The 72089-nt window shown below is 28.1% G+C and overlaps 5 protein-coding genes and 1 pseudogene across 5 annotated transcripts; all 6 read right to left on the reverse strand.

The window, feature by feature from the left end:
• Positions 1 to 8087: 8087 nt before the first annotated feature.
• LOC149061501 (uncharacterized) lies at positions 8088 to 8517 on the reverse strand. The gene is made up of 2 exons (XM_089216868.1): positions 8392 to 8517; positions 8088 to 8312 (listed from the first exon to the last, which is right to left on the reverse strand). Exons 1-2 carry the CDS (start codon positions 8515 to 8517, stop codon positions 8088 to 8090), a joined length of 351 nt encoding a protein of 116 aa, XP_089072994.1.
• Positions 8518 to 19442: 10925 nt separating this feature from the next.
• Positions 19443 to 27720, reverse strand: LOC149061502 (methylated amino-acid transporter SLC25A45-like; annotated as a pseudogene).
• Positions 27721 to 33276: 5556 nt separating this feature from the next.
• On the reverse strand, positions 33277 to 42067 carry LOC149061503 (uncharacterized). Its single transcript, XM_089217029.1, has 5 exons — positions 41926 to 42067; positions 35987 to 36166; positions 35374 to 35516; positions 34777 to 35072; positions 33277 to 33775 (listed from the first exon to the last, which is right to left on the reverse strand). Exons 1-5 carry the CDS (start codon positions 42020 to 42022, stop codon positions 33421 to 33423), a joined length of 1071 nt encoding a protein of 356 aa, XP_089073155.1. The 5' UTR covers positions 42023 to 42067; the 3' UTR covers positions 33277 to 33420.
• A 7711-nt stretch (positions 42068 to 49778) lies between these two features.
• On the reverse strand, positions 49779 to 60055 carry LOC149061504 (amyloid protein-binding protein 2-like). The gene is made up of 12 exons (XM_089215015.1): positions 59927 to 60055; positions 59645 to 59854; positions 54753 to 54860; positions 54569 to 54692; positions 54365 to 54500; positions 54118 to 54289; positions 53801 to 54055; positions 53606 to 53730; positions 53352 to 53536; positions 50882 to 51078; positions 50086 to 50251; positions 49779 to 50017 (listed from the first exon to the last, which is right to left on the reverse strand). Exons 1-12 carry the CDS (start codon positions 60053 to 60055, stop codon positions 49779 to 49781), a joined length of 2046 nt encoding a protein of 681 aa, XP_089071141.1.
• Positions 60056 to 63146: 3091 nt separating this feature from the next.
• LOC149061505 (uncharacterized) lies at positions 63147 to 70924 on the reverse strand. Its single transcript, XM_089216969.1, has 10 exons — positions 70786 to 70924; positions 66778 to 66986; positions 66537 to 66695; positions 66001 to 66075; positions 65810 to 65902; positions 64579 to 64764; positions 64026 to 64115; positions 63633 to 63883; positions 63395 to 63554; positions 63147 to 63314 (listed from the first exon to the last, which is right to left on the reverse strand). The coding sequence occupies exons 2-10, from the start codon at positions 66968 to 66970 to the stop codon at positions 63193 to 63195; spliced, it is 1329 nt and encodes a 442-aa protein (XP_089073095.1). The 5' UTR covers positions 66971 to 66986; positions 70786 to 70924; the 3' UTR covers positions 63147 to 63192.
• On the reverse strand, positions 67485 to 69533 carry LOC149061506 (uncharacterized). Its single transcript, XM_089215016.1, has one exon. The coding sequence runs from the start codon at positions 69531 to 69533 to the stop codon at positions 67485 to 67487; it is 2049 nt and encodes a 682-aa protein (XP_089071142.1).
• Positions 70925 to 72089: the final 1165 nt, after the last annotated feature.

Genomic DNA, 72089 nt, shown 5'->3' on the forward strand with positions numbered 1-72089 from the left:
TGATTTTTGGTGCTATTTGAGTCAGTATAAACACACAAAATCAGTGTATAAGGTGATATCTCCAAGAAATATATAATTTAAATCTGAACTACCTACTATAAATTCATTAATCATAAATAACTAATTAGGATAGCCTTTAAGATATCTTTTAATTTGAATACAGATATATTATATAATACATTTTAAATTCAAAGTAATTTTATGCAAAATGTATAGTTTATATTTTTCTAACTTGAATATGTCAGTTTCAACTAGAATTATTCTACTTCTCAAAAAATAAACAATGTATATAAAATAAGTGAATATAATATTGAATTTGGTGACAGGGATCATTTAAATATAGTTTTAAATTTATTTATGCAATATGATATTCCTATATTCATTTTTATCATTTATTATGGTTGTTACGATAAGTATGTGAAGTATAATAGAAATTCTTGTTTTTTGTAAACCTTATATATCAATTGCACTCTTCTCAAACTTTGTTCTTTCGTAGTTAAAATTATTATTTATTTATTTGATTAAATTTTAATTGATTGATTGATTTAAAAAGGATATTTTAATCTAATTATTTTAAATTTGAACCTCCCCTCTTAGAAACTAACCGTTGTCCGCTCTGCAAATCAAGGCTTTTGGAGACATTAATTTATTACTTTATTTAAATAATTTGATTCTTAAAAGGTAATAAATATAAATATTATTATTATTTATAAGTCTCCTCTTACAAATAGTTATATGCATAATGTATTGAATTGTACACTGTCAAATTGACAACCAACATGGTAAATAACGCGCTTTACAATAGTTTCTTTAATAAATTGTTAAATCGAATAAAAATTTCAAAATATTTTGATTATTTTTGAACGATTTATAAACTTTTTAAATTTTCAAAGTTTTTAATTTTTTTCTCTAAGCATTGATAAAAAAATTGCATTTATATCTAAGATTTACAAATATGATACAAGGCCATGACTTTTTTACATAAACAATTTTAGTTCAAAATTGGACAAAAATGATAAAATTTAACAAAATTCACAAATTATTTTGTAATATAAATGAACAAAAAGTTATATAGACAAAGATTGAAAATTTCAACAAACCTTCTATAATTATTTCATTTTTTAAGTAATGATCTAAAAATAGATATTTTAAGTCTATTGTAGGTAGTTATTATATAGTATAAACAAATCAATTCTTTAATATTATGACAATTTTTATCCCCCCCCCCCCCATCACAACATAAATAATCCTTGTATCCTGATCTCATTGACACGGGTAGTACTAGTGTGTTACTGATCTCATTCTTAATAAGTATAATAATAAAAAAACAACACAACTCAGTTCATCATAGTAAGTTTATTTTTAATTTAACAATCCATATTGATTACCTACTGGATTGGATAATCTTTAGGAAAATCAGCTAATACACGTCCAACTGTAAAAACAAAAATAATTATTGAAGCAACTATTATTTTGTGTGTTTCGTGGATTTAAGATTCAAAAGTTGAAGTATATCTAACGGATTCTAATCCAGCATAATACTTAAATTAAGTAACTTAATGATATTTGAGTTAAAAGAGTGCATAGAGAAAATAAAGCATAGTAGAAGGCCATAATTTCAGATTAAAAAATGAAATTAATTAGGTTATTGCAAATTTTCCTTTGAATCATTAATATGTTATATAATTTATTTAGATACTTGTTAGGAATTAGAATAACATCTAACAATTTCAATATTATCTACTCTATGTGTTTTAAATTGCACTCTTTTATCTTTAAATCTCACCAGTAAAGTATTTTAAGCAGATACTTACTTAGGGGATAATAGTATAAAGAATAATTAATGAGACTTGATTTTCCGTCTGAATCTGTAGATTCTGCAGTAGTCACTGCAAATTGGGAATTAGATCTGCAATTTACAAAAATTAATTTATTTCTGAATAAATAATACATTGATTGGTAATTTTCCATTGAGAACAGTTTGGTTGGGTGTTTTGACCAAACATTATTAGCCTGTTTGGGTGATTGAAACTGGTTTTACCTGGTGACTTTACTATGGACGTTCTTAAAAATTGTGTTTGTTTTTGAATATTTCTACCCCGGATCTACATCACAAGTAGAATTATCTATTTTATGTTTTAATATCAGTAATTCTAGCCATAATACTGAATTTCGAAAACATTATGTTTTTAAAATGTAATAAAAAATTATTTAATAAATAAAAAATAAAAATGATTATAAACCTGCTATGTGTCTATTGGCTATAATACCTACATTGCTTAAAAACCAAAAGTATATGAAAAGTATTGCGAATACTTTAATAAAAAATTTGAGTAGTGTTCGAACTATGATACAATTTGAGTATTTGAATAGTATTTAAATACATAAAAAATAAATATATTTGCAGAGTATTTACCGAAATACTTTTTAAATGTATTCTTTACAGGTCTGGACTTAGATATATATTTAGAAGGTTAGGTTAGGTTTGGAAATTTTAGAATAAATGAAAAATTACATACATCTGTGGTTCAGGAGCGCAATAATATTGTTTTAGGTATTTTCGTTTGCATGGAACTGAACAACATTCATTCACTATCCCTCTTGTTTTTCTGGTTTGTTGACTACCTGAAAATCAATATAAATAATTAGACAAAAATTTAATAAACCTATAATCATAATAAAATATTATATAATTGTTTATTGTATAAGTAAGTAATTCATACATTAAAATTCTTTATTTTACAGTAAATTTTATTATATTGTAATGTAAAGTAGGTAAAATTTATGTTTTAGGTGATTATAAAAAAAAAAAAATCTATTACTAATTAAGGTTAATTTTCTACCTATAAAAGATGTTTTTTAACTTGCACAAATTTCAAACATGTCAATAATATTATCATACATTTTTTTAAGTTTTAGTGCCTTTTTAAAATTACTGACACTCTTTACTTCCTTAACTATCCACCATAGTAAAAATAGTCGTTCATGTGGGACCTTTAGTAAATCAATGGCAGTAGTTTGGGTAAAGAGCTGGATAATAATGTGATTATAGCGTAGTATTATAATAGTATGATTAAATAGTAGGTAATATTACTTGTATAATTCTAATATATATTCAAATCATTTTGATAGTTAAAATTTGAGATAAAAAAAAATTGAAATTACAATAAAAGATGGACTTTTTAAATCACCCATTAAAATAAATAAATATTTCATTTCTAAAGCCTATAAATAAATCATGTAGGTATATATTAATAAGTAAACAACTTATTTGTCTTCGTACTTATTACTCTGCCCTTTTCAATAAAATAACAAAAAGTATTTCAAAAAAGTTTCTAAAGCTAATTCAATCATTATGAAATTAAACTTCCTGAGCGTCGTATAAAGTACTTGGGTAAAGGTATTCAAATATTTTTTAAAGGGTACTAGAACAAAATATTTTGAACATTCTCTTGAAGTATCTGTATTCAAAATCAAATACTAATTTTCCATTATTTGTTTAAGTTTACTTATACATTTTCCATTTTAGTTTTAATTTTTTTTTAATTGAGTAAAAAAATGAGACTGGATTCAGATTTTATTTTACAGTGAATGATACTCTGTTGAAATCCTAATACTTGAACAAAAGTATCAAGTGTATGTTTTGATAGTTACACCAAATGATATTGTGCAAAATTATCTCTCAAATTAACGTAATACATGAAAATCAGGTTTGTGTAATTAACTATTAGGTTAGAACAATAAAAATTTACTTTTACAATATTACCTCACAATATAATATGAATGTTAAAAAAAGCAATATTTTACAGTTTCGAGTTAATAATAACTAAGATGGGGTTTATAGCCGAGATTCGTCCAATGAATAATACTAGTTATCATTGATAATTATATACTATAGAGTAATTATATTTACCTTTATCTTCATTATAACGCCCATTGCAAATTATTGACATTTCAATAGCCAATTTTCCACCACAGAATTGCACTGGTTTTTCCCAGTAGGTTTTGTTGTTGATAATAGGCAACCCCAAAACTGCATTAGCACAAACTAACATTATTGTAATAAAAAATAAAACCTTCATGATTATCTGAAACATTCAACATATACTGTGGAATATATACCTATTATAAACAAAACAAAAAAATGAATTAAATTGCTTATTCAATAAAAAAAAAATAATATTAGTATGTATTGCTCTTGTTCATTATTTAATCAATATTTTTAATGAAGATCAATTGATATACTATTATATTATACTTTTAACACAATTTAAATACAGTTCTAAAAATTGATGTATGTAGCAATAGTGGTGTACACAGATATTTTCAATGAGATGGGTTATGTAAATCATTCATGTGTATATTGTATATGTCACATCCACATAGTAAAATCACTTGTTTCATGAAATGGAATATCCAAAATAGTGAAAATCGTCCAGATAGTGAATACATTTGACGAAAACACATTATATGGACATTGCCTATATGGCTATATGTGTACTTTGTGTTAGTATTATATTTGAATCAAGATTGCTATGTTATTTAGCAATAAATAATTAAATAATATTATATTACTATAATTGTATTTTATTTTATTGTATTGTATTGTATTATATGATATATAATATAATTATTCATTGCTTAATAACATAACAATCTTGTTTTATCTGTAATAATTACACTAAGTATACAATATAGGTATTGTTTATATAATGGGTTAGTTTTACATTAATAAATGCCACGGATAATTTAACTTAAAGAGCAGTTTGTTTATGGCGAATAATAGTAACATACCTTTATCGAGAAGATTCACTGTGTAGACTATATTTGATGGCTCGCTTTATCTGGTAGAAGAGTAACAAATTAGTTGTATAAACACTGTAGCTTAGGTAATTAAATTGTGATGCTTCAAGGTATAGCGCAGAATACGTAATGCGAGCAAGGTATGGCCCTACTTATGTATATCAGGACTCTAGGTAGAGAAGGTGTAGTATAAGTGGGGATTAAATGATCACACTCACGTGACAACGGTCCCTTAGGTGTAGGAGCGCATCAGAGTTCCTATTGTTACCTATTGTTCATTTCTACTGCTGAAATAAAATTCCACGTGTTTATTTAACATATAGGTACTTACGTATACCTACGAATATTAATATCACATAATATGTCCACGCCATATAAGATTTTTTTCGGCAGATACCTACCTGGAAGATAATCATATAGAATAGGCACAACGAGTGTAGTGAAATCGATAATAAGTGTAAATTTATAAAAGTCCAATCATTAAGGTTAAGGACGTCGTCTTCGCATTCGCTGTCTCTGTCTTTAAAACGTTGTAAATTGTACATCCCCTGTAATTTGTTTAAATCTGTTATTCGGTAGCCGGTAGGTAGTTAAATGGATAATGCATTAAGCTAAGAATTTAGGGTTTTTATTGATCAAATTATGATTCAACCGTTCAGTATGTCGGTCCCGCATTGTATAGTTCACAGTCAACTAGGTACCAGCCGCACCAATCTAGGGAAGGATGCAACGAACTTTGTAAATGTAGGAGAGACAGTATTTCGTGGAAATTCTTAATATTAGGGAAACACGAAATCATGTGGTCATACGACTATAAAAGATCATTGATAGGGGCACATAAGGTGTGGGATTATACATCAATACTAAAGTTCCAAGAACCAATGTTATAATGTAATATCATAATATATAGTTTTACATAATAATAATATTCATAATAATATAAATTATCGAGGTCTGCAGCTGCACGGGATGCACCTTTTGACTTGTATGTGGGCGAGTAACATTTCCCGTCAGTCTAGATAACTATACCACATCCGTGAGAGCAGCGACAAGAGCAAGTAGACTATGGTGAGTAGAGGGTAGCTCTATATAAGGGACCCCGAAACGGCCTGTATTCAGACGCGACTTGACCAGACTAGCCAGAGCACCTTCACGCCAGTCTGTTCTTTAAATCAATTAAATTGAACTTAGAAAATATTCGAGTCAAACCAAATTTATTCTAGTTTTTCAGAATACTTAATTATTTAAATAAATTCAGCTTTCATGTTTTAAATAAATGTATATGTTTTGTACTTTTGTCAAAATATATAATCCAATAATTTAATTAAGAAGAATTCCACGTTGTTTAAATTAACTCAAGAGTCACCTTCCAAACATCATCCTTGACTACTGACACCTGTAGGCGACGTGATCACTACATGTTTAAGAAACCCTCTAGTTTTCATTTCAACAAGTTCAGATTTATTAGTGTTTATTTCTGAATTATTATTTTATAATCTACCGATACATGTGCACTTATTATTTTAACTTAAATTTTTGGCTATGTATCTGTAAATTTTAAAGTTAATATTTTATTTTATAAAAATATTTAAAAGAACATAAATACCTATATTTTTTATCATATTTATCATATTATTTTTTCTATATTTACATAAATAAGTAAGCATTGTTCAAAATGTATTTAAAAAGTACCTAATGATTTTAGTAAGTCTTATCTTACCCTCCTAAATAATATATAACACATTCAAAAACAGTGTTTTTTGTATAATCATGCTTAAGAAAAATATCTTCTGGATTTTTATCACCTTCTATTAAAATATCAATTTTTTAACTTTTTCTTTTCTTACTGATGTAACATTTATACACTATTTTAAATCAGTAGTTTCTAATATTAATGTTTTTTTAATAGTTGTATAAGTACAATGTATATTATAATTTATTTACTGTGGACAAATTTATAACATTTATGTAGACATTAATAAATTCATGAGAAATATTATACCTTCATCTACTTTACAATTTCCACTTTTAGGAGGTTTTAACAATGAATATACATTTAATATCCTGTATAACTGTAAAAAGATGGGCGTCGATGGATAATCATTAGGTCCTGCAATTTGCCTTAAAACGTCAAAGAATTTCTGGTATTGAAACCAAAATTAAATATAATTATTAACTATATTATTATTAATCAAGTTTAAAATATGGGTGCAATTGTATACCTCTAAATTATCCTGATTCATTTTGGATGTCAAAAACGTAAGAAAAATTGCATTTTCATAATGTAATATCAATATAATATTGAATTGTTACTCTCAATCCTTCTGCAGTATGATGGGTAAGAAATTCATCAGCTGTAATATTATTACCATCATCATAATTCGAATCCCAAGAATCAAGACATTGTTTTCCTTCATTTAATACCCATATAACAAAAAATTAGTTGGTATTATAGGCATAAATAAAAATTATTTTATAAGTACGACAGTAAAAACATCTAAATCATGGGAATTTCGTTTGATATCTTCCTTTGGAAATTCTCAACTCATAGCATCAAAAAGATAAAAAATTTAACATTAATGTGAATAGTTCAGTTTTGACTGAATCTTTAAAAATGTCAGGCTCTCTCTATAAAAACGTAATCCAACTGCTACTGAGTTCAGGGGCGGACTGGCCTGGCGGGACACCGGGAGTTTTCCCGGTGGCCCGTTACAATAATAGATTAAATGGCCTGATAATATTTTAGAAATTAAAAATATAGTATACGAAAAAACATATAAGTATAATAACATAATGCATAAATTGGATTTTAAGTATCACATTAATCGATAATATTATAATATTACTACGAAGCACAGAAGAGTCCGATAAGCTATTATTATTAGCTCCATAAGCTATATTTCGTTTAAACAATTTATACTATGTACCGTCTGTAGTCTGTATACATGTACGATATATATATATACAGAAATAAATATATAATATAAGCGATAAGCCGTACAGCTCGTTTAGTGATTTATTTATAAATTATAAACTATTATATTATTATTATATATAGTTATACTTGTAACGTGTAAGTTGTAATAATATAATATAATACTTATACTCTTGGTAGTATTTTGATTTAAATTTTTTTTTTTGTTTACCAAACACTGACAAAGGATATGTCTGAAAAGTGATGAACATAATTCATAATTAACATTTATGTCAAGTAAATATTGCTTATTTTACATGTTGGTTATAAGGCTATTCAACAGTAAAAAACTATAAATAAGAACATAAAATTAAATAAGAAATATTACAAGAGTATTATTTAGACTTACTGACAAAATAGGTTGTGCAGGGCCTGTGTTCAAGTCACCTAAATCTTTTACCGAATTTGGTTCTATATGTCCTGAGTCTTTAATTACGCATTCATTTATTTCAGCATGATTATTAGTATCATAAATATCAGGATCATCAGCTGAATCTGAATCATTTGTTTGAGGTAAAATTGACTTCAATTGTATCTAGTTAAGGATTTAATTGAGATGTTTAAATAATATAGGTACCACTTAATATTTTTTCAATTGTAAATAAAAAAATTACCGTTTGCAAATTGGATTCCAAAAACTTTTTTTTTGGTTCTTGAGAGTGATTATCATTTATTTTACTAACAATATTATTGCTTTTATTTTTGGCATATTGTTTTTTATTATTAAATATACTAAACATAATGACCGTAAAATAAATTGTAAATTTATTTCGTAAATCAAACTAATTATAATGTAATTATAAAAACAATAAAATACACCAATTACACTTCTCAATCACTAAATGAATTATTAAATGAGATGGTAATACACTAATTGTCACTTATACTTATACACTTTAAATAGAGCATGGATGTAAAATGCAAATGAAAAAAGAAAAGAACACACTAACACAGTTGTAGTACGGACAGTACAGTACAAATAAGAAATATTGAAAAATCATCTTAAATTATTCAGAACAAGGAAAATCCGTCACATTTCTATTTATAAAATTATTTTACTTAAATCACTGGTAATAGTTGTAATAGTTGTATTACACCCGTCCTACTAGCTTTAACTGTTGCACAAACTGCAGCCGTAACTTGTTTCACACTATTATCGCAATATTCGATATCTATTATCATTTTTTTTCATATCACACATGATTGTGTTCTATTGCGATTTATGTAAACAAAAATGTATTATTTCAAGTATTTCAATAATTTGCTTGTTTTCAATTCATATTTCATATTAGACGGGCTTGAGAGGCTAAAGGGTGGGCTAAGCCCACCCAAGCCCCCCCCCCCCTATTTACGTCTATGGTTTATGTTGATGTCCGTGGAGAAGCGAACATTAGCTTCTATAGATGACGATATTTTAATCGACAGAATCGGGGAAACTAGTGAAGTTATGAAAAAAAACCTAATTATATAAAAAAGGAATTACTTTAAGACTTAATTTTAATATAAATGTATTATATTCGAATGTGTACACCATATCGTCTATAGGTATCTATAAAAAAAATATCATATATAATATTAGGTACCTACATAAAATGTTGGAAATATTTTTAAAGTAATAAAGGTTTTTTATCATTATTATTATTTTTTTTTTTGCATACTTATGGCCAAATCGTTGGTCCTCTATTAATTTTTGGCCTGGCAAAAAAAATTCCCGGCCTGAAATATTCACCCAGTCCGCCCCTGACTGAGTTACTGGAAATAAATGGTATAGTTATTTTATTTCTAATAAATTTTGGCATTATTCTTGTTTTATTATAATAATTGTGTATAATATAATAAATACTTAACATTTTAGAATCAAAAAATGTATATATTGCTATATTTATTAAATTTGTAAGTAGAGAGTTATTATAATTTACCTGAGTAGTATACTTAACTTTAATTTTAGTGATATTAGATAAAATCACACGGTTTTTTGTTATTTTAGGACAGACTTTTCCCAAATTGATTTTCTCAATTTTAAACAATTAATAGTACTTCCATTTTATAAAAGATTTTGAATGATGAATCTAAAATATCTGTATGTACAATAATTAAAACAAATATAACATACAATTTAACTTTTGAATATGACTATTACTTTTAACTGCTTTTTATCATGTAAACGATTTCTTATGGTTTTTATTAGATGCGGTTAGGCTTCACTAAACAAAAAAAGTTTCCATTTTCATTATATGGATTTAAAAAATAACATTTTTACATTTAGAATGCCACCAACGACCGTTAGCTTCAATTACATTGATTCCAAGACATTTTGTATTATTTTTTAATATTGATATTATTGAGTTCATGAATACTATTTTGAATGTCCATTAAATTTAAAGGATTGTAATGATTAATAATTTTAAAATCATATGCATTTAGTCTTTTAGTGTTAATTTGATATATAATTTCAGAATTTATAATAAAAATTCAAATTTATGAATAATGAACATATAGTGTTAGGGCCGGAAGCATATAATGTTAATACGCGCACTCCGGACACCTTTGTTGTTCACCACTAACACCTAGGTCTTAAATATGCGAGGACTAGCTGGGTGTGTAGTGGTGTAATAGCTCGAACAGCAGTGGTCGGGATTGCCGGGCAAATACTGTCGAGCTACGTAATGCGTGTTGTGAATTGTGTGTATTTGTGTATGAATGTGTGTATGTATGTGGGTGTGTACAATAAAACAAATAATAATAAATGGTAACAAAGTTTCTAGTAATAAGTTGCTGTTGCTGTATAATACACAATAATAATAATTGCACAAATATATAATAAAATCACAGCAACACAAATGTATAAAAAATATAATATTAATAAATCACGGCCCTTATGGCTAAGTAATATAAATATAGTAATGCAAATGTGCAGCCCTTGTGGTTGACAATACAAATATAATGAATCGGCCCTTCTGGCCCAATAGAGTAAAGGTATATGCTTGGCCCTTATGGCACGAACCAAAACAAATAGTGATAAGCACAGCTATCAGAGCTGATGCTCGTGTAAAAATAATTCTGGCTTAACAATTAAATAAGTATAATAAATATGTATAGCCCTTATGGCACAATGGAATATGATAATAAATAATAATATATACCTATATAGCCCTTTTGGCTCAACTAAATATATATAAATTGACCAGCTATTTAAGCTGTCATCAAATGTAAATAATGTGACCCTTCTGGTCCAACAATATAAAAATAAGTATAATAATTAAAATCTGTTACATAGATGCACGGCCCTTATGACCAAACAGAATAAATATATAAATTAGGTAGCTATCAGAGCTGTAAGCTTATATAGAAAAATTGTAATATAAAAATAATACGCGGCCCTTCTGGCACGACACAATATAGTAAACATGTAATAATAAAAATAAAACTCACAAGTTGTCGGTGCACTGCTGGCCAGCTGTTACCGGTACCTATATAATTCTCAGCTTAATAATAATAAAAGCAATAAATGCCAATAATATATACAGTGATGATAACAATAATATAATAATATTTGGCCTTTATGGCTTACAATAGTAAGATAATATAAATATATGATGTCTTTAGTAATTAGCACCAAGAAAACAATAATTATAGGGTAAGGCCCTTCTGACACGACAATATAATGGCTGCATCCGAATTGCGTGCCAAAAAAAAAAACGATGTTGGTTGACAACCGAATTGCGTGCGCGTATTTTTCGGAACAGGTTCGAATTGCGTGCGCGTATTTTTCGTGACAGATTCGAATTGCACGCGTAAAAGTTTGAATATATAGACGACCGGTTTTTGCCGATCATTTGAGTTTGTACTGTAGTAAATATAATAAAATTCGATAGTTATATGGGTTTTCTCCGAGGAATGAGATTAGATTAGTGAATAGCGATTAGAAATGATCATAAGTTGATAAGTATGTAACAATATATATACAATTTATAATTTTCGACAATCAGTTAATAGTTAGCGATCTGACGATCAAAACGTCAAAACGTCAAAATGGAAATTAGTGTTATGTTTAGCGAGAAAAATAAAAAATTATACTTAATTGATGGCTATAAATTTCATTTTAACAAATATTTAAATAATAATATTCAAAGATGGGCATGCACAAAACGTATGTGTAAATCATTTTTTAAATTAAATGAAAATAGTGAAATTATTTTTAGTGTTTTAAATCACGACCACGAAAAAGACGATGTCAATATTTTAACTCGGTAAAAAGTAAGTAATAAATTGAAACGTAAAGCTTTGGAGGATCCGTTTGAAAAGCCATGTAAGATTTTACACCGAGAATTACGTGAAGGAGATATAAGTAGTCTAACTACTACAGACACGATGCGTATTAGAAAAAATATTCACTATGCACGTTCAAGTATGATTCCAAAGTTGCCTACAAATTTAGATGAACTACATTTGGCTCTAACAAATTTAGGCGAAATCAAAACAAATCGAGATGAATTATTTTTGTTAATTAATAATTCAGAAAAAAATATAATAGCATTTTCAACACAAACTAATTTGAAATATTTAACTGAATGTGCCGTTTTATATATTGATGGTACGTTTAAAAGTTGTCCGAAACCATTTTATCAATTATTTATTATTCATGGAGCTAAAAATTCAAATTATACCCCGCTAGTATTTTTTTTATTAACGGGTAAAACTACAAAAATATATGAAGATGCATTTTCTGATTTGTTAGATAAAATTGGTGAATTAAATTTGACTTTTACACCACGTATAATTTACGCTGATTTTGAACAAGCTATTCACTTGGCAATTTCAAAGATTTTTCCCGAAGTAGTTCGTAAAGGCTGTCGCTTTCACTTGGGCCAGACTATGTGGAGAAAAATCCAATCACTTGGCCTAAGTAAGAACTTTAAAAAGAAATCAGAAATTGGCCATTTTTTAAAAGTATGCTTTGGATTATCCTTTTTAGAACCTGAGGAAGTTCAAAAATGTTTTTCTGAAGATCTTATGACTATAAAACCAAATAATCAGCAATTAAATGCTTTTTGTGACTTTTTTGAAAAAAATTACATTTTACAAAGCAGTAAATTTCCACCATCAATATGGGCGGAGTTTTCTAACAGTTTAATGCGTACTACTAATGCTTGTGAAGCGTTTCATTCGAAACTCAATAGTATGTTCTACTCTTCGTATCCAAATATTTTTCAATTTTTAGAAGTTTTAAAAAATGTACAAGCTGACATTTACATCAAAATGCGTTGCTCAAATCAAACACATAAACGACGGATGACTGTGGAAAAGGAAAATTATATTCATGAAATTATGCGTCAGTATAAAGATCAAGTTATAACCCGTTTGGAGTTTGTAGAAATTTTGGCATACAAAAATTTGCCAGTTTAATTTTTAATTTTTATATTATTTTTATACTTATATTTTTAAATCATTTGTATATGTATTTGTTTGCTAATATTTTTCGACTTAACAATTTTTTATATTATTTTAATGTATAAACACAAAATGTATTATTGATTATAATTTTTTAAATTCGTAAAAATATAAACTTATAAAAAAATATGCACTAAAAATTGGTAAATTTAAAAAAATCTACGGCACGCAATTCGGTTGTGTCGCGAGAAAACCGCGCACGCAACTCGGTCCTGTCACGAGAAAATCGCGCACGCAATTCATCCTAAATAATGATATTCGCACGCAATTCGGAAACACCGAATATAATATATAAAAAAAAACAATAATGGCAAACAACCTTTGAATAAGACGAGACAAAAAAGTCACGGCGACGGCGGCCGTGCTAATAATATTTGCGCAGCCGATAGCGGCGATTATCTATATATTATATAATGGTTATATAATTCACACGGGACACAATTTAAAACATACAAAAATAAAACAATAATTATAACGGTAATAATTATGTGTGTGTGTGTGTGTGACCAGCTGTCCTCCGCGACCGGTAATATTTATAATTTATATTGTTCTTCGGCGTCAACATATAGATTATTAAATTATATTTATAATATTAATATGATTATGTTAATTATTTATATTAAACACACATCTTTACTTAAAGTCAACTGTTTTTCTAAATACCTTTGGCTACAGTTATAAAATTTATTTAAAGTAAAGAATGCTACAGCAACTGTAGGGGAGCATGGGGCTATATGATACACTTTTGGTTTTTTCATATTTTACACAAAACTGATATAGCAAATCAATTTGATACACATGTAATGATTGATATGATTATGATAACCAGTGAAAAAAATATATACTTGGAAGTAAAAAATACATTTAAAAAAAAAAAAAATAATTTGTATCACATTACCCCAGGATGGGGCAATGTGTTACAATTGCTGGGGTTAAATGATACAAGTTACTCAATAAACATTTTTATATATTATATAAGTAATGATAAACCTTACTAGACTTGTCCAAACAGTAATTATATTAGATACTAAGTAAGTCCATATTGAAGATGAATATCTAGCTAAAATGTACAATGCATACATAGTGTTATGCAAATATTTAACAGGAAAATAGTTCCAAAAATTAAAATAACAATCACACTTAGAATTTTTTTTTTTTTTTTTGATACTATGTTTGGTGAACACAATTTTTAATAACTTAATTGATAATTAATTAATAATTTTAAAATTTAATTATTGGTTAGTTACTTTAAACTTATTTAAAAATGTGAAGTACTTTAAGTTAATACTTAATACAATATATTTAATAAGAGCAAGTATAACAGAAAAAAACATTTCAAAAAATAACATAAACATAACAATAGAACATAATATAACTTTATACCTAATAAGATACAATTTGAGAAAAAAATTTAAAAGTTAGCTTCCTCTTGAGCATAATAAATATATTTAATGACTTTAATAGTTTGTCATAACTAATATAATATTTAATAACAATAAAAAACAAACAAAATTCATTAATATAAAATTAAACCATATGTTATAATATAGCTGTTTTAAAATAAAAATTTCTTTTTAAACTTAATAATTAAAAATAAGTAATTTAATTAACAAATTATTAAAAAACAAATACAACCTAAATAGAAACTGTAATTAATTCAAATTAAAACTTAAAAGTTATTGCTATTCTTAAAAGTAAAAATTAGTCTGTTAAGCACATTGCACATGTAAAAGTTAATAGATTTTTTTTAGTTGTACACTTTACATGTGCCCAAAGTTTACATGGTAAACACTGAATCCAATCTTTTTCCGAAGCTCTTGATTGAGAATATGGCCCATTACACATCAGACAAAATGTTTCATTCTCTGAGTCATCTCGTTTATCAAATTTTAATATTTTGCATACTTTTATTGGTTTGACCTTGTTTTTTTTTCTTCTCTAGCATTATGTTCTTTTTGGATTTTTTCTTTTTCAGGGGTATCTGTGAGAATAGTAGATTTTCTTTTTCTTCTTTGAATTTTACTGTTTGTTGTACGGACACCAGCTTTTGGGAATAGTCTTATTTGTTCTGGCGATACATAATTATCATATGTTTGATGAGTGTGCATGGTTTGTACTTGTGAAGTGGAAGGACTTTGAATTGGTAGTTCATTAATATTATTTTGATTAGTTTCATCAGCAGTGATAGTATTTAAATTATTTGTTTCTTGTGGTCGATCAGTAATATAACTAGGTAGAAATTCTTCATCAGTGAATATATCTAGGTTATAAGGCCATATACCAGATACTTTAAACCCAGATTGAATATTAGTCATAGTTGCAGCCATGGGTAATGCCTGTTTAACAATAAATGGAATATCATAGATTGACATTGGTCTACCATGATTATTTCTCATCCATGAATCACTAAATTTATGTATGGCTGTTTTAAAAGATCTAAACACAGATCTGTCGAATGGTTGTAATTTATGCGAACAATGTGGGGGGAATGATAATAGTACAACACCATTTAATTTACAAAATTTGAGTACTTCAGTATTTAAATGAGACTCATGATTATCCAAAAGTAAAAAAATAGGTTGATCAATGGATGGCTTTACATTTTTACAAAAATGTTTAATAAATATTAGAAAACCATCACCTGTCATCCAACCTGATGAATTGGCATTTCCTATAGACCCAACTGGACTATTTGTTAAAAACCATGGTTTCATTTTTTTTCGAGGAAAAAGAAACATAGGAGGCACTGTATTACCTATAGCACTGACAGCTAATGCTACGGTTACAAGTGTTCCTCTTTCCCCAGATGTTATAGCTCCAACTTGTTTAGTTCCTTTAACAGCTAAAATTTTAGATGGCCTGTGGACAGTTGTAACTCCAGTTTCATCAACATTATAAATATTATGTGGTTCAAATCTAAAACGATCATATAGTTTACATAAATTTTCAAAAAATGATTTGACATTATGTTTATTAAAGCTAGTTGCTCTACTTAAATTTGTTGCTTGAGGTATTCTTAATGACAAATCTTTATTTCGTTTTAAAAAACAATATAACCAATCCTCACCAGCACTACAGTTATTGTACCAATTATCAGGCATTTTAACATTATTTGCCTTTCCAAATTGAAAAGCCAAACTTCTGAGATCTGTTCCAGAAAGTCCAAAATATATTCTTGATGACTGTTTTGTATAAAGAACCAACTCTGTTTCTTGATTTTGTGTGAATACTGTGTGCTTAGGCCATCCAATTGAAGCTGGTACTTTAATATCTAACAATTAATATAGATAGGTACCAATTATTATTGATAAAGAAAAATACAAATTTAATAAACTTAAATTACTCATTAGGATCAGTTATTTTAGTTTTATATCGCTGTAAAGTCATCACATTTACATTATATTTTTTAGCTGCAGCTCTCAGTGTCATGATACCATCAATCACTTCTTTTACTGCTTTGTCATAAATATGTTGAGGCGTAGCTCCAAAATTGGTTTTTCTTTTATAATTTCTGACCATTGTAACAATCTATTAAGTGATAAGTATATTTAAATTATAATAATAAGTATTTTTATATGCAAAATTTAGTTGCTAGTATTATTAAATTTACATTAATATTTGGTCTTACTAAATTATATTTGAGCAAAACAATTTTAAAAATCTTTTCAATAATAAACACAGATAAATTAATAATTAAATTAAACAAAGACTAAAACAAATTGATTTAAAATATAATCAAATTTTACTATGATATTAATATTTAACGTTATAACAGTTTGCCCAGATCGACCATATTTTAGTATTTTGGTTATAACGCAATCATTTATTTGTACAAATAAATAAACGAAATGAAATATCATTCTGCACAAGATAGACATTATAATAAAATTAAAAAAACTTACCTTTGAGAATAATTGTAGAAAAAAACTTGATCGATAAAACACGTTTTTTTTTTTTTTCAACACATTTTAGTTTTCTTGAGTTATTTATAAAAATACGTTTGTTATTGAACTGGCTTATCAACGATAGTACGCACATCATTGAAGCCGATAAATCCGCGTAATTATTTTAGTGTTACCAACTGTGTAGTACAAATTATTGGTACCGTAACACTTTGCCCCATGTAACACTATGCCCCATGCTCCCCTACATTTAGTACGAACCATTGATATATCAAAGAACAATCTATTTGGTAGAGTAATGGAGCCAATTTAACTCAGCAATGAATTAAATAATGATTCATCTTGTACTATAATTTCATTTACTTTTTCAATGTCTTCTATAACCTAAAAATCAACAAATTTCCAAGTTTGTGTAATTTTTTAGTACCTATAATAGCCCTATAAAGCTGTAGTTATAGAAAACTGAAAAACAAACCGTCAAAATTCTAGTTGGTTTAACATCAGAATACTCATATTCTTCAGGAATACTTATTTTTTTGTTAATATGCTATAGTTATGGTCATGAGTCATGAATCATGAAGTTATGAGTACCTAACTGCACTATTTGATGTTGTATCTACTACCTAGTAAAAGTTTAAAAGAGATATTCAACTGTTAATTTACATTTAAGAGAACTTATAAGTATTCACTAAAATAACTAACTTTCTCATGATCAGTATTAATTATATTAGTACAGCTTCAGTTTTCAGCCTTGGTCTTTTTAAACAAATCTAGCCACAAATATATAAGAAATATACTTAATTTTAAATAAAATAATTTAATAAAGGTCTTTTAAAACTCACAGAATATTTACTGTTGCCATTACCAGACACCCAAGTATGAACTATGTTGCTATTTTTAAAATGTTTAGCACACACTCTTTGTTGACACTGGTTAGTTGTGTAGGTAGTAGGTACCTAAAGATTTTTCCCACACAGCAATATCTTTAATAGAGATGCCAAATTTTGTTTTAGAACTTTCGTGACACCCGTATTTGTTTGACGCCATAATAACGTTATTAAATAGATACTCAAATAAAAAAACTAGATTAGGAAACTAAGGAATTATGAAATATCTTTTATTATCTAAATAGGTAATAAGCATAAATGTTGGCATATGATATAAGAATCAAATATAAAATTAACGATTTGCTTTTTTGCACTTAAAACGATGGTGTAAAATTTTTTTTTCGAAAACTGTTATTTAAGAAGTTATAACCTTCCAAAGTTTTCGATGGTATACGTTATTTGTACGCTTGAGTGCGACACTACTGCCTCGCGAAATTTGTGAATTATTTATTTATTTTTACAGAATAAACTATAATACTATATTAAGTTGTTTTGTAATTATATTCAAGTAAAAACAGACCAATGAGTGTATTGTAACCTTGAGTCCTTGCCTGTTAAAATATAACGTAAGTATACCCCCCGGGGCCCGGTGCTAAAATAGTTAACCTGTTGTGGGGGGGTGAGGGCGGATGGGAGAGCGTCCCATAGACGGATAACCTAATAAGTAAACCTAACTTTATTGTTTAAAGTATCTTATAACACTGCACTTTTAACTGCTATTATTGTAGGTAATATAATTTTCATAAATTTTGAGTTATCAATTATGATGAATATTGAAAAGTAGAAGTAAAATCAAATAATCAAAAGACTAGAGAGTTAGTGAACTACAACATGATAATACTCAACTTCTGATACTCTTGAGTCAAAAATTAGTAATCAATACTTTTTTTTACTCTACCTAATAAAGTAATAATGTACCTAATAATTAAAAACAAAAAATTCTAACTGATTTTTGTTTCATATAAGCAATATACAATAAGTAGGTAAGTTCATTAAACCACATAAACACTATACGCTTATAAAAAAAACGTTATGTTGTGTCCAATACAATACAATATTAACTACTATCTAATAATAACATAATATATTTCTAATATTTAAAAAATCTATTTTTACTTTACAAACAAATTTAGTATTGAAAACATTGTTTTAATGACTCCTCGAAAACTACATTTTTGGCTTAGTGGTTTTTGACGGCAGTTTAAAAAAAAATAAAACCTTGCTGGGTCAGAGAGCTACTAATTAGTAATATGTATTGTTTGTAGCTAATTAATTTTAATATCGGATGTCACGCTCCTAAACAGCCAACCGACAAGATATGCGCGCTAAAAACATTTATTTCACTAACGTCCAAACACATAAGCTTTTGGTTTAGCATATTTTCTCGATCAGAATATTGATAGGTGTTGTTTTTTGTTCATAAAATCACATCCACTTAGATTCAACCGTATTTTTCTCGTGTTGGTCTATTCTATTCCTCTTTCATTACAACTGCTTTTAATCGTTTCGTATATGGCAAACGCTATCCCATTAACTGGAAAAGCCCGTATACAGAGTAACCAAAATCCTCGCCAAAAACTTATCACGCCGCCATTGTTGTACGTTTTCTTTGCACAGTCCCACGCACCTTTATACAATGGCTGAATGATGCTGTCTGTGATGATTTTGGATTTTATCACGTCAAATGGCAGCACCATAACCCAACTTAGTACGCCTAAAATAAAATCATACAAAATTGATTTTAATAATATATTATTTTCATAGATGAAATTCAATAAATTCAATATTTTTGTTAGTTACGTCCTTCTTAGTATGATTTATTCAATTTTTTATTTGTTTTACCTGCTACACCTCCAGATATAATTTGCACATGTTTTGGCATACACTCTTTGTTAGTTTCAGAACATGATAGTTTTACTAACATACTACATAGATGTTCATAAGAGAGCATATAAATCCCCATACTAGGAACATCTCTAAAAAAATATGATACTATTAAAAAAATAATTTTCTTTTGAATTTTACTCTAATAATTTAATATAGTAAACCTAATAAACAATAATGTTCCTCCTCGATATAGTGAACGTATACCATTGACCTTATAAAGTTCGATCATTAATTTAAATGCACTGGTCGTTTTTAATGGATAAACTTGTTTTGAATTTTCTACATTTTCTTGCTTCAAAGTTACATCTAAAACCTTGTTATTTATGAGCATTGTGGAAGCAAATAGTATTAGAATGATTACTTCTTGTTTGTAACAATGTTTTTATAACTTCTATTGGTGTGTTTATCAATGCAAAAGAAAGACCGGCAATACAACCCGATAAAAATACATCCAAATGCCAATACTTATGTAAATGTTCAGCATCATTGCAAAACCTGACATCAATATTCTTATTTGTTCGATTGTCACGTTGTATTTGGATTAATCTCAGCGTGTTACCATAAGTTCCAAAAAATACCGAATTCGCAATACCCACGCTTAAGATCGGAAACATCATTCCTCTAAAATATCCTTTGAACTATTTAGTATATAGAAGATTTAATATCAGTAAAGCTATTAAGGAATATTTGTTGTATTTTTAATAAATACTTATTGCATTTTATAAAAATTAAATTTTGTTTAGTTCTACTATTAATATTCTAATTAAATTGTTTTTCACTCACTTTATCTTGAATGTAAATATCTCTAACGGGTTTTTTTATAGTACTATCATTCACTTGTTGTACTATCTTTACTGTATCTATTGGATATCCAATTAATGTAGAAATAATACCTAAGAATAATAATGTATAATATATAAAACGCAATCGTAGTACCTACAATTGACAATAAATAATAAATTCAAGTATTTAAACTACAATTTAACAAACCAGCTGTCCATCCAGATACAAAATCACAAATGGAAAAAAGGTTTTTATTAAATTTATTAAATCATCGAAGATGTACGATTAATATCTGTAGTCAAAGGTGTGAACTGAGTGATAGGTGTATCAGATGCAGATACAGTTGATTGTAATGAGGAACTAGAGGAACTTATAACTGTTTGAGTTGCATTCAATGAATTTGACAATGAATTCGTTATTGAAGGTGGTTTTGAAAAAAAAGATTGCATTTTTGATTGGTTTTTTTTCAGCCATGATTACTATTTATTTTAACTTCAAAACCTAAAATACATCGAAATCGAATGATAATGATAATGATGTGATAATAATAATTTTAAAACTTAACTACTAACTTAATAAATGTATTTTTTATCGACGTTAAATTAAAGAATTAATTTTTCATTACTTTTTTTATTTCTAAATTAATTTATTTTGTTTTTCATTTTTTTTACATTTCATTATTTGTTGCCATGCCAAAATGTCAATAATATTGACATAATAATATGATATAGTTTGCCTAAATATGCTAATAATGCTGTATAAATACCAACACTAAAATCTAAAATAAAAATAAAAAAAATCAATTACCTACTGATTTTACGATTTTACGGTTTTGTGAGATGGTGATGTAGTCCTGCAATTTTAACAGTATTCAATTTTGGTTTCACAGTAACAGTATTCACGTTGATAGTTAAAACATTACAATTAAAAATACCTATCTTATTACCATTTTTTATAAATACTAGTATTTATAATCAATGGTATTACGATTTACACAAATAATATCTGTTTGAAAGACAACTGTGGCAATATTGTAAATTGTTTCATATACCTATATTGTTATATTACATTATATTTGTGTACAGGTTCGTCGAATGGACGGTTTACCCGCACGTCGTTATCGACGGGCGACGGACCATTATGTTATATATTTCATTTTATATTTATATCTATATTGTATATCGATAAACGTTAATTTGTACGTCGGGGCTACGCCGATTCCCGGTCGTATCATATTTTTAGTTGGTTGTTGCCTGTCGTCGGCGAATAAACGTATATTGTACCATTATTGCGACTTATTCTCTTTTTCCACACCACACGCATCAGACCCAGGTTGTCTACGCTACGGCATGATATAGCAACGATAAATACATAGTAATATATTATATAATTTACCTACAGTTCAGGTGTGGGGTTCGTGTGTGTGCGTGTGCGAATATTGGGTGAATCGCAAGTCGTGAGTGCGTTTTTCAATACAGTACAGTGGTGCGAAATTGTATTGTACGCGAATATTTCGTTTAGCAAACGAAACGTGCGCTTTGTTTTTTTTTTTTCTTTCAAAGAACAGCCGTTTCGGGCCAGGTTATTTGTAACTGGGACTGACCGATATTGTAGTCATTACAAATCGGCGGAAAATCGCGTATATACGTGACGTGTGGCTCGTTGGAGTGAGTTTACAGTGTATCAGTCAACTTTTGATAACCACGGTAGGGCTGGAATATTGCTTGGCAATGGCCGAGGGTGGTGAAAATGTTGTTGATGGTGGTACTGAAATAGTAACCGAACACCGTCGCTGGTTAGGCGATGTGTCGGGCGTCTTACCGGAATTTAACCCGGTAAATCCGACTATGGCGATCGATATAAATGGATCGATAAGATCGAAGAATTCGCTATACTTTATGATTGGGACGATGTTGCTGTACAACACTTTGCGTTAACAAAACTTACTGGTGTGGCGAAGACTTGGCGGGACAGTTTACCGAGAGCCGATCGAACTTGGCTCGACTGGGTAAAATTATTAAAAGATAATTTTCCGACAACCACGGTGGAAGACGTGATACAATTAAAATTAGATGCTCAAAATTTTTCCCGGAAAAATGGACAGAACATGATCGAATATTTTTACGAAAAAATCGCAAAGTGCAATCGTGCGAATATGAGTGACGCCGAAGTTATACAGTGGGTAGTTCGCGGATTAGGAAATGATCGATATCGCGATTATCTTGGTCCTCTTATTAAATACCAACGACCTACTGAATTATTACCTCATTTAATCGCCGCAAGTAAATATATACGAGATAAAAACGAATATTTTAACACAAAATCGGATAAAAATTCAAGTAAAAACGTAAATAGTAAAAATTACGGTAATCTATCGAATAATCGTATTACGACAAAATCGGCGGTTATGTGTTTTCGATGTCGAGAGACTGGGCATTTATCAAAAAATTGTACAAAAAAATCGACTATAGTGTGTTACCGGTGTTCCAAACCGGAACACAGGGCAAATGAATGTAACAGTAAATCGAACGGACAAGGAAATAGTACAGCTAGTGGTAGTGAAAATCCACAGAGCCAAGCGGTATTGCAACTCGGGACTTCGGTGGTACAGAATAAGTATTTTAAGGACGCGATCATAAACGGTGTTTGCGTTCGTGCCTACGTGGATATGGGTGCATCGTGTGTAGCTATGAAAAAAAGTGAAGTTGACCGTTTAAGTATTGTGTATGATGAAAAAATTCACGATGAATTTATAGGCTACGGTTTCGGACGCGTAAAGGCATTGGGCCGTTTTGAAACAAATATAAGTATTGACGGCGTTAGTGCGTGTGTGTCGATCAACGTCGTACCCGACGACGTTCAAGAAATCGCGTTGCTTGTGGGACACCCGTTTACCGAACAACCGCATATAATGATTACCAGTACGGCGGGAAAATTAAAAGTTGAAGAAATTATACCGATTGGTGCTGAAAATCAAGTCACTAAAACTCCGATGTGGGCAAATGATGCGGTGGTGATTCCAAAAAATCACATAGGACATATTTCTGTTAGTACAAATTTTCGTAGTACCGATTTATGTATAGAAGGCGGTATACGAGCGACACAACAGATGATTCCCCGATGTTTAGTCTCAACGGACGACCGAGGACTAGCAACTGTACCAGTAATGAATTTATCGGACGCAGATTACAGAATAAAAAAAGGCCAAACTGTCACTAGAGGTGTATTATTTACGGAAGATAAAATTCAGACTACTAACCGTGAGGTAAATACCAAACCTATACGTATAGACGAAATCGTAAGTGATCTGTCGTCGGATCAGGTCGAAGACGTGTGTATTGTGTTAAATGAATATAAGGAATTGGTCGCCCGAAATCTCCGTCAAGTGGGGTGCACAAATTTGGCCGAGATGAAACTTAACCTTAAGGACGAACAACCTGTAGTTTATCGTCCATACCGTTTATCATTTCACGAACGACAAAAGGTACGTGAACTAATCGAAGAATTAAAGGGTGCCAATATTGTCGAGGATAGCAGTTCTCCATACGCCAGTCCGATCGTGTTGGTGAAGAAGAAAACCGGTGATGTTCGAATGTGCGTTGACTATAGGGAGCTCAACAAGAAGACTGTTCCGGACAAGTATCCATTACCACGTATTGATGACCAGCTGGACCGGTTATATGGTAACAATTTTTTTACTAGTTTAGATTTATTTAGCGGCTATTACCAAGTACCTATAAAAGACCCTTCCACACGTGAAAAAACTTCTTTTATTACCCCAGACGGACACTATCAATTTAAACGAATGCCTTTCGGACCGACAAATTGTCCGGCAATTTTTTCACGGATGGTTAGTTTAGCATTAGGTAATCTTTTATTTTCAGTAGCACTAGCATATTTGGACGACATAATTATACCCAGTAAGGACGTAGGGGAGGGCATTGAAAAATTAAAACTTGTGTTAGAAGCGCTTAAGGACGCAGGTCTCACTATTAGATTAGAAAAATGCAGATTTTTTATGCGTAGATTAGACTATTTGGGTTTTGAAATAAGTAGTAGTGGCATAGAACCAGGGAAAAGGAAAATTCTGGCAGTAGAAAACTTCCCCATACCGAAAAATGTAAGGGCAGTACGAGGGTTTGTAGGTTTAGTTAGTTTTTTCCGTCGGTTTATTAAGGGATTTGCCGTTATTGCCCGACCAATTACGGATTTATTAGCTAAAAATACACCGTTCATTTGGGGAAAAGAACAGGAAAAATCGTTCGAAATGTTAAAAAATGCACTAACTAACAAACCGATTTTGGCCATGTATAACCCAGAAGGACACACCGAGGTACATACCGACGCGTGTATAAATGGTGTGGCGGGTGTATTAATGCAAAGACAATTAGACGGAAAATTACATCCGGTTAGTTATTATAGTCGTAAAACGTCGAAGGAGGAGGCAAAATATCATTCTTACGAACTAGAGGCGTTAGCTATAGTTTGTACGTTAGAGCGATTTAGAGTTTATTTAATAGGTATATATTTTATTATAAAAACTGATTGCAATAGTTTAAAATTATTGGCGGATAAAAGAGATTTAAATCCTAGAATAGGCCGGTGGTTCATGAAATTGTCCGAATATAATTACGGTATTGAGTATATGAGTGGGTCACAAAATTTGGTGTCGGATGCGTTAAGTAGAGGTCCGGTAGAGACAGCGATAGAGCCAGAGGTAGCCAGTCTACACGTCTTTAGTATAATAAATACGACCGACTGGATCGCAGCGTTACAGCGGGACAGCGCCGAAGTTGCATCGATAATTTCCAAACTTGACGGAAAAGACGGTACAGTTGTAGATAAGTATGCTATGGAAGATGGACGACTATATCGCACTACGAAAGGTCGGTGGAGATTATATTTACCAGATGAATTACGTTATGATATTGTGCATGAGGCGCATAAGGACTTGTCACATTTGGGGATAGATAAAACGCTTTCGCGTGTGAAAGAAAATTTTTACTTTCCAAAAATGCGTGATTTTATTTCTAAATATGTAAATAGGTGTATTAGTTGTCTTTATTTTAAAATACCGAGGAAAGGTGCTACGTATTGGCACCCCTTAGAAAAAGGAGATACGCCGTTTCACACAATACATGTCGATCACGTAGGGCCGTTTGTATTAACTGAACGGGAAAATAAATATGTGCTCACTATAGTTGACGGCTTTAGTAAATATGTTGTGTTACGAGCTGTAAGGGACACCACAGCAGATGAGACGTTAATTTTCATTAAAGAATTCATTTGTCATTACGGTAAGCCCACGAGAATAATTAGTGATCAGGGAACTGCATTTACCGCGGCAGTATTTGAAAAATTTTGTCGAGAACATTTTATTATACACGTCAAAGTGTCTTCAAAAAGTCCACGTAGTAACGGCCAGGTTGAAATTGTGAACGGTGTTGCGATCAAATGTTTGTCGATGATAACTAAGGATAGTGACAATAGTGATTGGGATTTACGCTTAGTAGAGGTACAATGGTCATTAAATAATAGTACGAGTCGCGTGACAAAATGTAAGCCGTTTGATGTTATCCACCGATATAGTGCAAATGGTTTGACAGAAAATCCGTTAATATCTGAAATAAAACGACTAAACGAAAAATTAGGTAATGGCGGAAATAAATGCGACCCAACAATCTCTCTCCGTAAGCATGTCGATAAAGAAAAAAAAAAGATCGCTAGTCGTGCGACCGCGCCAGAAAAATTTTCGGAAGGTGATTTGGTGCTAGTTAGGTGGGATGCACCTGCAACAGGTTATAGTAGAAAGCTAGAACCTAAGTACCGGGGCCCATATCAAATAATTAAAGCACTAAGATTTGACAGGTATGTAGTAGGGGACATCCCGGGTGAACAAATTAGTCATAAACCATATAAAAGAGTAGTGGGTTTCGATCGTTTAAAATTAGTCAAATTGAACTGTTAATGAATTATATATTTTATTTGTTATTTAAAAAAAAAAAAAAATTCTGTATGTGCAATCATTAATTTATTGTTTTATACTGTTTGTGTGTATAATTTATTTTTCTATAATTTGATGATTATCGTATTATTTTTGTATTATTATTATTTTTATTATATTGTATTCTTTATAGTTTGTTTATTAAAAAAAAAAATGTATTCTGTATTGTCGAGACGACAATGTAGTCAGGAAGGCCGAACTGTGGCAATATTGTAAATTGTTTCATATACCTATATTGTTATATTACATTATATTTGTGTACAGGTTCGTCGAATGGACGGTTTACCCGCACGTCGTTATCGACGGGCGACGGACCATTATGTTATATATTTCATTTTATATTTATATCTATATTGTATATCGATAAACGTTAATTTGTACGTCGGGGCTACGCCGATTCCCGGTCGTATCATATTTTTAGTTGGTTGTTGCCTGTCGTCGGCGAATAAACGTATATTGTACCATTATTGCGACTTATTCTCTTTTTCCACACCACACGCATCAGACCCAGGTTGTCTACGCTACGGCATGATATAGCAACGATAAATAAATAGTAATATATTATATAATTACTACACAACTAAAATATATAATATACTAATTAAATATTTTAACATGGTCATTTACGATAGTGCTATATAAATAGAATCCATTTCACCGTATTATTGTCGTTCACGAGAAATTCAACGATTATAACGAAATCGGTTTTTCCTCCGTTGTCTGATCGAGTCGGTCGAGATAATGACAATATTAATATGTACCTATGCAATAACTGACTGTGTACGATCAAGTGACTATTTTGATTGATATACGGCAACCATAATTTCGTTATGAAATCTTTTTTCGTTGTTGGTAAAGTATAGTGTTTACTCAATAGTCATATTATTATGACGTTTGTTTGTCCGTGTATAATAAGAAATTCATCAATAATATCACATTTTTTTTTTGGGTCCTGGGGGGGGGGGTTTAAACCCAAACCCCCCCCCCTCCCCCCGTAGGTACGCCACTGATCAGAAGTGTGCTATCCATGGCAAAGTAGGTACTATATCTATTATAATTTATTATTCGTTTTTTCGTATTTTTACCATATAGTAATACATTACTTATGATTTTTTTACTTTTAGTTTATGTAAATTATGTATGTACTTCTAAAATATTACAAAACATTATTACCTACTACGAAATTTGATATCTGAATAAATAATCTAAGTTCTAAGCGTCAATAACGTGGTTGCTGAGTTCCGATATTTCATATAAACAGTTTCAAATACATACAAGCATACAACACATAATTTTTATCATTTATATTTATCCACGTAGTACTTATTATTTTAATTTGTATTTATTAGAAAAAATTAGACTTTAATTTTTATAATTTATATTTAACTAAAAACAGATAAATATTGTTAATTTTTAAAAATATTAGGCGTACACCTACCTACATAACAGTGGCGGCCCGTGAACCGTTTGATGGGTGAGGCAGATATTTTCAAAATGTAAACCCATCATAGGGAAATGGGAAATAATTTCCCACCCAAAAAATTAAAATCTTGAAGGTTCTGTTTAAATAATTCATTGCTGAAGCAAATGTCAATAATATATCAATAAATGCAGAAAATTGTATATTAGGTATATATTTTATTATTAATCTCTATTTAGCTATTTACTCCACGATTTTAAATATTATTTTTGTTTGTTTTTTTTTTTTTTTTTGTAGGGGGACCTATAAAGGTGAGTTTTATAAAAATGATTTTCAAGTTAACCGTCATTTAATATCTGACGTTTGTTATATTCACTACATCGAGAAAATGGTGTTCCAAGTAAATTCATAATAGACTATGGTAGTCGTGATACTATTATCAGTTAGTGATATGACTGGTTCCAAACATCTTTGTACATTGAAAAAATATAACTTGTCAATAAAAAGTTATTTTTTTCTTGAAATTAAGCAGTCTTAAGATACAGTTTGTATAGTTTTATCTTCTATTAGCTTATTTTAACAATAATAATCATAATTTTTTTCAATTTGATATTTTTAAATCATTATACTGTTCCTAAAGTAAACACATACTTGTTGGAATCTATACTACCTTTTCATAGTAAATTGTTGTTACTTGTTTTGTTTTACTATTTTATATATAACATTTTTATTACATATAAATGCATATTTCTGAACTTTTAAAGGCATATTTCAATGCATATTTTTCCAGATTTCAATGCATAAGTATATACTTATATAGGCGTTTTTTAGAGCATGAACTCACGAGCCCTGATAATATATATTATTATATAGGCTCTCTAGTTTTGGCTATGTAAACCGAAATAGGTATATTCTAACATATACGCAAAACATTGAGCCTAGCAACATAGTTAAATTGTAACATTGATTCACAAATAATCAAACAGAAATTATATTTTATAAACAATCCAAACTGAGTTTGATCAAAAATAAAATTTTGGTACAGATAATGTTTATGTCTGGTAGAATACATAGTGCTAAAACCATAACCTTGGTTTTCAGAATCTTTAAGATATGTAGGGTTAAAAAGTAACGTACTAGGTCATGTTTTAGTTTATAAGTATATATTAAATATAAGTATAAAAAAATACTCAATTATGAATGTTTTCAAAACCTAAAATAAGTATTAACTTCAAAAAATAAGTACAAACTTCAACTAAGTATTACATTTTAAATCTTTCAATGATAGAACACAAATTCATAAATATAACTTTTTAGTATGAAATTGTGTTTCAGTGGCGTAGCAAGGGTATGGCGAACTGTGCCTACGCCAGGGGTGCAAATTATGAAGGGGCGCAAATTGATCAACTATTGGACAAGAGAGACTCACAAGCATGGAACTTTTATCCATAGAACATGGATTTTCTAGACAAATTTCATATGACGAAATCATCGATGAATTCTCTAGCCTTAAAGCAAGAAAAGAAAATTTTTAAAGTTCAAAATTACATTGTAATAATAACTTATAATTATATAATGTTGTATTGCCTAATTATATAATATATAAAAAATAAAAAAATATATCATTTCGTATTTTCGTCAATTTTTTAATCGCTTAAAAGGCGCATTTTCCTAGGTTGGCCATGGGCGCTAACAAGTCTTTCTACGCCACTGTTGTGGTTTGTGACCTAGTACGCACCAGTTTAAAAGTTTAAAAACTTTAAAATTACTTCAATGTTGTATGTTTGTTCTCTCATGCTTTTAAATTGTTATTAAGAAAAACACATTTTTTGACGTGTACAGAATCGTATGCATTTTCACCTCTTTTCAACAATTTTAATTCTTCTTTGAAAAACTCATGCACACAGTGCAATTTAATCCAACTTACGGCCGTCATAGTTTACACTTAATATCTCACAAATGTTTGTATTCGTTTTCTTCTTCTTACTACTCTCTTGGATCAGTATGAACTAGGAACTTAATTCAAAATATTTCAGTAAACTGAGTAAACTGTACAAATAATATAGGAATAGCCGTTTGTTTGGAACTAGAGGTCTTATCACTGTTATGTGATAATGGATCGTGACGTCAGACTACCCTGCTCTATCAAGTCCTTAAACGGAAACATGATAAGTTATAACATATTAAATAGAAATGTATTAAAAACTATTTATTACTCTCAGAGATCTACAGTAGCACAAATTACAAGACGCTAGACACGCTATACATAGGCGGTACAAAATTGAAAATTGAATAATGATAATATGTTATTAATATTATTATGTTAAATGTTAACTTTTATTTGTTTGATTAGAGCCGACATCTTTAGTTTGTGATAAAAGTATTGTGGTAGGTATACACTTACACTACATTACGACAACCTCCCAGTTCCTATTTCTATTAGTGGAAGTTAAACAAATGACTAATGGATAATGTTGACAAGCTCTGAGGCCCGAATTATTCTGCCTCATTTCAAAATAAAACATATGCATAACATATTGTATAATAAATTTAAATAGCAGTTCATTTATTTTAGCTTAATTATATACTATAAATAAGAACTATCCAAGGACCCATTTTGTCTCTCCGAAAAAGTACTCGGAGTTGAATCTAATATTACGCCAAGTGCTTATTAAAATTTGATACCAACATAATGTAGAAATTTATTATCAACCCGTTATACTGAGGTTGATAAATTGTATAAATGAAATAGAAAATACTATAAATAGATGTAGGTATTAATTAGCTATATCATTTTTGTTAGGTAGTCTTAAAATTAGTATAAACTGTTAATTTAACTTCCAACTATAAAACTAAAAGGTAATATTGCGATAACATTTTAATGAGTTCTGGAACGTATAAAGAGGAGGGAGGGGTTCAAATTATATATATTGATGAAAAATAAAATTCAATTTTTAAAATATTCTTACGAACCCTCCTCCCACCAGTAACTTCTTTTGTATACCTACGAAACTATGATGTTCATACAATTGGGTTTTAACGGTATTTTAATTTTTATTAGCAATTTAATTGTGATTATTACTGTACTCGATACAATGAAATATATATTTATATATTTGTATTAATCTCTGTTATAGTAATATAGACATTATAGGACATAGGTACCTAGTATACTAGTATTTGTTATTTCAACGATCTAGGTGTGAGTCACACGTAAACATTTATATAGTGACATTTAATAGAATCCGGTAAAAATAATCCCGAAGTATATGAACAAATTATGAAAGAACATGATAATGCAGATAATGATATATTCTATTACTACCTATAATGATAAAGTCGTCAGATAGTTATAAGTTAAATAATATATTTTTTGACGATACAATCACTGAAAAAACAACGTCTGGCGATCGTTGGGTTCTATCAAGTTTCCTCCGGCTAAGCCAGAAGTTTTTTGCTATATTATTTCATTTTGTTTTATGCTATATTTTGTTTAATACAATATCTTATAAATTTCGTTATACGTTATGCTTTGTATAATGCCATTAAATGCATGTTGATTGACAATTGTGCATTAGTCTTTTAATATGTTTTACTATTATAGACTTCTAGGGTATTCTAGTGACAGTAACAGAGGGTTCTTTTAAGAAGTTGAGAAATGCTATGGCAAAATATTTAGAATTTTGATAAATGTTTTTGTATTAAATGTTTATTTCATCATATTTTTTTGGCGTATTTTAACGTATTCACTCTCAATAATTTGAAAATAATTTACGAGGCATGTGCTTATTTAATATTATTTATATAGTATATTTTAGCATTTTTTAAATGTATAATTTGCGTATTTTTAATTAAATATTTAAACAAATGCGTATTTCATCATTTATTGTTGTATATAAATCATAGCCTTGCAGTTATTACTTATATACAAAAACCTATAAAATATACTATCATATTTTTTTTATATACATAGTATTTATTATTTCAATACACTTTTTTACAATTCCATTTCAGCTCATGTGCTTAGAGTGGAACCACCCAACAGTTCTTTAATAACCATATTATATCTATAACCAACTGGGTCTATTTTCTCTACAGGGAAACTAAATATTAAAATTAGGCCCCACTTACTATTTATTAATGAAAATAAGACTCATTTATAACATGTATACCTATAATATCAATTATTAACCAAGTTATCTACTTAATTCATACACCAAGACAAAACTATACTGCAAGTCACAAACACTGTAAAAACAGTTAACTGTAATTGAATTTCTGTTCAGATTAATAATAATCTTGATTTTGATCTATTATATGTATTACAATAATAATAATAATAACAATAATAGAATATAGTCAAATATGTTTGAAAAAAAAGTTCTGATTCACAGATGAATATAGAAGTAAAGTAGATACACTGTTCCGATTAAGTTGAATGAAATTATTAAAATAATTATGGGAAATGTATTTTTATTTCTAAGAATAAATTTAGATTAGTTAAAATTAATATAATAATATTATCCTCCTTGTTTTATAACTCGTTGTTTGTTGTCTGACTTCAATCACTGATTTGTTCTGAATGTCAGCACTGGCCGGTGCCATTAGTTCTCGGATTGGTTGACTCGGATACTTGGTGGCAAATCCTTGAAAAAATCCTTGAAACTTATACAAGTGTTTGAAACAACCGAATAAACTGTTCCAACCGTACCAATAACACCAACTATAACCAGTTGGTAAGTGTGTAATCACTAACCCCTACAATAGCTAATAATCATAGTAGCAAGGCTTAAAATCAATAAAAAAAAATAATAATAAAAAAAAATATTAATACAGCGGCATCACAAACGCCAAATATTAAGCGTAATATCTAACCGATGACGAGCGTCTTAAATTCTTTATGACCAATGCCATAATTAAATAGATAGCATACGATTAATAATAGTTTTTTATTCATTACTATTCATTATACATGAAATGGGTATACATGCAATAGGTTACTTCTTACGTAAAATATAATTTTAAAAAAATATCATGAAATGTCAATTAACAACAGATGAAAAAAATATGTTCTATTTTTAGTTCTAATTCTTAAATATAATTATCAAAATAAATTGGATGACACCTATGTTTAGTTATAGTATAGACAATTAATAGATGTTTGTGAAAGTTCTTACTACAAGGTAAACAAAATACTCAATTATTTGTTTATTTCTGAGAGTTGTATTGTTGGATTTTGAAACATTTTATGAAGGAATCATATAAAAAGGTATGCTGCATATTTGCATTGAATGTTTGGAATGATATAATTAATTTTTAAAGAAGTTCTTAATTTGATTCCATAGGCCAAGTGGTTTTATAGAACCTGTGTTATTATTGTGCACACGATTAGAAAGCATCAGGGTGAAAGGATTTACGCCTGCCAACACTGTAACATTGGTTTTGGCCGTTTTGGGTGTTGAACTATCTATGTGCCATAAGCGCATTTCCATCAACTGCAGGCTGTTGAGTTTAAATGGTCTTTGTAAAAAACTTATATCCTTAATTTTGGCCGTGTTTACATCTTCATCATTCGTATTTGACTGCAAACCATTAGAATTGGCGTGGTCCAATACTGCACCATATCTGCCATCTCCATCACTCGTTTGAAGGTCATGTCGTCGACTATTTCAAGTAAACAAAAATTCAATGTTATTTTTTAAATAATTACCACCCACCTTTTATAAGTATAGTTTATTATCCAACAACGAAATCTGTAATCTGTACTACCATTATTATTTAATAAATGCTTTTTAGTTATATATAATATTAAAATTATTTATGAGTTTATCACCAAACATTATTCTCAGTTGCTGAAAACCCCTTTGACACATCTCGGATGTGTCGTAACTAAATCACGGATGCAACTTGAACAAAATACATTTAGTGACGCAATTCGAATGCGCAGAACTATTCTTAGTTGTTTTCAAGTACGAGTTGTGATACTATATGATACATGAATGTGGTATATATTTTTAACTGAATTCAACTATAAGCCATTAGACTTCACTAGCTACTTCTGATTTTAGTTCAAAATACCTAAAGTTATGTCAACATTAAATGTAGCTTACGCTTTTCGATTTTAATTCAGAAAAAACAATTGAATTCAACCAAAAAATGTCTATAAACGTACGAAACATATTGAATTTTTGATTTGATTTACAGTTATTATCTATAGTTACGTAAAATCCAAATACCACTGACTCGCTGATTACTGTATCTCAAAAACTACTCAATGAACGAACTTGAAATTTAGAACAGTGGTTCCTCTAATATTTTCAGCGTGCAATAAGAAAGGATTTTTCAAAATTTTGATTTTAAACGATTGAAATTGGCAAAAATAAATTTGTACATGTAAATTGTAAGTTTATATACATATTGTGTATTTATATAACAAGATATTAAATAATAATATTAGTTGGCTAATAACGTCTAGCTGGTGCATGTCGGTACTACAGCTATGCCGAGTATTAAACGATGAATTAAACAAATTTTAAATTTTACAGACACAACTTATACCATATTTTTAACCATCAATGAAGTCCACAAGGATCAGCTAGTAATAATTATTTATTTGTTAAATAGCATGACGATAAGTTGTGAGATATTTTTGTTATGAGACTAACCTTCTTTGTTTTTCTTCTTTAATCTCTTCTGTCCTCCAAAATGGGTTTGGTCGATTTCCAACATTTTGTAGGATGTACCCTAATCTCTCGTAACGCTTAGATATCGATTGTGTCGACTCAGTAGTTATTGTGGTTACGTCATGTTTGGTCTTGTTAAATATCATCAACATAGACCCCTTGTTGGGTCGACGAATCAGCTGTGGATTGTACAATATTTCTGACAAGCCATCACATGAAACGTCACTGCTAATTGCCACACGGAGTGTTTTTTCATGATTGTTGATCTTTTCATACAACTATGGTCCACGAGGACAAGAAAAAGAGAATAAGTATTAAAATCAACATTATGTAGGTAAGCAATTGATAAGAGGAAAAGGCGTATCCTGTGTTAAAGGAGCTATTTCTGTCGTTCCTAATTCTTTTTTTTTTTTTTAAATTAATAGCATAAAAATAAATATTATATTTAAACTAATAAGGTATACTGAATTGAATAATTAAAAAAATTAGATAAGCGATGTGAAGTTGATTTAATAACGAATTTAAATAAGTTTCAGATGTGCCAGTTGGTAAGTCCAGCTGTAGGTATTATATACTTACAGCACATCTGCGATCTCGTGCTCCCGTCTTATTGGCAGCTTCGTCGTATAGCCATACTTTGTTTATATACATACGTCCCTTGCTGATGTCTGCTGACGGTGAAAGTGGTTTTGATAGGCAGTAAAAAAGAAAATACTCTATACCTAGATATACACCGATGGATGACAAAACAGTACAAAACAAATACAAATTGATATAAATTTGTGATATTTTTAATATAAAATGAGTGATATTCAATGAGATATACAACTTTCAGCCATCATCAGACAGTTAATAATTGGAGATCGTTTTTGGACCCAGAATGGCAATATAATAGGTACCTAACTTATTGAATATCTTTGATGTGTGGTGAAAAATAGTTATGGTATAAAATTTAATTAAATTAACGACGAATTCTCAGTTATATCTATGCTTTTGTATATATAATGGTTAGATCTGTATTGAACTATTGACATATTAATACAATATATTTAACTCACAATGTGGAACTTTTAATTAAATTAATTAACGTTAATACTTGTTTTACTATTATTAAATTGAAGAAGCTGTGTTAAAGTCATGGGTGTAATGCAGAATCCTGTATCGTACTAAAATAATAGTTTGTTACACGTACCATGGCCACGGCAATATGGTCCATCATGTTCAATATTTCCAAACCACAAGCTATATGATTGTGGTATTTTGTCACTAGCATTGTAACTTATGTAGGCACAACCACCGATCAACGACGAAACCGATCCCTTTACGGTAACATCATACTCAGCATTCTCCATAAACGGACAACCTTCAGAGACTGTAATACATAGTAAATAAAAGTAATTAGAAGGTTTGGTTTTTATAGTGGATATATCTATTTACAGGTGCAGCGAAAAAATCAAACAGGATAACAGTCATATTATGGAAATAGTTTGTTTCTCATAAGTTTAATGTTTTATTTAGAATAAAATTAATTTAAAAAACTGGGTGGCTTGAGGTAGAATCCCAGGATAAAAAATAGTTAAATACAAAGGCTACAAGTCCCAACGAATCTATTTACATAACTTCTATTAAAAATTATTGCCAATTTTCGAACGACTATAAAAACATAATTATATAGTTAGACTAGATTGTGTATGTATATGACGGTAGTAACAACTTACAAAATCAAATAAAAATAATATGAAGTCTACATTAAGAATATGAAAATACAGCTAGTGAGGTACAGATGACGTATTCTGTTAAAAAATGTTAATCATAGAACGGCTGAATATTACGTAATAAAATAATAATTAAAATAAATTTTACTACCATTAAAACAATTTATGTAATTTGGTACAAATCGAATAGATATAATGTATTTGTCAGGTCGACTGTCTAATATAAAATATACTAAAAATATAGGTAACTATATTTACCTAATTACCTAATTAAAAACATGGAAATTTTAATTAATCATTGATAGGTATATAAAATTAAACAGGAAAAATGCAGAATATAATTATCAATTATCAATAGCATTTAATCTATAATAATGTTTTTATAAAACTTATTAATAGATTTTATAGTAAACTAGGTATTCTGGGCCAATATTAATAATTATATCAACATTCAGAGCTAACTATTACCTAAATCTTACTGTGAGGTCAAGTTTAGTAAAGAAAAATTGTGAAATTTAATGAGAACCATGTATATTGAAAATACTTGAAACAAAGACTAAAAATATTCTAGAAAATTTCACATATTTATAGAGTTACAATATGTTTAAAACATATTACAATGCATAGAGAAACCTAAATAAGTATTTGTATGTTATTTATAACTAAATAATAAAAACGATTTTGGTCGATAACTGGTGTTTTGCAAATAACATCTAACTTTTCCTTATTTTATTCTATTTTTCAAGTTATTCAGAACTTAATATTTTTAAATTTTTACCTCAAAATTAAAAAGATAGAAAAGATATAAAAGTTTTTTACTCTTTCAAATTCGATAAGACACAAACACAAAAAGAAATTATAATATTTAATTGTAAAATGAATAATATTCACTGCTCTGTTCAGAACTTAATTTTTTTCAAAATCCAAAAAATATTTCAAAATAATTATCGTAAGATTTTTTTATAACTAATCTTTATATATTATCAAAATGTGAGGGGATTTCTTATGAAAGTTATATCCAGTGTTAAAACACCCCCCCCCCCTTCAGCCGTATTTATATTAAAAATATAATGCTTATAATATAGGAATACAAACATTTGGACGTGGTACAATGTATTCTGTTATGCCGTATTCACACACTACCATGGTTTAAGATAAGCTTTATCTTAAATAGTACACACAGTGTCGTATCATTCTCAGACTTCTATACTAAACTATAATGTTACTCATGACAAATTTAAGTGCTGAAATGATCTCTCAGCATCAGCGCTAGTAGAAGTAATTGGAATCGTCAGAATCATTTGTAAAGCAATTAAAATATTAGGAAACAATTACGAGCTTTTTTTGTAATTTTCAATGCTTGTAATGCTATCATGTTTTCTTCATTCAAACTTTGAAATAAAATTAATTTTGTATATAAATCTACCACTTCAATATCGTTTGAGTCACTATAAGACAAAATATATTGTAACTCTTTACAATACCTATTTCATTAAATCTTCATAATTTGTTTCTTTTAACTTATTTATAGTAAATAAAATACCAAAGTTTATTTCTTCATACTACCTAAATCAGTTTTTTTTCTGTGTAACCACTTACGATTACCTGGTTAATAGCGTTTTACAAATATAAAATGTAAGGAAACTGCATATTTTTATTGCATGATGGTAATCGGCCTACAATAGTGATTTGAATATTTTAGTCATAAATGTTAATCATTTAATCTATCAACATTAATAATTTGTAAAAATGACCCAAGCACATTATTAAATATTAGTTCTGGTTCAAATATTGCATCTAATGCAAAATATATTTTTGTAAAACCATTTACAAACATTTTAATAACTTAGAAATTACTAACTACTTATTCATGTTTTGAAGTAAGTACATTAAAATTTAAAAATAAATTATTCTCTAAATAAGTTACAGTAGAAAAGGTGATTCTCATTTGAAAAACAGAAATTTGTATTGTCACAGGACACTCCTTATACAGTACAAACATTTCAAGAATTTGAAAATATGGTCCAAGAATATTTAAAAATTTCAAAAATCAGAATTCAAATACATTTTTTTTCAAAGGAAACACAAATTGACTAGGTGAGCATGCTTGGTGAATAACCCTGTAGGGCTGTATATTATAATAAATAGGGTACGGATAATGAATTTATATACATTAGAACCTTTTTTTAATAGTCCAAAAAGTAGCTAAATGAGCTACACGATTGAATTATAATAGTCAATATAATATCTTGAACTCCAAGTTTTATTTAGCATATTTTTGCATATTTCGTCATTTTTTGAGGCACACTGCATATTTCTGTATTTCACTATTGGTATCGTTTTTCCGGATGGGTCAACATAGGAAAACTATTAACATAATAATTCGATGTATATGAGAAAACAGCGGTGGAGATACCTAAGAATAGATTCAGTCTAAGCGGTGAAGTAGTCGGGGAGTCATCGGTGGCGGCAGTGGCGCCAGCAACGAACCAATGAAAAACAAAGAAATGCTTACGTCACATTACTTGGACTGAAGATAGTGGATGCGCCATTTTTGTTTGAAAACTGGTATTTTGTTGACGTACCTATTTATTTTTCCATGATGGACACATTATTATTTTTTTTTCAATTTCTCTAGTTTTCCGTGTTTCCACAAGTTTTTTTTAATAATAATTTAAAATAATTTATAATAATTTATTGTTACAGATTCTTAAAAAAAAAAGAAAAATTACAATTTTATTTCATATACCTACAGAAAAAAAAAGTAGATCTGAACCTTTAACAAAAAACATTTAATAATTTTATTTGAGATATATTGTACTGGTTAAGACTAAATCTAAATGTCTTATCGCAGTAATGAACATTCACCGTGACAGTTGAAGAAGTTATCGGAAATATGGCTTGAAAGAGTCACCGCAATAGTCTGATATAACATATAAATACTGTTGTTTTATTAAACAGCTTAATATATAGAATATAATAAATTAATAACTGTTTTATATAAAGTTTTCTGTATTATAACAAAGCGACGCGCGTTGTTCGGCGCGCGACACACACACACACATCTTTACAACCCCCACAACTCCTACGTCTGCTGCGATATTGATGTGTCGTCATCAGCAGCGGTGACGTGCGTTACTGCGTGACATATACAGAGTGATTCTTTTATCAAACATCACTCATAAGGTGTTTGTGTGTAAATACCACCTAACATACACCTAAAACACATCAACACCACCCAAAACCACACAACTTTGGAAGGCTTTAACTTGTAAACGGATTAACAAAAAATGAAAATTTAAACGTGAAAATTCATTGAAAAAATAGCCTTATTAGTTAATGAAATTTCAAGTTTAGGTTGTTATTTGAAAATCAAAAGTTCTAGAACAAGATGGATCTAAAATTTTGAAAAAGTCAATAGTTTTTGAAATAATGAGTATTGTTTGATAAAAGAATCATCCTGTACATTTTAAATTGTAGCAATAACAATGAAATTGTCATATCGTATAATATTAATATATAAATATTACGTATAATTAAATTAAGTTTTTATTTAAAACGGAATATTTATTAATTCCCACTGTAGGTGATGGAAATTTTATATTTAGTTTCGTGTTCCGTGACATATTTAATATTTGGTACTCAAGAAAAACATTGAGATATTAGACTAAGAGTTGTGAACTTGGTGATATAGTAGTTACATTCATCATTCGATCGTCGGGATCAGATGTGAACTAGAAGGGTAAAAGGCCAAGTATTTCATAACAGCCTTTATGAAAATCTAGTTTTTCGAGTAATTTATCAAATATATGTTATATATTATTATTTAAGTCAGCCTGGTGTGCTACGCCACACTAACATACCTGGCCAATACGCTATTGATCAGGATGTCAATTTAGAATAAGAAAAAATGCAATACATAATGCTTACATATTGCACGCAAGAACTTGGCGGATGGTGATAGAGAAGATAGACTAATTCCTAATACAATTATTGAAAGATATTAAAATTAAAGTAAACGGTCATCGTTGTTGCCGTGGTCGGTCTGGATCGTCGGTCGACGTACGCCAATAAACGTAAACATAATTTAATAATAATAATAATAATAATAATAATAATAGCTGATAAGTTTTTGTCATCGTGGCACGCAGAACGCACGGCGATAACACAAATACAAAAACCATACATACATAATAATTATAATAATAATTAAAATCCCTGCATTACATTCATTCATTTATTTATTTTATTGATCATAAGCCCGTCAAGTATGATCATAAGCTGTTTGTAAGGGGAAACGGTTGGTTTAGAACATGTGCGTGGCAAGGAATTGTTGCTAAAAACCTGGGTGGTCATCCATCCGGGTGCTAGAAACACTAGAACGTTTCTACAGGTGAGCATACGACCACACAATAATATATTATATTTATTTATCGGTGGCATATTTAGGATTTTGTCATGGCGGGGAGGAGGGATATACATTAGCAGTAATTTAATTTCCCTCTATAGGGAGGGGGTAGTTCACTTACCATCAACATCAAAACATTATAAATAAGTTTAGAGTATCTATCCCCCATACCAACCCCTCCCCCGTAAATATGACACTGTTATATGTATATACAGGGTGATTCTTTTAAGTGGGTACACTAATTATCTCGAAAAGTATTTAATTTTTTCAAAATATTTTTTTACATGGTTTCAAGTTGTTAAAAAACCAACGTTTTTATTAAAAAATTATATTTTTAAATATTTTTTATCCTTATCGTTTTTTAAGTTTTTTACTTTTTTGAATGACAACATAGAGTTTTAATTTCATATTCCAAAGCAGAATATTTTTATAAGTATTTTGATTCATAAAAATCGAATTTAGGATGAGAAGTTTATGAGTTGTAAGTATTTAAAGTTTAGACAAGCGGAGTAGTAGACAAACATTTTACGGAGTAACCGTATGGTTAGGTTAGGTCTACTCTACTCTACCAATCTAAACTTTAAATACTTATAACTCATAAACTACTAGCCCTAAATTCGATTTTTATGAATCAAAATACTTAGAAAAATATTCTGCTTTGGAATATGAAATTAAAACTCTATGTTGTCATTCAAAAAAGTAAAAAACTTAAAAAACGATGAGGATAAAAAATATTTAAAAATATGATTTTTTAATAAAAACGTTGGTTTTTTAACAACTTGAAACCATGTAAAAAAATATTTTGAAAAAAGTAAATACTTTTCGAGATAATTAGTGTACCCACTTAAAAGAATCACCCTGTATATAACTATCTAACAATCTTATTTATTTTTACCTTAACCTGGCATCAACGGGTAATACAGCTAGTAAGTATCATAATATGAATAACAATAGCAATTCAATTCGAATAAAGAACGAAATTAAAAATTAATATAGATAAATACTCACTTTCTGTAAAATCGTTATCGGATTGTAAATCAACTGCTTCCCCGGTAATAGTGATGATAGTGATGATCGATATCATCTGTACAATTATCGACATCATGGTGTTTTTTGTGAATGTAGGCTTAATGTAGAAAATGTCCGTCAATCAAATGATGCAAATACAATTAAATTGTCTGGATATGCAAAAGAAACGCGTGTTACAGGAAGACACGATACACTGGTGAGCTGGCACAGAAAGGTGAACGGAATGCAAACTGGTCGCTGTTACACTGTTTCTACCCTCCACAAGTTGTTTTATAGGCCATCTCCTCAGCTCTGGAAGTGGTGGTGGAAATCCACCACCAGCTGCACATAGGAGTGGCATCACCAGCGCGCGCTCTTCGACACTCACCCAATCATGTAAACCACAACCCCTCCCACCACACACACACATAAAAAATAATGTATTTTCCTACCTACACTAATGCAGATGGCATAAAATAATGAAGATAAAATATTATATTAAATTGAATGGTAAATTATTGTTTCTATTTAACTTAATTACAATACCTCTACAACGTACAATATACTAGCTACTTATTAGGAAAACTTTGAGACTAAGGTGAAATGTGTCAATTAAACAATTGTTTTAGTTTGTTCTATGACAAATATATCGTATTTATGACATAATATATTATATTATGTACTTTTAACTATGTACAATGTATGAATAATTAAAAAAAAGTATGTATCTGTATATTTAAGATTTAACTATGCATGTATAATTTAAAAAAAAAGTATGTAAGTATATATTTTACCATATTATTTAAAATACTAATCTACCGATGTTTGTTTTCTTGCGTAGGTACCTATAGTAAATATAAACGTAACGACTGCAAATAACAAATTAAAATAAACTGGTTATTACCGGATAATCGGTGCATATGTCAACTGACCTTAGCATAATTTTATTGTTTCAAATAAGCGACATGATGTTTCAAAAATCTGATTTATTTTCAATGTACTAATATACGGCCGTTCCATCCCAGGACAATTTGTTTTAATAACGCGAGAATTAACATTTTGATATCTTGCGGTTTCGAGAGATCTTATCAATTATATAACAAATATAGCTAATAATAAAACCCTTTTTTGGAGTGAGAGCACATCCTATTTAAAAACGTCTATCTATCACACGCCCTTGAAACCACTATCCCTTATTTTGTCAATATGGCTTATCCATTCATGCATTATCAATGGAAGTAGGGCATTAATTATATATTTTACATCAATTATTTTTTGGCAATGATACCTACTTTCGATATAAAATTAATAGGTATTTCATAAAATAATTGTGTATTTAAAAGTATTTGGTACAATTTGCATTGATAATAAGTTTATTTAAAATACTCTATTCAATATTTTAAATAAATAGAAGGCACCTATTTATAAAATATTCTATACTAAAAATATATTTAAAAATCAGTAGATTCCTACCTACCTATTCAAAAAACTTAAACTCTATATTATTAAACTAATAATATTGATAATTTGGTTGATTTTATGATTTAAATTTTTATTTTTGAGGTCACCAACGTATAACTACTACTAACTGAGCCAGCTGAAACACTTTATGTCTGAAGATGGATATGAAATAGAAATAAACAAAATTGTTCAGTGCGCTGTATGCTTTTATAGACAATTGTAGGTAGATACGCATTATTGAATAAATATATTTATCTAGTTCAGGCAGGCCGCCTGGAATGCTACAGCATCCATTGCCCTGAAATATATTTGATCTAATTTATTTTTAATCGAATATTGTACAATTTCGTTTAAATATTTGTTGTAACTTATTACCTATTTACGATTTTTATGTAATTTCAATTTTTTATACATAATCCACATATTTTAAATTTGCCCCAAACATTTTTGTTATTTGAACTTTAAATTATGTAGCACCTCAATCCCTCTATTACCTTATTATTTAAAACTCTTCATACATTTAAATAGAAGGTGGCTATTTCATTACATTTACGATAGATTAAGTTATAACATTATAGTTTATGCACAATATTTGATATTTCCGAGTATTATGCGAAGCCAACTTAACTCGTTAATGCCCCGTGTGTGTCTGAAATATAGTTTATTACAACATGGGACAAGGGGAGAAGGAAAAACCCTATTAGATTATAGCATAATAGGTATGTATCCAAAGTTAATATATCATATCTCGCGAGATCATAAATAAACATTTAACATATTTTATACTGCACATTACAGTATTAAGAAGGTTATGGTACCTATATTATTATGTTTATGAGCAAACGGAGTTCAACTTGTTTGGAAACGTCAGATGGCACAATGTGGTTTCAATAAGTAGGTATATAACACGTACCTCGCGGTACGTTGGAATGCAGTCCCTAAAACGACACGTTTTGGGTGGTCTTCGATTGTTTAAAATAACAATGATTTCAAACGCACATTTGAGCGTGACCGGGTCACATAAGTGTACAATAAACCATTGTGCCAAGCATTATCCACATATAATCTCCGTGTGGGAACACTGCTGGCATCCAGCTGTTATCCCAGAGCACTATTTTTTTCTTGGCTACAGCGTTCTTTTAATAAATGTGCACATACAACACAACACAATGTATAATATTATTAACTGGACGAATAAAAAATAAATATGCTTCACAAATTTCGAATACCGATTTATTTTAGGCCACCCCTGTCGGCCTTTCTTAAAATGCGATGCTAAAATGAAACATAGAACTGCAAGTCATACCATTAAAATTTTGTCCATTAGCTTATTATGAAGTTTATTTAAATTAACAAATTAACTTAAAACATAATGGTTACAATAAAGAAAAATAAACTGAATACCCTACAAAGAACTAGCCACTGAACGCTTCGTGGTATGCATGATAGAAATAATTAGTTATTATAGTTTTATTATATAAGTTACTATCATTAAATATCGTATACCTACAAGGCTACAAAGACAAAAACATCTATTATTATACATCATATTATATCATATAATAGGTAAAAATAATCATATAAAATAATAATATTTAACACGACATTTAAACTTTAACATTTACCTTTTCATTTATTTAATTTACAATAAATATATAGATCAATCTTATATTATTATTTAAATATATAAATTTTAATAAGGTACTCGCATAATATATTTTGAATAAATATGAAGAGCGAGAAATGAGTAATTTCTAATAAATAATATTATAAATTATAATCAATGGTGGATCTCTTATATTAGTGAAGAGTGTAGAGGAGCAGCTTAGAACGGGAAAATTTAGGGGAAGGAAAATTCCGCAGTGCTTTATTAAAATACGCATAAAATAAATATGCAAAATTAATTACTTTATACTTTATTTTATTTTTCTGTACAATAAAAACAAATTTATAATCTAAATTTATGTCTATATTAATATTATATACAATTCTTTGTATGTACCTAGGTACCTATTTTTTTTTCAGAACGTTGATGGACTTTTATTTTTTATTTTTCTACAAACCTGACTAAAAAATGTCACTTTTTCATTACTGCTATAGCAGAACTGCTCCTATACATCAAACTGAGGTACGTAGGTCAAAATATTTAAAATACTGCTATAGCAGTAATAACAAAGTTATTTTTGAGCCATAACTATATTATTTTTTACATATTTATATGATTGCAAATATTTAAAAGTTAATCTAGGTATACATATAGGCGAAACATAACAGTTTTAAAAGAAATCAAATATGTATCTTTACAAGTAAAAAAGGTTTTATTATATTCATTTTACTATCTATACTAATACTCATACACCAAAATTCAGTCACATTATAGAGTACATACAACTATATCGAAAACACCGATAACGATTGTTATTGTTGGATTGTTATGCAGTTAAAATGCACGTTGTGGAAACACACGAACAGGGATAAAAATAGGCTATAGATTATAAATATACTATTTTTATTTTTGTTTGGCTTTATTTTGTCAGTGCCCGATGGTTTATTGAAATCTACTGGGGCAGAACAATATGCTCTTTCATATAAGAACATTGAAAAAATTACTGCTACAGCAGTACTTCCATTTTTTTATGGTTTCTGTATTACTGCTATAACTGTAATATTTGTAAGTGTTCCTGTTATTTGTTCCCATCACTAGTTTATTTGTTTGCTAAGTTTTAATTAGTTTGATATTATTCCATACTATATATTATCTAATTTTACTTGTTGTAAATCACACCACTACTATGATTGAAATAGGTATAAACCTGAAAATATTGTAAACACTTTAATTTAAATAGGTAGGTGTGTAGGTATGATATGAAATTATGGAATACGATTTTTTTTAGTATATTCTTCATGAAATTATGTATTGAGATGTTAGATTTTTAAAATAGAGTACAATATTTACAAACACAATATTCTGGTAATGTTAAGGATTTTTTGTGGAACAAGACCCTAACCTTCAATACACTGTCCCTACCTATATATATATAAAAGAGTATACCTGCTCGAGTATCCATAATACAATACCCAAGGTTAAATTATATTTATATATATCATACAATATAATATGTTGTTCGTGTATGTGCAAGCGCAGTAAAGAATGCGGCAGATGTTGTATTGTACGTACCTACCCACCGGCCACCGTAAATGTATGGGGCACAAAAATACATATGCCTTCAATAAAAACTATTATATTCCATAATAACATTATTCAGGCCATCCCCTGACCTTCGTTGATGCGGTATGGCGTGGGGTAGTTAAAATATCCCGCAGTGTTTACGAAGAATAGCATTGGTGATCATTGTGTGTACAATATTGTATTATTAAAATATAATAAAACGTATGCGAATCACGTACTCACGCGTCCCTATGGTGTTGTTGCTGTTCTCAAAGATTTGAAAACGGAAAAAAAATAAATACATATAATAAATTATATTTTATGGTTATAGACCGTAAACGAAAATACCAGCACCACAGCCATCCCTGTTTTACTCAATATTTCGAACTGCGGAATTATTTCTATAAAATCACTGGTAATTTTTTTTTTTTTTATGTCAGAAGTTATCTTTTACCAATCATTTATCCGATAAAAGTGTTGAACACATACTTATCCAATAAATTACAATAACTGCGGAAATCAAAAATAAGAATAAAAAAATTATATTTATGATATAGAAGTGTAAAATGATTTTAATATCTATAACCTATTTGATTATGCATGACCCAAATTTTGTTTAATACAATATCCTATAAATTTCGTTATACGTTTATTTTGTATAATTCCATTAAATGATGACCATTGTACATTAGTCTCTCAATATGTTTTACTTTTTACTATTCTAGTATTCAAGTGACAGTGGCATAAGGGTCCTTTAAGCAGTTGAGAAGTGAAGCCATGGTAAAATATTCAGAATCTACACACAATAAAAATGTATCATAAAAAAATATAAATATATTTTTTGTTTACAATTGAAGTTGTGGACGATTCATATATAATATAATTTTATGTAATAAAATAAATGTATTTAATTTTAAAAAAAAATGAATATAAATTTTCAATCAAGATATAAGTTAAATATACAATGCCATATGCATTTTTTTATAGTTTATTGAAGATTCAACAAAATAAGTTTTTAGCCTACTTTAATCAAATAAACAAGAAAAAGAATATAATATATAATATACATTACAATTTAGTATGAATTTTACAGCATTATTATAATGATTATTAACAATGGATATTTTGTGATTTTATTATGGGATAATGTATTTTTTTATGATTATTTTCTAAACATTATTACTAGAAAATGTACTTACTTCAGTAATCATTTCAAACATCAGTATTACTATAAAAATATAATAATAGATTTTTTACCTACTTTTAACAATTATTGTTATAATAACATTAAAATTATTAAAATATTTTCATGGGAGGTATTTCTATAAAAGATAATTTTAATAATGGAGACACTTTGTACCATAGATATTTTTGCACAAACATTTTGACCCAGAACCTTTTTATTGTATAATATTATATTTGAGTATTTTTAATAACACAAATGCATATTTCATCATTTATTGTTACATATAAGTGCTATTACTCATATATAAAAACCTATAAAATACATTATCACATTTTTTCATAGATATAGTATTTGTTATTTCAAAGATCTCAAGGCATGTGCGACATGAAACTTAAAAATTCCTTAAGATATTCAATAGAATTGGGTAAAATTAACAAAAAAAACAGCATTGTTACATAATTCTATTCTATCCACTATGTTAAGTGTAAACAAAATTATTCTATACTTGCTAAAATTATGACTTTGATTAGATATTATGAAACATTTGATTATACTTACCAATTATAATTTGTTTATCACAACACAAACTAAACCAATATAATACATCCATATAAGTTATAGTGATTACTGATAACACAAAAAAATTCTGTCTTTTATAAATTATGCATAAGCTTTTTTTCTGCTCATGGGCTAAATTTCAATTGACTGAAATACTATACGTCATAAGATATAAAAAGAATTCAAAAGTCAATACTTAATACTCCTACTAAGAATATATGATTTTTAGAAAATATTTTAGGAAGGGGGATTTAGAACACTCAAAAAAAAAAAAAAAAAATTGGTCTTGTACCTATGGTTAAAACGATTAATATAGTATCAAAATCTATATGATACCTATAAGTACATATAATGTTATATGCTAAAAAAAAAAATTTCACGGACTACGGAGTAGTATTTCATTTATAAGTTTATAACCATAGATAATAATTATAATAATTATATAATGGATAGGTCATCTGGCCTCTCTGAACATTTCCATATGACAAGCTAATAAGTACAATAATTTTTATCTCACAAACAAGTAATTTTTTTTCAATTTTTTTATTTATAATTTTAAATAAAATAATTATTGTATAGTCATTTATAATTAACAACAAATAACAAGTCATAAATATCACAGTATAACATAACATATAAGAAAATATAAACTAGTATTTCTGAAATCGTGTTTATATTTCGAAATTCAAACAGCTAAAGACAAAGATCCACAAGTGATTTGCTCGTATCATTTGATTTAAAGTCATGGAATGAATAGTTGCTTTATTGATACATAAAAAAGATTGAAAAAGGATAGTTAATAGTCAAATGAGTTAGATAGAAATACAGACTGGCAAGAGGAAAGATGATGTAACTGTTATGAAACAATTTTTTGAAATAGAGGAAATGAGATCAATAAGATATACAGAATAATTATGTTGGAAAAGCTTTCAGCATGAAAACGAATCAATAAGATGAGAAATTTGGCCGAGATAAAACTTATTAGTTTTTAATATTTAAATACTAATATCAACTATGAACATTGAAGAATAAAAAAATCAAATTATAAACACAATAATTGTTTTTAAAAACTGTATATTTTTATTTAAAAATATATGAAATTACTTTAATTTGTTTATAGATCATATTGAATCAATTAAAAATTAGATTAAACTTGAATATGATGGTATTTACTAAATTATAAAATATTAATTTATGATAAAATATTTTATTGAACAAAAATAAATGCAACATTGAAGTTTGAACTAGATAAAGAATAAAACCAATAGGAATTTTTACACTATTGAATATTAATGTGTCAGATAAATTATTTCCCTGGAATATCTTAAGTTATAACATAAGTACATTGATTTGATTAGGTATCAAATAAAAATAAAAAATATCACAACTATCCAATTTTATGAACGAATCAACACAAATTAGTTCTTACATTTATGAATTATTTTTAAATTATAACTATAATTAAATTAACTACTAGTCTCAACCACTAATATTCAATATGGCTTTAAACTTTTCTAAACTTAAACCATCTTTTGTACAGTTTTCATCAACTGCAGTGTTTATACGAAGTAACCAAGCTTTTCGTGATGATCTAGTTTTTATGAGATGATCATTGTATAGATTAATACCATCACGATTGAATTGTGTGATAAAAAGTGATTTTAATCCTTCCAAAACATGTAGTAATTCTTTGTATTGGTACACATAATTAGTTATAACTAAATTAAAAAAATGTAATCATTTTTGAATAAAATTCATGATTTAGTTTTACTTATAAGTAACTTACAAATTTTTGAAGATTTCAAAAGAAGTAGTTCGCTCTCTTTCAGTTTATTTTTCCATTTCATATATAAACAACCCAAGTTACCTAAAGATATAGCAATTTCTGCATTGTCTTCATCTAAAATTGATCTTTTGATTTCAATAGCTTTTAAAAACATTTTTTCAGATTCCTGTAAAGATAAACAATTGTAGCTACAAATTTGTATAACAAATGCATAGTTATTAGTTATTACTTATTTCAGGAATGTCATATACATTTGAAAAAAAGAATGTTCTCGCTACACTTCAAAATTAAAACTTTTATGTTTCCCACCTAATAATCTAACATATTATGAATATTATTGCATACTAAATAAGAACTTAATTTTTTTTTTTTTTTAATTTTAACATTTGTAGATACTATTGTAGAATTGTATCTAAAACTATTATATATAAAACAAATACTGAAATCCTCAGTCACACATAAAATATTTAATATAAACCAAACATTTTTATATTTCATATAAATATTACATGAATAATATCACTAGGGAGAGGTAATGGCCACGTCGCCCCCCCCCCTCAAAACCACTACTGACTTAAGACCATAACCTAACCATGGATTAAAAAAAAAAAAAAAATAGTTTTTGCCCGGCACATAGAAATTATATTCAGGTCAGAATGAAATATTGATAAATTTTAGGTACGTATTAGCATATTCTATACACCTCAAATGATACCAATGATACCACTGGGTTATCTTAAATTATTAATCAATAATTCTATCAGTAATTAAAATATAAAACTAATGTAATTATTACTTCATATTTTTTCTGAGTTTGATAAATTTGACCTAAATTACTATATGACTTTGCTGAAAGCAGAGTTTGAACTCCAACAGTATTCAAAGTAATTTCTAATGCTTTTGAATGGATGTATTCAGTTTGAATTAATAATTTCTTCCTTGATGGTAAAGGCATCGTCTCATATCTCATATACCGTCGATTTACATTATTTCCTAAAACAATGTTTTTTGTTATTTTATCATTACAACCACGATTAACAATTTTATAATGTCATATTAAGTATGTTTATTAAAAATATGCGTAATTTTAAAAATAATCAAAGTTTAATTTAATACTTATTGTCGCCGCCGTATCACTATATATCTCGTCACCGACCGACACACACACACACACACTCACACGCACATTGCTGTTTTATGTATATTGTTTATTTTCGTTTTAATTGTTATGTGAATTATATAATAGTAAGATTACGCGTGAGGAAGCGCAATCAGCCGCGCCAAACCACAACGAAAAATAGCACAGCCGCCGCATTTTTATGTCTTCCCGTCCGTCCGCGTCGTTTGTATAATATTATAATAATTTTAGTCTCTTCTCCAGCTTTAACAAAACAACGCCTCTTACGTGCGCTAATCGGACAATTTTTATTGTTTAAATGGTATTTTGTGTGCGCTAATCGCCACTTATACTTCGAAATAGTGAGCGCGAATCGCCACTGTGTTTTTTATAAGTATATCGCATTGTCACGCGAATCGCCACCGTATCATATTACTATATTATATCGTGTGTACAAATCTCCATTGATTTATAGTGTTTTATTATATTTTGTGGGCACTAATTGTACCTAAGTCTGTTATTTTTTATTAATTATTGTTACCTATATATTGTGAGCGCTAATCGCTCGCCGCATCTATTGTTTTATATATATTTTGTATACTTGTCACAAATTGGCGTATCTATTTAATTTATTTTTCGTGTATTATATTTTTCAATTATTTCGTGTTTGTGTATGTGCAATTATTTATATAGGCTTTTAGGTAGCTGCAGCTGGCCAGCCGAGCACCAACAAATTGTGAGTAATTTTATATTATTGTCTCTATTTATTCATTAATTATTTTACTGAGCCAAAGGAGCTATAATATTTCATTTATATCATTATTATATTATATATCCGTAGTGCCAAAAAGGCCGTTGATTTGTATATTATTCTGTTGGGCCAGAAGGGCCATAGGTTATTATATCTTTTTATACCTTTTCTGTTGCTGTGATTTTTATATTATATTGTGGATTTTAAATTATTTGTATATTACAGCAACTTAGTTACCAAAAACCTGTGTTACCCTTTATTTTAGTTTTAAGTCTACACACCACACATACCTACACAACTACACACACCACCACACACTAGCACTCTTTAGTTTTGATCGGCGATCCCGTCCACTTCTATTGAGTCGCTATACAGACATATACACACATACACAGGTCGGTCGGTGTGTGAGAGTAGCGCGCGAAGTATTTGGTGACCGGGCGTCACGGCCTATTAATTGTGTCGTTCCCGGCCCGTACACTTATAATATGCATAGAACTAACTATGCACTATAATAGAATATATTGATAGTTCAACTATAATAGCTAATATCAGTGAGTAATTTTCTGTATGATATTTTCTTTTCCAAAAGGGTAAACAATACCTTGACATTTTTTACCTGACATAATTTATATTTTATAATAGTTATTATAAATTGTAATTCTGTTCTTTACTTAAAATGGTGGAAGAAGTTAAGAAAAAATGGAGATTCTTTGAGCAAGTTTTAAGAATATCTTGATTGTAAATCTATTTTTCTATTTGAAGATTAATACAGACCAGTATTTAGGAAGTGACATTTACAAAGTGAAAGAATATATATCCATAATAATGATTTCTGCACATTTTTTTTTTGCCCCATCGTCCTTATTTTGTTGAACTACATATTTCATAACAATAAAATTAGAAAAACACCACATAACTTATGTGAACTTATTCCTTTACTAAAAATAGAAGATAAGTTTTACAATTTTTATTTACAAAACTGATCAACCACCCTATCCCTATCACCAAAAAGAATGGCAGAAATTAATAAATGCTTTGGAGGGCGTCATTACTAATTTTTTAATACGGCCTTGATTTAACAGGAATATTAATAACATCAATATTAAATCAAAGAATGGGCCAGTAATTGAAAATAATTTTAGCATTGTTTGAATTCTGGAGGGCGATTACTAAATTCTTATTGAATTGTTGAAATATCTTCTAAAAATTTAACTGCTGAAAATGAAAACTTTTACGATTTAAAAAGATTTTGTCATTTTACTATATAAAATAGAGGGACAAATATGATCTACATAGTACATTTTTTAGGTAGATTTAGTATTTTGTACTTTAGTTTCTTAACTTACACCTATATTGAGGATATAACATAAATCAATAAATAATAAATATACAAACCAGGCATCAATATATTAATTTGCATATGTACATTTCCCATTAGTTCATATGATACTGCTTTTTCAAGTATTAATGCCTTTATCTTTTGAATATTTACATGCAACATATAGGTGTATGAGTCTTTGTTAATTGGAAATGGTGAATTCAACGTTTCAATAATAAATATGCCTTGTTCCAAGCTCTGCCTAAAAAGTCATGATTGTTAAGTAAAGGTTAAATTTATATTATATTTAATTAACATTATATTGTCTTACATAGCTTCGTTATAGTCAGTTACAGATTTATAGCTTAAATATCGAGCATACGCATAATCAACTAGAGCAATTGCAGTATTTAGATTATAATAACCAAATAAATTCCGTGTACAGTCTAGTGCAATCTAAAATTTAAATAATCTAATTTAGTTGATGGTTTTTTTTCATCATAAATTCATCACAAAAGATTCTTACCAAGTAACTATGAATACTTTCTTCTATTAATTCTGCTTTCATTGAGTAGAAAGCTTCATTTAATAATATTTCAATGCGGATCTTCAGATAAATTGTATCGTTGTATGTGCGCAATTGATTTATTAAATTTTTAGCTGTGCTCAATCTGTTCAAAGCAGTACAAACTCTAATGGCATGACTTACAACTAACAGCCTCAAGAATTTACTGCTCTTGTCTCTAAGTTCATAAATAGCTTTAACTGCCCACGACCATGCCTAAATAATCATTTATTTTAAGAATATAAAAAAATTAAATACACCCCAAAAAAGTATGAAACCTTATCAAATTCCAATAATGCAGAGTAGTACTGTGAAATGGCCACAAAGGCATATGCCATATTAAATGTTCTTTCTTCTATCTTTTCAATGATCACAATAGTATTTTTCATATGTTGTAAGACTATTTTAGCTTCATCATATTTATTCAACTTGGACACCACTAATAACCATCTATGGACAAATATTTTTTCGTTTAATCAACTATTATTTGAGAGTAAATAATTTGTAATCTAAGGGTCCATTTACTTGGTAAGGCATTGGGTAATTTTCAGCAATTTTAAATTTTGATCAAGACAAACCCATTTTGTGGTAATTATTTTGTATGTGTGTGATAATACTTGAGCACACTCTTCCAGCCAGCCGGCGTCACCAAAAAAAATTCCTATGCATCAATCACAAATTCAATAGATTTTCATCAATAAAAAAAAAAAACCTATGTAAAATACAAACCTAATTTTAGACCTTGTTCAATTCGACGAAAAATTATTTCATGATTGTTATCAAGTATTTTAATTTTTATCCATTCATATGACAACTCCTTAGGAAATCTAAGTCCTTTAATTTGCACACAAATCTGTAAAAGAATTTTTGAAATGATTAAATGATGGAAGTTGTAAAGTAAAACTGTAACTACCTGAAATATTGTAAACAGTTGCCCTCGACAATTGGCCACCTTCACCAATTTTAATAATAATTCCAAGTCAAAATGATCAAAAAAACTTGAATAATTAACAAATTTGGTCTAAAAAATAAAAGGACAATGACAATTAGATTTTAATTATAAAGTACATAAATGGGATATCATTACAGGCACATCAATAACACTCAGATATATCAATAATAAAGTGCTATGTTTTATATATTTTCATTTTATCGCAGATGGTCAAATTATGTAACTTAAAATGGCTCATCTGAAATTAATTGACTCAAAAACTACTGGACATATGAATATAGTTATTCCAATGTAATTGGTTACTTTAAAACTTAAAGATGAGTCAATAAGACATTATATACAATCGTCAAATGAACAACCAGTGCTTATTTTAAAATAGCATATACAGGGTGATTTTTTTATCATGAACCACTCATTATTTCAAAAAGTATCAATGTTTTTTAAAATATTTTTTTACAAAGTTTCATATTGTTAAAAAAACAACGTTTTTATGAAAAAATTATATTTTTTAATATTTTTTATCCTTATAATTTTTTAAGTTTTTTACTTTTTTGAATGGCAACCTACAGTTTTAATTTCATATTCCAAAGCAGAATATTTTTCTAAGTATTTTGATACGTAAAAATCGAATTTTGGACGAGTAGTTCATGAGTTATAAGTATTTAAAGTTTAGACAAGCGGAGTAGTGGACAAACATTTTGCGGGGTAACCCCGTACCACTCCACTCCGCCAATCTAAACTTTAAATACTTATAACTCATAAACTACTCGTCCAAAATTCGACTTTTACGTATCAAAATACTTAGAAAAATATTCTGCTTTGGAATATGAAATTAAAACTCTAGGTTGCCATTCAAAAAAGTAAAAAACTTAAAAAATTATAAGGATAAAAAATATTAAAAAATATAATTTTTTTATAAAAACGTTGTTTTTTTAACAACATGAAACTTTGTAAAAAAATATTTTCAAAAACATTGATACTTTTTGAAATAATGAGTGGTTCATGATAAAAAAATCGCCCTGTATTATTGAAGACAAGCACAACAAATAGGAAAAACCTTTTTGAAAGTGATTTTTAATATTTATTTTCAATTTATAAGCAAATGTAAGTGTGGTATAATCTTTATCACAAGCATTAAAAAAAATCCCTTTTAATTTTGTTTAAAAACTACTTTATATCAAAATCAATAGCACTCATAGTATTATGTGATTATGCCATAGGACATAGATAATAGATATATTTTATGGATTATATCTTAATAAATAGCTGGATTAAAAGTGGCAAAAAAAAATGCAGATAAAGTAACCTTTTCTAAACAATATTTTCAAAATGAAGATGGTTCATATTAATATTTAAGGACTTTATTTAATTTGTAGCTTAAGTTTTGTTTTAATTTTATTTTTAGGGAATTAATGTTTTAACAAAAATAATTAATAATTAAATGTATTTAAAATATATATATATTTGTATAATAAATTCAATGATTTTTAAGATTATGGGTGGCTGAAGGGGGTTGTCGGGGTCTTCATTCTCTACGGTAATGTGAAAGTAAATTTTGTGTGGAACACTCATTCAACTCACATCCACTGAGTCCCCAGTCCCCCTTCTAGTTTTTTTTCAAATCAACAACTGTTAAAAGTTTTCGGTTTTTATTAACATATTTCAATTTTTTTTTTTTTTGCATATGGCATGGTATTGGTGTACAACAAAAAGTAATAACGGAATAAAATAAATAAATAAAATAAAATAAAAGTGATAACAGATAAATATAAATAAATAACTAAAATAAACTAACTACATATTTCAATATTATTCATCTATTTAGTTCTATATTTGCAAACTAAACAAATATTTGTATAATAGGTACATAAATACATCAATAAAGGTAGTGGTAATGCGAACCAGACTTGTGTAAAATACTTTTTAAAAGTATTTCGAATACATATTTCGAATACTTAAAAAAAAGTATTCAGAATGTGTATTGGAATATTTTTCAAATACTTCTTTTTAGTAGATTAAGTTATTGTTTTTATTAGATTTTGATAAAGATTTTTTTTTTCAATTCAGTTTTTTTAATAATCTCGATAATACACCCCTATCTGGCAATCTATTAGTTATAAATTATATTCAAATTTAGTGACACAACTAGGATTTATATTTTTTTTTATTAGGGAGGGGGATATATATTCATATAAATAATAAGCACACAAGCACTCATTATTTTATTACTTATAATAGATAAATCCTGAAGTCATAATAATATCTTATCACCATCGATAGCTCGTTGCTATAAAATCAGAAAATAACATTACTGTCCAACTAAAAATAGTAGAAGACAAAATAATGTATTACGATAAAATATTTTGTATAGAAATATACATATTATATGCAAGTAAAAAAGCAATTTTTATGACAGAAAAAGAATGAAATTATTTTTAAATTGTGATTGAACGTTAAAAAAGTATTCTAAATATTGAATTGAGAATATACGTAAAACATATTTCAAAAGTATTTGGAATACTACCCAAATCTAATGAGAACCATCTATCAGTCTACCAACTGCTGTTGTCAAAAATCAAAAGTTACATATAATAATCGTTAAATGAGCGAGTGATGAGGGAGATAGATCTTCTCATGACCTTTTTTCAATGTATATTTGATAACTATTATTTAATAATTAAACAGAGCATGTTTAAGGCCATACTCCCGTTCATAAAAACATTATTTGACCGCCACTGGAAACATGGTTTACATCTGAATACAAAAAAAATTGAATATGGTGTACCATGGTAAAATTTTTCATAGTAATTTATATAAAAAATGTAATTTAAAAAAAAAAAAAAACAAATTTCATGTTTGTTACACCTAATACATTACTAATTTATTTTACATAACAAATAGTAAGTATTAATATACATCTAAAGAAATAATATATAAATAGGTAAAGTAATTTGAATTACAAAAAATAAAGATAAAAATTTATGATCTTATAATTATCAATGTTGAATGTAATAATCACCTCAAAATAAATCAAATTAATTACAAAATCATAATTATTTTAAGTTCATCAATTAATTTTTTTTTTAGTTTGTTAAAAAAAACAGTTTATGCATAACATTTAAAATATAATTTTATTAACATTTAATTAAAAAATTTATTTTTAAATAAAATAGTTGGGGTTTAACATGAATTTTTTTTAAATGTCTGTAATAAAGATTAGACCATACTTAATCAATTTGTTTGCATATAATTAGAAAATAAATTTCAAAAATAACTCTTAAAAGGTTTTTCCAACTTGAAAGAGAAATCTAACTTTGAGAGGCTTGACATTTGTGGTGATATCTGTCCAATGTAAATTGGGAAATTCATATTGGTTAATTTTTAAGATGCGGCTTAAACAGTTTTCAAAATACTGAACTCGTTTGTCATGCTTTAAATTTATAACTAAATATTAAAAATAATGTAACAAAATAAACCTATGGTTTATGCTCAAACGGTTTATGAGTCCCAACTTCTTGGTTGTAAATTTAATATAGATAATTTAAATACTAATTTAATTACTTGAGCTAAGAATAATACTAATATTGAATTTTTAATCATGTTGTATATAGCTTACATATTAGACTTATTATAAATGATTTTAATGAAAGAAAAATATCTATGTGAATTCCCAGAAATATTCACTTTAAGTGTAATTTGACTAAATAATCAATAATAATAAAAAAATACTTAAGTACTGTTTAATTCCAACTCTGGATATACGAGAATATTTTAATGTATAATGTAAATGTTTATATATCAAGTAAATACTTATAATTAATTATTATCACAGGTCAGAAATATAATATATTATTCCAATAATTGTCCGATTGTAAGCTTCACCAGAATACCGGTTAAATAAAAAGGTAATGAAAAGATGTAATGTAAGCTCTGCTATATTTGTTTTCGTATTTGAAATGGATGCATGAATACTCTACCAGTGTTAAGGCTTTACTTAACTTAATGATACATCTTAACTAAATAAGCTCATAAATTAAAATTGAAAAAAAAAATAGATAATATTAGAAAACACTAAATAAGTTTAATAATAGATTTTAAGTAGAAGTTAGAATATCTATATAAAATTGATCACATAATTTTAGTTCACAATTCAAAATATTATAATAAAACATTCCTGGATAGAAATTATTACAATTATTTATAATCTTTTATGATTGTTTGGCGTAATACACATTACAGTTTATATAATTTGTTTGGATAAATATTATTTTTATTTTTAAGTTTTGTATATTTTTGGCATATACACATACCTAACTATTATTTAATGAGAGCAAACATCATTATAAAAATTATAATTTACCATTATAGTAATTTTATATTTTCACTAAATTTTTGTTTTGAAGTAAAATACAATTTTTAATGTATAACACATAACTATTATTTACCGTGGACGATTATTAATATAAAAATTATAATTTTTTTTTTCATAATATTATATAATATTAGTTTTGAACTGTTACTTAATTGTCTTCACTGATAAAGTTTACATGGACGAAATTTTACCTATTATTTTTCCTGGCAGAGTTAACACTAAAAAAAGGGTAATTCGTAATTGTAAAGGAGTTTACAAGCACATAGTTGTAGGAATTGCATAACAAAAGGTGGATGGGAGTATGGATTTTTAATGTATTCATAATCTGGTTGTATATAGATGGCTTATATATAAGTAGATATTCCTGCTTTAAGATTTTATCATTTGATTCATTGTTTCATAAAATAATTACATTATACTGAATATAATAATGCTAAACTACAATAATTATATATTATAAAGAAAAATTTAATAACGATACTTGTTGAGTGATGGCAAATTCTTCATGAATTTTATAAACTTCAGATCTTCTCATATCTAAATTATAGAAAGAATCGGGAAAATTGTTCATTAATGAAATATGAGCAAGTTCACGTCCTCGATCAAGTGAACACTGCTCTTGGAGTGAGTTTTTATCGGGGAGCGTATGATTATACATAAAATCTTCACTACCATTGTTGACATACAATATCTATATGAAAAAAGTAAAAAATATAGTTACTTTTGACAAGCTATAATTATTTGTACGAAAAAAATGTTTAACCTTCCATATAATTTGTAAGCTGATGGTTGGTTGTAATAACTTTAACATACTTGGTATATCTTTGTTATGACATAATTGATTTAATGCCATATTATACAGCGACTCAACACTATGGCTACAGTCATTCATTATGATCTAGAAAATAAAAATGATTTAATGAAACTGCAATGAAAAAATATAATTTATCTGATTTTTAGTATTTTAGTATAAGCTATCATGAGTTTAGCGTGAATAAACTATGAATATAGGTACATTAAGTTTCGGACTGCGAAAAAAATTAGTTCTGTTTCACTACAGTCTACTATACCTACTCAATCAGTTTGTGCTGTGATCCAAGAAAATTGAGAGCTATAACTGACTTAATTTCGTTCGTTCGTTCTTGAAAGTCGAATGTCAAGAGTCAAAAAGACAATAAAAAGTGCTGACGGAACAACAACACGCATCCAGTAAGCATTAATTGATCGTCGACATTCGAATATTCGTTACAATCAACACTTGTTGGTGTTAATATCACTAGTTCCAGCTGTTTGAAAGCGTCTCTACAAAACACGAGTTTTCTCCATCATCGGGGCGTTAGTTGTCGAGCAGAGTAAGAAGAGGGTGGCTAAGTTGCAGCTAATGCGGTCCGAGTGGGTACCTACTAGTTCTCCCGGAGTGTGATAAGAATTGTGATAAAGCATATACCAAGGGGGTTACCAGGTATCTAGCAGTGACACCAATACGAAATAAGTTACGTCAGTGATGCCATGCTAGCGGCACTCATCACTACGCTCCTCGGCGCCGTCGCTCCGCTCCGCTGATCGAAAATATCCCTCGGCTTGCTGTGCAACACCACCTCAAGTTGGTCTCATGGTAACCACAGGATAACCGCCGCATAACAACTCTTATCACTCCGGGAGAACTGGGGTATCACCGGTCTGAGTGGCAGTTTGATATCTGTGGTCTACCAGTGTTACACTACGAACAATTTCACTATATTATTTTAAACAACAATTTCACACAGCGCGACCGTTCCGCGATTGGAAACCTAACCGTAATCTACCATTGGATACAATTTAAAAATATACAAGTTATTCATAAATATTTTACCTTTTTGAAATGGCAGTAAAGATTTTTTTTGAAGAATTCTCATGGACTTGATAAAACTGTTCATTTTGTCCAGTAAATTGTTTTGATTTGTATCATCTAGGTTAGGTTAGGTTAGAATAACCATAACTTTGAATTTCTTTATCAATTTTATGATGAGTGTTTAGTAAATCGAATAGCAAAACAATTTATAAAGCATGTTTGATAACAATCATTTTTTGTCCAGCATTATGTTAAATGTAATTCCAAAATAATAAAAAAATACTAAATATATATTTTTATACTACTTAATTATACATTTATAAAGTAAGTATTAATTACTTCTTTCTTGTTTGACGAACCCATATCATTAACCATTACAATGACATTAAACTCAACATTATACAGTTTCTCAATAATTTGATGTAACAAATCTTGTGTCATAATTTTCAATCTCGTCGTGAAATTAATATTACAAAATTGTATTTTTGGCGGGTAATTTAACGGCCAATGAAATGAGGCGAACCATGAATATGGCTGGGAAAGATGGGACGCGCAAACCCGACCAAAACTCGTATCGGTGCTGACGTACCTATCTATTTTGTCATTCTCATACTATGAATTAAAATAAAGTAATATAGATAGACAGTATAGTTTATAGTTCGATAATGATAGGGAAATACCCGCTTATCGTTATGCAGCCACCCGTCTTTGTTTTTTATTCTAATTTTTTAAAATAAAATTCAATTTTTTAAAATTCAATAATCTTAGGAAGGATGGAAGGGGGTGAATTGGAAAGTGTCTATAAGCGGAAAACTTTAATTAGGCAACCGAGTATATTACAGTGAGTTCCGCTTACTGTGATCACAGCTGGTTTATAGAATTTAAAATGAAAATCCCAAACCAAATCATATATTAATTATGTTAAATTGATTTTTTATTAGAATCACCAAGTACCGGATAATTGAATCACTTTTATGAACAATATCTTATCGTTTTTATGATATTTCAACCTGATTATTTTATAAAAACCATTTTATTTTTGAATTTATAAGTATTACTGTATATCGTTGTACATTATGTCAATCAATCTTTGTACGTCGCGGCGTCGTGTACTTGTATCATTTAGTTTATTTGGTTTATTGTAACCCACACAGCAATACAATATTATCAAGATATGTTATCAATATTTTCTACCAACACCAAAATATTTTAAATTCGTGTTTTAAAAATGTGATTTTAATGTTAACAATAATGATGCAATATTGTGACAACGTATCATGGCAGAAAATTCCATATTGTAGAATTGTGTTCTTTTGGATATTTTAACAATATGTGATACCACATATTTCTAAAATATAGTTTAATAATATTTCAGAAATATGACTCAAATGTTTTTTTGAATATATTGTAAAAACATGTTTTTCTCCCAAAATATGTTTACCAAATTAATAAAGAAATAATATTATAAGTAATCGTAGATCATTGGTTTTTTAAACCACCCTAATAAGTATTATACATTTAATTTAGATTACCCACAAAGATCAGCAGATCACCCAGAATGTTTATGTGTACATGTGTTACACCAACAAACCTTTAATTCTGTTGATTGACTAACTTGTTGTAAGCAGAAGTATGTTACAATATCATGAGATGTTTGTTAATTGAGTATTTGAATACCTTACAGTTTATAAGTTGAAGTTATATTCATCCGTATACAATTTTTTGTATAATATGCGTTACATTGTTACATACCATACTGATTCAGTGTATACTGGATATAGTAATATATATTATTATATATATATATATATATATATATATTTTAATTCCATTAACCGTGAGACGGTTTGAGATTCATGTTAGGTACCTTTATTTTATTTATGTGTTCCAAAGACTATTTTAAGAACTACTTTTTAGTTTTGAATCAATAAAACCCTATTATTATTCATGTTATTACTATTTTTAAGTATTTTAACACATTTAATGTAAGTTCAGGTTTATAGGATTTTTATTTACTGACCAACAACCATTTAAATTTCTATATCTACAATCTATTATTATTCTATTAATTATTTTATACTAAATTTAAAATCTCAAAGAGTAGCTATGAAAATATAAAAAAACCTTTTAATTAATTTATAAACCTCTTTATTTTTAAGTTATTTTTTTAAAGTTAAAACAATACACTTGATTTTTATTTACAATTTTTCTTTGGTTTTCTTGTTTATACGATTAGTGGCTTGAGCCATCCACTTGCTTATTGTAAGTGCTATCTCCATTTCAGGAATCTTTTCAAATTTTGAACAGCTTCGTACAGCTTCTAAAAACATAAAGAGTTAAACATAGGTATAAATAAAATATATTACAATCACAACATAAAATTATATTATCAGCTCTCACCAAAAATTATTTTGCATGAGTGCAAAGAAGAAAATTTGTTTTTGCCTTTAAAACCAATATAAGAGTAATTGCGTAACCAGTTATCGTTAAATAATTTTTGCATCATACGCCTTATTGTTTCTGGGATAGTTTTTCCAACTGAAAGGGATAATTCTGAAACCTGAAAGATAAGCAAATAATATACAACATTGATATTAAGTAATAGTTAAATTCATAATATATAAATGTTGATATTTACAACTTTGTCTCTATAAGTAGAAGATTCAAGTAACATTTCAAAATTGTGTAGAGTTTCCTCGTTAGATATAGGGATGTTTTCATTGTTTAAAACAGATACAGCAGTCCAATCCGAGTTTCTTGTTACACCTTGTTCTAAGATATTGTTAACATTTTCCAGCATTTTCTTATTTGATTCTGATATAAACGATAAATGCTTAATATCATACTTTAAGTTTGTGAATGATGTTTTTATTATATATTCATTGAGTCCTTGAAAAAATAAATTAGAGTTAAGTACATCAATAACTGCAATTAAATATATCACATTAAATTAATATTAAATCATTACAGTATTTAAGTTCAATTTAATAAAGTAAATACAGCATTATCAAATTACAGGTAAATAACTTACTATTAAAATCATCCAACTTGACTACATCTGCAGATTCAATAAGATTTTCTTTCAAACCATCAGTATCCAATTTTATAATTTTATTATTACCTTCAGAGAAAAAAATAACCAAGTTAATAGACAAATTTTAATAAACATTATAAAGAGCTATGTTCAATTCAATTTCAAAACCTATACCTAAATATATATATATTTTTAAGGAGAAAATAAAATATTATAGTAGATAGTTTTAAGATCCATAAATATATAATATATCTTTATTTACTTGAAACAATAGGCTGATAAGATTTTAATTTTTTGGTTTCTGTACCACCATTAAGAAAAATGTCTAGTATAATATACACTAGTTAGATAATTGGTGAATTTTAAATAATTCTAAATATATTTAATTAAATCAAGTATTATATTCTACTGTTAATAATCAAATACTTTTTTTTTAATCTATTAAAATGTAAAAAGTTGAATTTTTTAACTATGAAATATGATATTTAAATTAAAAAATCATAGAAATTATACTTAAAATTTAAAAGTATGGCAAAAAATATCACTATACCAGCATTTATCTCCAGCACATCATTATCATTGCTTTGAGCAAATAGTTTACGTTTAACTTGCACTTTTGAATCTGGAGTATCTACTTTTTTAATACTATTAAGTGAACCATCAATAGTAACGGCTGCAGTATTTTCATTTTGCACTTTCCATTTTCCAACAGGACTATTGATTATTTCTAAACAATCTACAAAATTTATAAAAAAAAAATAATTATAGGAAAATATGAAAATATAACATAATATTATGTAGTATTATAGATATTGGTAATTAATTTACACAACATGAGCCATATACTTCCCAAAGATTTTAATAATAATTTATAAGAAGTTATAAACAAATGACAGATTTCTTAAAAATAGATGATTATAGGTACTAGAAGAGTATGCTAATTATTTTTTAAATGTAAGCGATCGTTAACATTTTTATTTGTACCTAATTCAATTTATTACCATAAGCAACTTTATACACTATATAATATCAAATTATAGGTACATAGTAGTTACTTTTGAAATAGTGAAAAAATGTATTGGTTGAAATGTGAGAGAAGGCATGCTAGGATAAACTAATATATTAGGTACTATAAATAGTATTTTAAATTTATTAACTTTTTCTAAGTCATATTCATGACTACGGCCAGGATTTCAATGCAAAGTGCATATTTTTTTTGTTGATCATACACAGTGCTTTCTAAGTACATAATTCGTTTCATGTAACAAGGGTTTGAATTGTTTGAAAGCTACAAATTTTTAGCATTATTGGGTTATTTTGTTGGTTTTTATTGCATATTTGTTCAATATAGATATAAAATTCAGCCTATTCAAAATATTATCTAAAGATGAATTATTTTCTTGATGTTAATATTTTACATAAATTTTAATATATATTTTGGTATGTTTAAGATGAATAATATTTCCACAAAAAAAGCCAAAACATATGCGTATCAACATCATAGTACCTAGTCAATATTTTAATTTTTTTTAAATAAATAATAATTATATCTCATTTATAAATTAAAATTTGTTTAAAAAAAATTCTATGGCATTTTTAAGGTCATTTTTTGTGGTAAAATGCATTTTTTGAGGGCATATATGGCTATTTTCTAGAGCATATTTGTATGGTTTTAAGTGCATTTAAATCCGGACCCTATTCATGACATAATAATTTTGTATTTGAAAACAAATTATTGTTTTATAAATAAGACTACATATAAATAACAGTTATAGTATTACCGATATCGTCATTTTCCAAATGTTTGAAATTTAGTGGAGAGGCACATAACTGTTTTTCACTGCTTAACATCAATTGGTTAAAACTTCCACGATCTGTAATATAAATTATTTTGAATTATAGGTAAATTTATATTCCTTTGGTAAATTTAAGTAATAGTAACACTTATAAATATAAATAATAATTTAAATACTTTGATTGACACTTGGAGGCACATACGACTTATCTTTATCATCACTGTCATAAAAATCTGTATTTTCACTGGAATCTAGATTATTAGACAAATAAAGTATAAACAAATTGCAATGTTAATAAATATTATGAAAAGATTTACAATTTTAAAACTTTCATTATTTCACATATGTATAGATGAGACATGATTGAAAATTTATTTTGTAATGTAGTGTATATTATTAGATGGTTGGCTGTGTAGTTATTTTTGCTATTATTATAGTTTTAAATACCTACAAATGCTTAATTATCATGAAATATTTTTTAATTATGTTCTTAAAAGTTAATTTTTAATTTTTGCATAAGTAGACATCACATTATTATTTTATTTTTAAATAATTAGATATTTATTGCATAGTTTATATCATGTGTTTAGTGCCAAACAACCCAACCCTAGTTATTATATTTTTTTTTTTTAAACTATGCATCATTGAAACAAAACAGTACTAAACGTATATCTCTATAAACATAATAAATATGTCAAATTGAAAAAACTACCTGAGAATTCTGGTGCTATATTTGTTTCTTTAGATACACTTTTTTTGGATACTATATTTTTGATTCTTTTGTTAATTTTTGATCCACTATCTTCAGCTGAAGAAAGGTCTGAAGTGCTTTGAGCTTTTAACGCTTTAAGCCTAGCTTCGACGTAAGATGCTAAAAATATTTAAAGAATACAAATTAATTTTAAAAAATTTCATATAATATACAATTTTTAAATGATTAATACATTACTAACCAATCGGTTTTTCAGATAGTAGTCTCACTTTATAATAATCAAATTCTGATTTTCCAGGTTTTACTTGATTTTCTACAAATTTATTTTTATTTTTTATAAATGGTTTTGGCCATGCACAATATCCTCTTTTTACCCAAGTTGTTGGTACTGCTGACACAGAATTGTCACTTAAAAAATGAACTATGAGCCACATATTGTTTTCTATAAATCTATGTAAAAAAATATATTAATTATTTTACTTTTGCAACACAATATTATATTCTATTATAATGTTATATTAAAATATTCATGCTTTTGAATAACAAAAAGATGTTTACTATTTAGTTACCTAACTAAAACTAGATTGAATTTGGATAAAATATTTATTATAGTACCTATTTAGTTAATATTGTAGTTAAAAAGGAATATTTTAAATTATTAAATATTTAAATTATTTTAAATTGCAAAATTAGTAAATCAGTAAATACATATTTTATTTTTTTATTTAAAGCAAATATAAATACTAGTATACTACTATGATCAAGGTAAAGCCAATGAAATGTACCTGCATATTTGTATTTGTAATTTAAATGTGTCCAACGTTGTTGTCCATATTTAATCAATTTATCCTATACTATAGATGTCATTTATAATATTTATATCTACTGTTTAATTAAGTTAAAATTATATACACTTATATACACTAATTACATAATTACATAGTTCAACTAAAATGAATGTAAAATTGGAAAGGCAATATATCTTTCCTTGACAGGAAATAAAATCATTTTATTTTTAATTTCTGTAATTTTCCAATATTTTAAGATTTTTGATAAATTGTGTACAATGAATACACTCAATTTGCTGGACTTAATTGGCTTATCATAAAATGGTTGCTTATTTAAAAATTCAAATCCAATAATAAGGAGTTCTTTTGTAGAATTATTATGTGCAATATTTTTAATTTGAACAACTTCTCCAGTATTTGTAAGAATATAAGAGTCCGATAATGAACGTGTATTTATGTTTATTTTGTTGTGAAGCATTAATTTCAAATATTGAGGGCCACATGTATTTTGTATTAAAGGGCCATTACTATGTTCATAATTTAAAACTACAGCAATAGGTTGGTTACTCTTTTGACTAACAATTTCATTTGTACTTTTCTCTTGATATCGTTTAATGACTTGTTCAAGTGGCTTTTCATGTTTCCTTAACATTTGCTTAAGAGTTTTCATGTAATTTTCAAAAACAAAACAACTACATGAATCAAGTTGACCAAACCATTCATAATCTGAGCAAATATGTGTAAGGCCGTGAATATTATGGGAAACCATGTGCTTACCATAAATATTTTCAAAATCACTTACAAAAAAATGTAATAGTGAGTTTGCATATTTTAAAAGTTTATTTGGAATATTTGAACTCAGTAAAATGTTCATAGAAATATTTAAAAACATAAAGTTGTCATACATTCTTTCAGAAAGAATATTTTTTAAAACAAGTGGCCCAGTATAAATCAAAAATTGACGTAGCTCAGTAGCTTTCCATCGGCTAACCTCTTCAATTTTTCTTGGTTTTCTAACAAAATCGTTTGTTATTGATGATTTGAATGATAAGAAGTTTTTTGAAATTTTTTTTATCTGCCAACTAGGTAAACGAACAGTTAGAGGTCCATGCATCCACAAATTAATAAGTTTTCTCATTGCTCCCAATGTTACCAGATGCATATAGTCCAAAGGGAAAGAGTTGACCATATCAAAACCAGGGATTCTTATGAGGTCTGATAAAGAATTGCCAACATGATGTTCTTCTTGTACTTTATTAATATATCCTTCATGACTTCTTTCTCTAGGTTTAATTTCTTGGTATGGAAAGCAAGTACGGTTATTTAAATATTCACCCTCTACAAAACATCTAGTACAAGAATGATATCCAGTGTGTCCTTTAATTTTCATTATGAAAGATTTTGCTGGAGCATCAGCACACATAGCAAAAATAGAGACTTTTTGAATACGATTATTAATATCAATGCCATTTTTTACTAAATGTTCAGCTTCATCGATAAATTCTTTTAAGAAATCATTACTGTCAACAGGCTTCTCAAATCCATGATAAAGGCCGATAAGAAAAACATATTCTTTGAAAGGCTGTACATATGCCAAAATAGGCCAAAATTGGCTAGAACTACTTTTTGCTAAAGGCACTCCATCAATCCCAATAATTATTTTTATTTCATCCTCATAAATATTATAACGTTTAGAACATTTAACTATTCCATCTTTTAATCCAAAATGAAAATAGTAGCCAGGATTAACAATTCTTAAATTTGTGATTTTAGTATTAGAATGTAATAATGTTCTACAATCAAGAGGCAATGAATTAAAGCATTTATGCTGTTTCAAAATTGGTAAAAGTCTGTTAACTGTTGCATTAGGTACATTACATTGAACTGCCCAATTGGCTAATTGTGATTTAAAAGTTTCCGAATTGTCTACAATTTTATTTGGAACAGAATAAATGTGAGTAGAATTATTAGGGTGACCTGGAATTTCATTATGTTGCCCAACTGTTGATATTAAATTAATTGCATCATTATTTTTAGCTAATTCAGGATTGTTTTGAATAATATTTTCTGAAATATTTACCTCCTCAGAAGTAGATATTATAGTATGTACTTTAAAATTGTTTGATGTTTCATTTGATTTATTAAAAGAATTAAGAACTTTGAGCTCTTCTTGAATTTTTCTTCTTTTACTTCGGTAACTACGTATCATTTTAAAATCTATTTGAAATAAAAAAAAATAAGGAAATAAAATACCTACAAATAGATACAATAGGTAACTTCCTACTTAAAAATGTATTAGGTACTTTAATTTGACTAATTTGGGGTAATAATTTACACCAAAAACCTTGAATTAAAATTAGTACCTAATACTTTGTTGTTTTTTATTTTTAACTAGAAAATTGTACGATCTGTAAAATAATGATTTACAATAAGCACAAATGATTTGAAAATTAACATAGAAAAGATAAAATAATATAGGAAAACGTAACAAACAATAATAAGTTAAATTACAATTATTCAAATCAATTCTGACAGAGGGCTTGAGTGAAGAGGCCATCCATTGATGGAACTTTATGACACGTGGAAGTAGACTTAGTATATAGTTAAATAAATATTGGATGCAGGATTATAATATATTCAAGTGAAAATACCTAACTATGTTGTATTTCATAATAATGTGTAATAAAAGTAATTATTTATTATTATGTATTTTAGTGATAAGTATGTTCATATAATGTGTGATATTATTATTTTCATATATAGGTAGGTATGAAAGGATTGTATATTATATATAGTATAAATTAAGCTAACATCTGGATTTGTAGCTTAAGGTATCTACGATGATTATTATATTTTTATAAGAAAAAATATTAGGTAGTCGGTAGCTGATAAGGTAGTAAATACTAAATAGGTACCTACTAAAACAATCCTATTTTTTTTGTGTTAGAAATACCTTGGCGATTAAAAATATAATTTATAACATTAATAAACAATGTCAATGTTATAATAAATTAATTTTCTACAATTATTAAGTTATCATTTAAATGTATATTATTGTATAATGTATATCATATTATCATACATGTAAAATCATATTCTGTTATAGGCACCTACCTCATTTTTTTCTCATATATTTCAGTAATTTAAAAATGTTAGGAATTACCGAATTTATAAATTGGGTACCAATAGGTAGGTACACCAGTGGCGTCAACTTGGGCATTTGCCCTAGTGTAACATTTACAATGACTTTAAGTCGGCACAGTTAAAAATGGCTATAGATTTATTCTATGTGAATCTGTGTGAAAAAAATGTTGAGTCGGCAAATCAGTGAGTGGTTACCCTAGTCGAATAAAAACTGAAATGACGCCACCGAGGTACACAGCATTAGGTGTATACATGGTAAAATTGAAATAAAATATAATTAAGTAATATATAATAGAATAGGAAAATGGGGTACTTACCAGTATGTATGTATGTTGGTACAACCAAACTACCAAACTATTACTATTTACTGCAGAGTGCAGACGTGAGTCGTAATTGAAAAATGTAAATAATGTAAATGTAATACGTATGTAGTCGTGTAATATTGTAATATACTGATTACTGGTCACTGCCCACTGGTGGAATGAGTAAGAACACTATAACGTCTATAACTTATAAGAACTATATCGGCGATCGATCGCTATCTGTAACGGCGGCGCGCGGCGGTGAATCGTACTGGCTTATCTTGGGAAAACCAAAATTCGATCATTTTTAGCAAGCGGGCGGCAGGCGGCATGTGTACGCACGACGACTCCGCTCTCCACCACACCCGACGGTCGACACCCGACCGACCGTCCGCGTTTAATAATACACACGAATTCTGCAATATTAAGCGACGTTGTCGATTGTTGATAAATAAATATTATAAATCATCGTTTAAAATCAACGACCCCCTCCGGCCTCCGTTTAATGTTTATACTTTTATAGATATTAAACTCAAAATAACTTAAATAATAATTATTACTATTACATTATTGACTTAATGCCATCAATAAAAATATATTATAATAATGATTTATTTAAATTTTGTACATTTAAGAATACAATTAATTGGTTAAAAATGTACCTATTCACCTATGATTATAATATTATTAGGTACCTATATCATATTTTAAACCAACGTTATACCAGTGGTACGACACTCGAGGTTGGTCAAACCATGTTTGTACGAATTCTACGATAAGTATAAGTATACACTGTATGCAGTATGCACACTAACTTGATTTCGTATTCTGAATATACAAAGTTATTCTGTGATAGTGATACTACTACTACACGTTACGATAATAGTTTGAGTAAATCGTATCAAACTGAGTGTTACACTTAGCTCATTGCTGTATGATTAATTACATCGTGTATATGGGACTGCAGGGACACACACTTAAGCCACACTTTCACCCTCTCTGTACTGGGGGCTCTATGCTCTATTATACATTTTTAATCTTCAATTTTATTTTGGAAAATATAATATTAAGATCAAATTAAAATCAGTATTTTTTTTAAATAAAACACTATGATTAAAATTTTCAACTCACAGGTTATTTTCAATAGGAAAGTTTAACTTGAAATAAATTATTCTTTAGTATTTCTATAATAACGTCATCACTGCTTTAGCCTGTAATAGAGTAAAATATTATGCCGAATTGCCGAGTTTTCGATATCTCCGTTATGGCATTAGTGCATTACCAATAACTACGGAAATACCTATCGGCTATCATATTTA

Source organism: Diuraphis noxia, unplaced genomic scaffold (genome assembly GCF_037042655.1).
Source record: "Diuraphis noxia isolate RWA-SAM2 unplaced genomic scaffold, SU_Dnox_SAM2 contig0001, whole genome shotgun sequence".
Classification (NCBI taxonomy): Eukaryota; Metazoa; Arthropoda; class Insecta; order Hemiptera; family Aphididae; genus Diuraphis; species Diuraphis noxia.

What these genes read in the sequence shown, in the direction of transcription:
- LOC149061503 (XM_089217029.1), bottom strand. Translation starts at nt 42,022, where the DNA reads ATGATGTCGATAATTGTACAGATGATATCGATCATCACTATCATCACT. An exon ending in CGATAACGATTTTACAGAAA is followed by an intron (nt 36,167 to 41,925) that starts GTGAGTATTTAT and finishes TATGTATTACAG; the next exon opens with TCTCTGAAGGTTGTCCGTTT. An exon ending in AAAGAAGAAAAACAAAGAAG is followed by an intron (nt 33,776 to 34,776) that starts GTTAGTCTCATA and finishes TACTTGAAATAG; the next exon opens with TCGACGACATGACCTTCAAA.
- LOC149061504 (XM_089215015.1), bottom strand. Translation starts at nt 60,055, where the DNA reads ATGAATGACTGTAGCCATAGTGTTGAGTCGCTGTATAATATGGCATTA. An exon ending in TGAACAAGGTCTAAAATTAG is followed by an intron (nt 54,501 to 54,568) that starts GTTTGTATTTTA and finishes ATTGATGCATAG; the next exon opens with GAATTTTTTTTGGTGACGCC. An exon ending in AAACTCAGAAAAAATATGAA is followed by an intron (nt 50,252 to 50,881) that starts GTAATAATTACA and finishes TTATCTTTACAG; the next exon opens with GAATCTGAAAAAATGTTTTT.
- LOC149061501 (XM_089216868.1), bottom strand. Translation starts at nt 8,517, where the DNA reads ATGTTTAGTATATTTAATAATAAAAAACAATATGCCAAAAATAAAAGC. An exon ending in TGGAATCCAATTTGCAAACG is followed by an intron (nt 8,313 to 8,391) that starts GTAATTTTTTTA and finishes ATCCTTAACTAG; the next exon opens with ATACAATTGAAGTCAATTTT.
- LOC149061505 (XM_089216969.1), bottom strand. Translation starts at nt 66,970, where the DNA reads ATGTGGCTCATAGTTCATTTTTTAAGTGACAATTCTGTGTCAGCAGTA. An exon ending in ACTATCTGAAAAACCGATTG is followed by an intron (nt 66,696 to 66,777) that starts GTTAGTAATGTA and finishes AAATATTTTTAG; the next exon opens with CATCTTACGTCGAAGCTAGG. An exon ending in TGTGCTGGAGATAAATGCTG is followed by an intron (nt 64,116 to 64,578) that starts GTATAGTGATAT and finishes TTTTCTCTGAAG; the next exon opens with GTAATAATAAAATTATAAAA.
- LOC149061506 (XM_089215016.1), bottom strand. Translation starts at nt 69,533, where the DNA reads ATGATACGTAGTTACCGAAGTAAAAGAAGAAAAATTCAAGAAGAGCTC.